Raw genomic sequence first — 72,089 nt, 5'->3', positions numbered from 1 at the left:
ACTATGCTACACCTCCACGCCCATAATGGCATCCACCTGGGAACTAAAAAACTCCTACAAGTCTCTACCGACATGTACTGGACACCTAACCCATCCACCATTGCCAAGAACATCATACAATCCTGCCGAGCCTGTGCTTTAGGAAAGGACATCACCCGTACACCCGGCCCTTCAGGAAAATTAACAGTGCAGAAACCCTGGCAACTACTTTCCTTAGACGTCGTCGGCCCCCCTCACACCCAAAGCAGGGTACAAATACAAAATCACATTCGTGGATGTGTATTCAAAGTTTATCATCGTATGCCCCGCCAAAGATCACAGTGCAGTATCAGTCGCCGACGCCCTCGCCCGCCATGTCTTCCCGTATTTTGGTATTCCCAAGCACTGCACTCAGATAATGCCCCAGAATTTACTGGCAAGGTCTGGGAAGAACTGGCAAATATATTTGGATACCACATCTCCCACTCATCCCCCTACTGGCCCCAAGGTAACAGCATCTGTGAGAGGAGCCATCGCTCCCTCATGAACCAGGTCCGCACACGCATTATGCAAACAGGGAACAAGGACTGGCCTGCCCACGTCAAAATTATCCAATGGGGTTTAAACACATGCCCACGAGAAGACGGGATAACTCCACATGAAAGAGTTTTGGGGGAATCTCCACTACTCCTACTAGTCCGCCACCATCTACAGCCACCCACCCCACCCTCCACTACCGACCCTCTCCACCACCTCAAACGCCGCCTCCACCACCTACACATTCAACAAGACCTGGCGCCCGACACAAACCACTCCAACCCATACAAACCTGGTCAGTCCGTACTCGTTGCACACCTGCCTGCCCCCTCCAAAACCTCCCCCCCCCCGATTTAATGGCCCCTTCAAAATCATTCGAGTACCCAAACCATACCAAGTCATCATCGATCAACAGGGACAACACCGCACATACCGAAATCGCCATGTGCGACCCTTCCACCCACCCAACACTGATCACTCCCGCGCCTGCCCGACCTGCACCTCTTCCCACACACCTGTCCATATCGGCCTTTCTGAGAATTACCCCCCAGACTCCTACTCCTACTCCTTCTCACCCCCACCCTCCACCTCACCGACAACCAGCCCACCCCCCCGACACACCACCACCACCACCCGAGACCGCCACCCCTCCACAACTCACAACTCACCTCCCTACCACCTGTCCACCCACCACCTCCCGACCCACACCGCCCCCACCGCCCAGAGCACCACCACCGCCCAAAGCCACCACCTCCGCAGACCTCACCACTCACCACCCTATCACCTGCACACCCACCACCCCCCTCCCCCTTGACCATTCTCATTATACACGCCACACCGCATCCCCACTCGCCTCCTCCCCTAACAGCCGCACGTCCTCACCACCACCACGTGTACAACCACCCTCACCACCCACACCAACCCTCAATACCACCACCACCAGATCAGGACGCCTTTCACGCCCACCCTCGAGATACACCCCAACACCACCGCCCATCGCACACCCATCCCACCACCCACCACCACCATGTACCCCCCCCACCCCAAACACCTCCCCTATAACCCTCCCTCTCCACCAAGCACGATGGAATCTTCCCAGGTCCCAATTCCCCAAGGTACAACACTCCTCTCACCGAACCATTCCCCATAAAACCACTAATCTCCCATCACTCTCCAGCATTCAGCTTTCATCTCCTCACCAGGCACCATTCCTCGAGATGAAAGTGACAAGAGTACACTGGCTACCCCACGACCGCCCACATGCCAGAATCCGAGGGACCCCCCACCTTCTCCGACTCCTACGCCGGACTGACCATCCATCCTCCCTCCGGCTCACTCTCAACCGCTATCAGGAGCCTAACACCTTCACCACCCACTGGGTCAGCCTCCTCCAACACCTCACCCTGGCCCACCAGACATCCACCTCCACCACCCATCCTGGCCCACCAGACATCCACCTCCACCACCCACCCTGGCCCACCAGACATCCACCTTCACCACCTACCACCTCCAGTCACGGGGTCGTGACTTTTACAACACGGAGGGTGGTAAAATGCCCGCCGTGCCAGCCGCCGGACCTCCCACCTCACCACCCCCCACCCCACCACCTCGCCGCCACCGCACCACAGCCCCAGCAGAACACAACGGTGGGGTTAGTGACCCCAATCAAGAGGGTCACCAGGACACTACGGTCCTGGGCCCTTGTTCCCCGCAACTGCCCCAACACCAGGTGACCGCGGACAGGCAACTACCTTGCGGGCGGAACAACTGTCGTCATAAAAGGGGTGGGACTGAACTAGCTTCAGTCCCAAGTAACACCGTATTGACGGCAATTGTTAGATCCTCTAGGGTAGGAGGCCCAAGGGCAGGAGGCCCAAGGCTACAGCCTAAGAAAGTGTACGAGGGTAAGGCGACCCAAGGCTCCGGCCTTAGTACACCCCGTAGAGAGAGTTGCCCCAGTGCAACCCTCTCCTGCTGTTCTCCTACAGGAGCAACACCGCGCCGACGATCCCTATACGTGGCGGGGAAGGAGCGGCCCCGTACGCCCTTCAGTTGCTTGTGGTTGGAAAGGTCAGCTCCCGGCTACAGCCAGAGTACGTACCAGGTTAAAGAGCCCCTGCTATCGTACGTGTAGCTTTTCCCTACTACGGGAGCAACACCGCGCCGACGGTCCCTATACGTGGCAGGGAAGGAGCGGCCCTCTACGCCCTTCAGTTGCTCTCTGTAAGACAAATAGGCATCCGGCTCTGGCTGTGGCATGTACCAGGGTAGAGAAGCCCCTGAAGATAGCCTCAGTACATACCGGAGAGAGTGTGGCCTCTGTGCCCCTCACTCCGGCTTGTCCCCTACTACGGGAGCAACACCGCGCCGACGGTCCCTATACTTGGCGGGGAGGAGCGGCCCTGTACGCCCTTCAGTTGCTCCTTGTACGCCGGGTAAGCTCACAGCCACAGCCAACGTACGTACAAGGGTAAGGCAACCCAAAGCTCCGGCCTCAGGACGTACTAGAGAGGACACGAGTGACGTGAGTCCTTTTCCAGCCTCTTCCCCCTGTGGGAGCCCATCGTCACCACCTGGGAATATAGCCCCGGAGGTGACACTAGAGTGGTGGCAAGGCCCGATATAGGACCTACCTCCCATGCCTGGGAGATCCTTGTTCCTGCCCGAGTCCCGAAGGAGAAGCTGCCGCAGCCCAGCCCTGTCGGCGCCTCTCCCCCTAGGCGCCCGCAGTCCCAGGACACCCAGGCCAGACCCACCGGCTCCCGACGAAGGCGATCCCGGCTCCCTCACTCCACGGAGCCAGAGACGACAGGCCCGACTGCTCCAGCTGTTCGGCCCCAGTCCCGAGGGCCACCTCTCAAGTCGAGGCCCCCAGACAGGAGGGCCTCCCTGCACCACACCGACGAGGCCCCCAGATGGGAGGGCCTCCCGGCACCCCACTGACGAGTGTGACCCGGGCAGTGGCTCCCCTGCGGGTAATCCCTTGCCCTCTGCAGGCCAGGTTCCCCTAGGGCTCTACCCTCGCGCCCTTGTCACGGAGTGAACATTACCCAGGAGATACAGGTAAATAGTGACGCCCCTTGTGTCGAGAACAAATCGGGGGAAAGAACAGTGAACAGTGACTAAGTGAAGAACAGTGTAGGTACCAATAGTCCAAAAGAACTCAGTGTCAGCAGGACAGAGAATAAACTTTAGAGTAATTATCCAAGTCCCCCCAATAAAAGAACTTTCTGTAAACGCATAAGACTAGGGTGCGCGGGCCGGTCAAAAGCCTGTGTGTTGCTATCCACACCCTATCTTATTTATAGTAATATTTCCCCTACAGACTCCCAATCTTGTTTATCCCCTTTGTAATCAGTTCAGTATATATCCTGCCTAAAAGTGACACGTAGACAATACCATATATAATTCAAGATATCCCTGTATGAGCATTTTAGTATGTACTGAGTGTAACTATATTTTGTGGTGCTGAATGTTAAATCTGTGTCCCTGTTCCCCTGTATCTCAAATATCACTCTGTGTTGTATTATAACGGTTAGAATTAAGGTAATAGATGTGTTAAGGTGTACTGCCTGGTTTTTATGTCCTGATTCTTTGTGGGTGCTTTACGTCCGATCTAGAAAGAGGACCCCGCTTCAGTCACTAGTGCTTTTAGGACGAGAAGTCGCCTTAAAAACACCAGCATAACACTGGTGGCAAGCGGTGGTTCTGGATCCGAGTAAAAGCATGGAAGAACGATAAAAGGAAACTTGCACAATATCAGCCAAACCGCTCATCCAATTGCCGAGATTCAACCCAGACGAATGTGAGATTGAAGTGTATTTAGATATGGTCAAACCCCTCCTAGACATAGGGTTCGACTCGGACAGAGAAAAAATCGCTGTCACATTGCCTAACCTGGGAAAAATAATTGCCACTGTCGCACCAAAAATCGTCACAGAACTGACATGGGACCAATTCTCACAAATCGTGAGACAGGCTTTCACGCCATCCATAGGCAGAGTTGTCGCCCTCTCTCAGCACTATGCCTTCACCTATGACGGTAACCTAGACGACACACTCGTCCAGGCTCGGCGCCTCGTCAGCGCCGCTTATCCCGAGGCAGCTACAAATGCCCGAGATATACACACATTTAATGCCCTGCTGAGGATTCTCCCTAGCACAGTCAGGGAGCACTTCTCGATCTATGATCCCTCAGGGAACATGGACCAGGACCTGAATCTCATCAGACGTCTCCTCGCCGCCCGTCCCATACCACAACCACTCCACGCGGTGACGAGATTCCCGACGAACCACAACCCTCCACCCAAACCTAAGCCGCAGCCTCACCAGTCACCTACAGAGCCGACTCCTACTGTGCCCAGGGCTTACCCGCAAAAAAAACGCCTCAACCCCAAGGAACAAGGCAACCTGATTACCATTAATCCTTGGGAGTTCACCGCCTGCAGTCGCACCTGCCCCCTGCACGACATAAGAGAACAGCTCAAGGCAATCAGGTGCAGAAACTTTCACCAGGGGCGCAAGAAAGTCTCCTCCTTAGACAACGATGCCCTGGAAGACGACGCACCGCCAATACTCTACCCGGGACCGGACGATGACGAACACGACAACCACACCCAACGTCAGCAGATGGATTTTTTGGCCCGCCCCCGCACCTCCCCACGGTGGTGGGGGCCACCTCACACAACTACAGACCCCCAGCCTACAACAAGATTTGGCTGAACGGGGTCAAGGCACGATTGCTGGTAGATACAGGAGCAGCCAGATCGTGCCTCTACTCCCACTTCTACGCCCGCCACACCTCTGCGTTCGGCCCCCTTCTCCCCACTTCAGCCAACCTCGTGGACGCGGGGGATGGACCCCTGCCTATCCGTGGGGAAACATGGGCCCTTCAAACCAACACTCACCAACGAGTATCCACCAACCACCCAATCATCATATTCGATTCGACATGTAATCAATATGATGGATATCTTGGGCTGGACCTCCTGCAAAAATTCCACGCCACCATTGACTGCCATCAGCGCCGCCTCCACTTCAGTCCAGCCCGTCCCAACCAAGCATCAATTAACAAGAAAAAAAATCTGGAAGAAGAAAAACGAAGAGCACCCCCCCCCACACCATGCAGACACACACAACCCCCAAATACTCACCTGCCCCAACCCACCTGTACATCTGACCCCAACCCAACCTCACTCAACGCCTCACTTCATCCCCCTCCATCACCACCCTCCACTACACATCATCTGGACCTCTCCCCATCTTTTCCTGCCACTATCACCTCCTCAATCACCATTCCACCCCACCACGAAGCTTGGGTAAAACTTAACAGACCTTCAGGTACCTCCGTCCTCTTCTCACCATCCATACCCACCGGACCACTCTCCTCCTGTTTAGTATCCCCCACCTTCCTCCCCCCACATGCCCATGAAATCCGTATCGCTAACCTCGCCGCAACCCCACTAACCCTACCACGAGGACTCATCATTGGCGACACGGAAGAAGCAAAACCATGCCAAGCACCACCCCCGACCATCCCACTCTCCCCAACCTACCATCACATCTATCCCCTTCTCAAACCAACAGCCTCCGACAACTCCTCCTGGACTTTCAGGACCTATTCTCCTCTGGCCCAACAGACCTTGGCCACACGACTTATCTCAGCCACAAGATACACACGACCGGACCTCCAATTCGCCAACCATCACGACGAAAAAATCCAAAACAACAGGCAGAAGAAGACCAGCAGGTCCAGGATATGCTCGCTGCCGGCGTTATCTCCAACTCCACTAGCCCATGGTCCTCACCTGTTGTACTCGTGTGAAAGAAAGACGGGACTATGCGTTTTTGCGTCGATTACCGCAGAGTCAATGACGTTACTATCAAAAACACTACGCCGCTACCCAGGATTGACGACTCACTTAACTCCCTACGTGGCTCGACCTGGTTCTCTACCCTAGACCTGCAATCAGGCTATTGGCAAGTCCCTGTACACCCTGACGACAAGCACAAAACCGCCTTCTCAACATCGAACGGGAAGCATTATGAGTTCAACATTCTTCCCTTTGGACTCTGCAACGCCCCTGCCACATTCTCCCGCCTGATGGAGTCAGTTCTCAGCAGGCTAACCTGGGAGTCTTGTTTGGCGTACCTTGACGACGTCATCACTTTCAGTCATACCTGGGCTGACCACCTCCACCACCTCAAACAAGTTTTCCACCGCATGCGCCAGGCAGGGCTCAAACTGAAACCAACAAAGTGCATCTTGGCCGAGAGATCAGTCTCTTTCCTTGGACACCTGATTAACGCTGAAGGCATCTCCCCTGATCCAGAAAAACTTTGTGCGATCGCCGACATCCCCCTACTTCGTGACGTACATGAAACTAGAGCCTTCCTAGGCCTAACGTCATACTACAGGCGGTTCGTCAAAGGATTTGCAGATATCGCCAAACCCCTACACGACCTAACAAAAAAAGGCGAGCCGTTCGTATGGACCGAACCAAGAAAAACTGCATTCACCACCCTCAAGTCCAAGCTAACCTCTGCCCCAGTCGTCGCTTTCCCAGATCACAACCTCCCATTCAGCCTGTATACCGACGTATCACTCATCGCCATAGGGGCTATCCTTGCACAAGTGCAAAACGGACGCGAACATATCATCGCCTGTGCCAGCCGCACCTTAAATCCTGCAGAAAGAAACTACGCGGCCACCAAACGAGAGTGCCTGGGAATCATCTGGTCCCTCAATTACTTACGCTTCTACATCTCAGGCACCCATGTGATAGTCATTACGGACCACCATTCCCTACAATGGTTACGTCAGTTAAACACCACCAATGCACAACTCATACGATGGCGAGAAACACTCGAGGAGTATGATTTCGAGATTTCATACCTACCAGGCAAACTCCACACAAACGCCGACGCCCTGTCCTGTCTACCAATCAATGCAATCTCAACAGAGCCAGACCTAATCCAAATGTGGCACAACAAACAACGCCCTACCTGGATCCCACCGAACACATTCGCTAAACTCCACCCACACGTGAGCACCTGTTCGATCCCAACGGACACATCGTCCTAAGCCCCACCACTGCCCACGACACTATGCTACACCTCCACGCCCATAATGGCATCCACCTGGGAACTAAAAAACTCCTACAAGTCTCTACCGATATGTACTGGACACCTAACCCATCCACCATTGCCAAGAACATCATACAATCCTGCCGAGCCTGTGCTTTAGGAAAGGACATCACCCGTACACCCGGCCCTTCAGGAAAATTAACAGTGCAGAAACCCTGGCAACTACTTTCCTTTGACGTCGTCGGCCCCCCTCACACCCAAAGCAGGGTACAAATACATAATCACATTCGTGGATGTGTATTCAAAGTTTATCATCGTATGCCCCGCCAAAGATCACAGTGCAGTATCAGTCACCGACGCCCTCGCCCGCCATGTCTTCCCGTATTTTGGTATTCCCAAGCACTGCACTCAGATAATATCCCCAAAATTTACTGGCAAGGTCTGGGAAGAACTGGCAAATATATTTGGATACCACATCTCCCACTCATCCCCCTACTGGCCCCAAGGTAACAGCATCTGTGAGAGGAGCCATCGCTCCCCCATGAACCAGGTCCGCACACGCATTATGCAAACAGGGAACGAGGACTGGCCTGCCCACGTCAAAATTATCCAATGGGGTTTAAACACATGCCCACGAGAAGACGGGATAACTCCACATGAAAGAGTTTTGGGGGAATCTCCACTACTCCTACTAGTCCACCACCATCTACAGCCACCTACCCCACCCTCCACTACCGACCCTCTCCACCACCTCAAACGCCGCCTCCACCACCTACACATTCAACAAGACCTGGCGCCCGACACAAACCACTCCAACCCATACAAACCTGGTCAGTCCGTACTCGTTGCACACCTGCCTGCCCCCTCCAAAACCTCCCCCCCCCCCGATTTAATGGCCCCTTCAAAATCATTCAAGTACCCAAACCATACCAAGTCATCATCGATCAACAGGAACAACACTGCACATACCGAAATCACCACGTGCGACCCTTCCACCCACCCAACACTGACCACTCCCGCGCCTGCCCGACCTGCACCTCTTCCCACACACCTGTCCATACCGGCCTTTCTGAGAATTACCCCCCAGACTCCTACTCCTACTCCTTCTCACCCCCACCCTCCACCTCACCGACAACCAGCTCATCCCCCGACACACCACCACCACCACCCGAGACCGCCACCCCTCCACAACTCACAACTCACCTCCCTACCACCTGTCCACCCACCACCTCCCGACCCACACCGCCCCCACCGCCCACATCACCACCACCGCCAAAGCCACCACCTCTGCAGACCTCACCACTCACCACCCTACCACCTGCACACCCACCACCCCCCTCCCCCTTGACCATTCTCATTATACGCGCCACACCGCATCCCCACTCGCCTCCTCCCCTAACAGCCGCACGCCCTCACCACCACCACGTGCACAACCACCCTCACCACCCACACCAACCCTCAATACCACCACCACCAGATCAGGATGCCTTTCACGCCCACCCTCGAGATACACCCCAACACCACCGCCCATCGCACATCCATCCCACCACCCACCACCACCATGTACCCCCCCCACCCCAAACACCTCCCCCATAACCCTCCCCCTCCACCAAGCACGATGGAATCTTCCCAGGTCCCAATTCCCCAAGGTACAACACTCCTCCCACTGAACCATCTCCCATAAAACCACCAATCTCCCGTCACACTCCAGCATTCAGCTTTCATCTCCTCACCAGGCACCATTCCCCGAGATGAAAGTGACAAGAGTACACTGGATACCCCACGACCGCCCACATGTCAGAATCCGAGGGACCCCCCACCTTCTCCGACTCCTATGCCGGACCGACCATCCATCCTCCCTCTGGCTCACTCTCAACCGCCATCAGGAGCCTAACACCTTCACCACCCACTGGGTCAGCCTCCTCCAACACCTCACCCCGGCCCACCAGACATCCACCTCCACCACCTACCACCTCCAGTCACGGGGTCGTGACTTTTACAACGCGGAAGGTGGTAAAATGCCCGCCGTGCCAGCCGCCGGACCTCCCACCTCACCACCCCCCACCCCACCACCGGGCCGCCACCGCACCACAACCCCAGGAGGACAGAACGGTGGGGTTAGTGACCCCAATCAAGAGGGTCACCAGGACACTACGGTCCTGGGCCCTTGTTCCCCGCAACTGCCCCAACACCAGGTGACCGGGGAGAGGCAACTACCTTGCGGGCGGAACAACCGTCGTCATAAAAGGGGTGGGACTGAACTAGCTTCAGTCCCAAGTAACACCGTATTGACGGCAATTGTTACATCCTCTAGGGTAGGAGGCCCAAGGGCAGGAGGCCCAAGGCTACGGCCTAAGAAAGTGTTCAAGGGTAAGGCGACCCAAGGCTCCGGCCTTTGTACACCCCGTAGAGAGAGTTGCCCCAGTGCAACCCTCTCCTGCTGTTCTCTCCTACAGGAGCAACAGCGCGCTGACGGTCATTATACATGGCGGGGAAGGAGCGGCCCTGTACGCCGTTCAGTTGCTTGTGGTTGGAAAAGTCAGCTCCAAGCTACGGCCAGAGTACGTACCAGGTTAAAGAGCCCCTGCTATCGTAACTGTAGCTTTTCCCTACTACGGGAGCAACACCGCGCCGACGGTCCCTATACGTGGCGGGGAAGGAGCGGCCCTGTACGCCCTTCAGTTGCTCTCTGTAAGACAGGTAGGCATCCGGGTCTGGCCGTGGCATGTACCAGGGTAGAGAAGCCCCTGAAGATAGCCTCAGTACGTACTGGAGAGAGTGTGGCCTCTGTGCCCCTCACTCCGGCTTGTCCCCTACTACGGGAGCAACACCGCGCCGACGGTCCCTATACTTGGCGGGGAGGAGCGGCCCTGTACGCCCTTCAGTTGTTCCTTGTACGCCGGGTAAGCTCACGGCCACAGCCAAAGTACATACCAGGGTAAGGCGACCCAAGGCTCCGGCCTCAGGACGTACTAGAGAGGACAAGAGTGACGTGAGTCCTTCTCCAGCCTCTTCCCCCTGTGGGAGCCCTTCGTCACCACCTGGGAATATAGCCCCGGAGGTGACACTAGAGTGGTGGCAAGGCCAGATATAGGACCTACCTCCCATGCCTGGGAGATCCTTGTTCCTGCCCGAGTCCCGAAGGAGAAGCTGCCGCAGCCCAGCCCTGTCGGCGCCTCTTCCCCTAGGCGCCCGCAGTCCCAGGACACCCAGGCCAGACCAGGGTTGCCAAGGTCGCGGTTTTCCCGCCAAATTGGGCTAGTTTTGAAGCTCTTCCGCGGGCAATTTTTACCGGTCGCGGGTTGCGTTTTTTTGGGCTGGTTTGAAAACTGTCGCGGTTTTTTTGGCTAGTTTGGAGTTAAACCACATCACGATAAAATACTGAGAGAAAGAGAGAGAGAGAGAGAGGTTTCAACATACGGCGGAGAGACCCTCTAATACTCCCATAGGGACCAGTGGGTGCAGCCTGGTAACTCCTATGGTACTGACGTGTCTGAAAGGTTGCCAGGTTAAGTCTATGCTGTGATAATTCCTTATGTATAAAGCACAATATAACTCTCTAAAACATCTTTATGTTTAAGTACGGTTAACTATGTTTTAATACTATACACTATTCTAGTGTTATATCCTTTCACAGCGTCACACAAATTATATTCTTCATAATATATTTTATATATGAACAGACAGTTGTCAGCTAGGCTACTCAGAAGCTGTATGAACTTGTATCGATTCAGCAGCAGCTAGGCCTAGGTCAAGAGTCACGGAGTGACGAAGGTGAAGGTCATTTTGTTATTGGCAGTGTGGCAGCTACTCCAGCGAGGTTATAAGTGCCTGACTGAATTCATCTACAAGACTGCTGGTAAGTGTAAGTACTATTTAATTTACTATGAACCTTACTAAAATGCCCGCTGTGCCCCCCGCAGGACCTCCCACCTCACCACCCCCCACACCACCACCGAGCCGCCACCCCACCACCACCCCAGGAGGACACACTGGTGAGGTTAGTAATCCCGGGCAAGAGGGTCATCAGGGCATCACGGCCCTGAGCCCCAATTCCCCGCAAGTGCCCCAACCCCAGGTGATCAGGGGAACTGAACTACTGTGCTGGCGGGGTAGTGATCGTCAGACCAGGGGTGGGACTGAAGTTAATTCAGTCCCAGGTAACACCGTATTGACGGTCTTGTTACACCCTCTAGGGCAGGAGGCCCAAGGGCAGGAGGCCCAAGGTTACAGCCTAAATAAAGAGAGATTGACAGACATAGGCTACGGCCTAACAGAGTGTGCAAAGGGGAAGGTGACCCCAGGCTCCGGCCTTAACACACGAAGGAGAGAGAGTTGCCCTCAAGCATCCCTCTCCAGCTGCTCTTCGGCTATGGCCAGAATACGGTCCAGGGTAAAGAGTCCCTGGTACCGTACGTGTAGCGCTACCCAATTACGGAAGCGGCGTCCCGGGGTCGGTACCCTGCTGCAACAGACGGGCGAACCAGTTCGCCCGTTAGTCGTCTTCCGTACGGGCAGACACTCGGCTCCGGCCGGGGCACGTACCAGGGTAGAGAATTCCCTGCAGGTAGGATCTGTCTGTATTGGAGAGAGTGTGGCCTCTGTGCCCCTCACTCCGGCTTGTCTCCTACTACGGGAGGAACACCACGCTGGCGGTACCTTGCCACGGCGAAAGGGCGACATCGATCACCCTATAGGTGTCCTCCGTACGCCGGGCAAGTTCACGGCTACAGCCAAGGTGCACAATAGGGGAAGGAGATCCCTGGCTCAGGCCTCCAGACACACTCAAGGGATCACGAGTAGCGTGAGTCTTCCTTTAGCCTCTTTCCCTTCGGGGAGCCCTTCGTCGCCATCCGGGCATATAGTCCCGGATGAGACACTAGAGTGGTGGCAAGGCCCGATATCGGACCTACCACCCACACCCGGGAGCTCCTTGTCCCTGCCGGAGCCCCACAGGAGATGCTGCCGCAGTCCAGTCCTGATGGCGCCTCTCCCCCTGAGCACCCGCAGTCCCAGGACGCCCAGGCCCGCCGCCGCAGTCTACAACGAAGGCGATCCAGGCTCCCTCACTCCCCAGAGCCGGAGGAAACAGGCCCGACTGCTCTGGTTGTTCAGCCCCAGTCCCGAGGGCCACCAATCAGGTCGAGGCCCCCAGACCACAGGGCCTCCCTACACCCCACCGGCACGGCCCTAGTACGAGGGCCGCCCCTCAGGTCGAGGCCCCCAGACAGGTCAGCCTCCCTGACAGTAAGTGAAACAGTGAACTATTAAACCCAGGAAACAAGGGGAAAGACAGTGACAGTGACAGTGACCAAGAGTACAGTGATAGTGCTTACACAGAAAATATATTAAACAGTGGCCCACTAGAAACTTGTGCCATCGGGGTAAGACGTGTATTTTGTCAAATGATTTAGTCCCTCCCCACATCAAGGAACCAAGGAGTTTTCTGTGAGTCCAGGGGTAGGTGCGCGGGCGAGTTGAAAGATAAGCGTACGTGTCTCCGTGACCAGGTGACAGTGTCGAGTGTTGCTATCCGCACCCTACCTCTATTATAGTAATATCCTCAAAACAGACTCTCAATCTCGGTATTCTTAAAGTGAACAACCCCAGTTTTATATTACCCTCCAGTGACATAAGAATCCCATACAATAATATAAAGTGAACAACCCCATTTTGCATAATTACCTTCCAAGTGACATTAAAGAATACCCGCGATCTCCCTGTGTAATAGTGATAATATATATGATCATTCTGTGAAGCCAAGTGTAATCCTGTATCTCTGTTTCTCTATATACTAAATATCATTGTATGTACACTGTTATGAGTAGGACCTAGGTAATAGATGTGATACGGTATACTGCCTGGTTTTTATGTCCTGTTCCTTTGTTAGTGCTTTACATCCGGTCTAGAAAGAGGACCCCGTTTCAGTAGCTAGTGTTTTTACGACGAGAAGTCGCCTTAAAAACACAGCATTACACTGGTGGCAAGCGGTGGTTCTGGATCCGAGTAAAGCACGGAGGAACGCAGAAAGGAAACTTACACAATGGCAGCCAAACCACACATCCAATTGCCGAGGTTCAATCCGGACCAGTGCGACATAGATGTATATTTAGACATGGTCAAACCCCTCCTAGACATAGGGTTCGACTCAGACAGAGAAAAGATAGCAATTACACTACCTAACCTGGGTAAAATAATCACTAGTGTCGCACCAAAAATCGTCCCAGAACTGTCATGGGACCAATTCTCACAAATAGTGAGACAGGCTTTTACGCCATCAATAGGCCGTGTTGTCGCTCTCTCTCAACTCGACGCCCTCACCTACGACGGAAACCTGGATGACACATTCACCCAGGCTCGGCGCCTCGTCAGCGCTGCCTATCCCGAGGCACCTCCAAATGCCCAGGATATACATACATTCAATGCTCTATTGAGGATCCTCCCCAGCATAGTCAGGGAGCATTTCTCAATCTACGACCCCTCAGGGGACATGGAAAATGACCTACAACTCGTCCGACGTCTGCTCGCCGCCCGCCCCACACCACAGCCACTCCACGCGGTGACACGTTTTCCAACAAAGCAACACCACCCCCTCCAAACCTAAGCTGCTGCCTCACCAGCCAACTACTGAGCCGTCTCCCACAGTCCCTAGAGCCTACCTGCAGAAGGAACGCCCAAACCCCAAGGAACAAGGAAACCTCATCACAATTAATCCCTGGGAATTCACGGCTTGCAGTCGCACCTGCCCTCTACACGACATTAGGGAACAGCTTAAAGCTAGCAGGCGCAGAACCTTTCACCAAGGGTGCAAGAAAGTCTCCTCCTTAGACAACGACGCCCCGGAAGACGACACACCGCCACAACATTACTCGGGAACGGACGACGACGACCAAGAGGACACCACTCCACAACAGATGGATTTTTAGGCCCGCCCCTGCACCTCCCCATGGTGGCGGGGGCCACCTCACAGAACTACAGACCCCCAGTTTACGACAAGATTTGGCTAAACGGGGTCAAGGCACGTCTACTAGTGGATATGGGAGCAGCCAGATCGTGCCTCTACTCCCACATCTACTCCCGCCACATGGGTGCATTCGGCCCTCTTTTCCCCACCTCAGCCAACCTCGTCGACGCGGGGGACGGCCCCCTGCCTATCCGTGGGGAAACTCGGGCCCTTCAAACCCACACCCACCAACAAATATCCACTAGCCACCCATTCATCATATTCGACTCGACATGCAGTCAATATGATGGATATTTAGGGCTGGACCTCCTCCAGAAACTACACGCCACCATTGACTGCCATCAACGCCGCCTCCACTTCAGTCCAGCCCATCCCAACCAACCAGCAGTCAACAAGAAAGAAGAAAAAAAAAACACATCGAAGAAACAACAAGAACACCCCCCCTCACACACTACCATCAAACACTCACCTGTCCCAAATCACACACACACCTAACCACAACCCAACCCCTCACACTACTCTACCCCCGTTACCACCACCCACCACACATCATCTGCATCCCTCCCCATCATTTCCTGCCACTGTCGCCTCCTCAATCACTATTCCACCCCACCATGAAGCTTGGGTAAAACTAAACAAACCTTCTCATACCTCCGTCCTCTTCTCACCATCCATCCCCACCAGACCACTCTCTTCCTGTTTAGTAAGCCCCACCTTCCTCCCCCCACATGCCCATGAAATCCGTATCGCCAACCTCGATACTACCCCACTAACCCTACCAAGAGGACTCATCATCGGCAACACTGAAGAAGCCGAACCATGCCAAACGCCACCCCCAGACCAGCCCACTCTCCCCGCCCTACCATCACACCTATCCCCTGCCCAAACCAACAGCCTCTGACAACTCCTCCTGGATTTTCAAGACCTATTCTCCTCCGGCCCAACCGACCTTGGCCATACCACCTATCTCAGCCATGAGATACACACGACCGGACCTCCAATTCGCCAACCATCACGACGAAAGAATCCAAAGCAACGAGAAGAAGACCGGCAGGTCCAGGACATGCTAGATGCCGGCGTAATCTCCAACTCTACTAGCCCATGGTCCTCTCCGGTGGTACTCGTAAGGAAAAAGGATGGGACAATGCATTTCTGTGTTGACTACCGCCGAGTCAACGATGTCACAGTCAAAGATGCAACTCCCCTACCACGCATCAACGACTCACTAGACTCATTACATGGCTTGACATGGTTCTCCACCCTAGACCTGCAGTCGGGCTATTGTCAAGTCCCTGTACATCCCGACGACAAACACAAAACCGCCTTCTCCACATCCAATGGCAAACATTATGAATTCAACGTCCTCTCTTTCAGACTCTGCAACACCCCTGCCACATTCTCCCGTTTGATGGAGTCTGTCCTTAGTGGACTAACCTGGGAGACTTGCTTGGCGTATCTCGACGACGTCATCGTTTTTAGTCGTACATGGACCGACCACCTTCATCGCCTCAAGCAAGTGTTTCACCGCATACGCCAAGCAGGACTAAAGCTGAAACCAACAAAATGCGTCTTGGCAGAGAGATCCGTGTCTTTCCTGGGACATCTTATTAATGCCGAAGGCATCTCACCAGACCCAGATAAACTTCGAGCCATCGCAGACATCCCTCTGCCCCGCGACGTACATGAGACCAGAGCCTTCCTGGGGTTAACATCATACTATAGGCGATTCGTCAAAGGGTTCGCTGACATCGCAAAACCCCTTCACGAGCTAACAAAAAAGGGTGAGCCTTTCGTGTGGACCGAGACAAGGAAAACAGCATTTACCACCCTCAAATCAAAGTTAACCACCGCCCCAGTAGTCGCGTTCCCAGACTACAACCTCCCATTCCGCCTGTATACTGACGTGTCCCTCATCGCCATAGGGGCTGTCCTTGCACAAGTACAAAATGGGAGAGAACACATCATCGCCTGTGCCAGTCGCACCCTGAATACGGCAGAACGAAACTACGCGGCCACGAAATGTGAGTGCCTCTGGATCATCTGGTCCCTAGAATATTTTAAGTCCTACATCTCAGGCACCCATGTAGTAGTCATTACGGATCACCAATCCCTACAATGGCTATGGCATCAAACACCAACAATGCCCAACTGATACGCTGGCGAGAGACCCTCGAAGAGTATGACTTCGATATCGCATACCGACCAGGCAAACTCCATACCAACACCGATGCCCTATCCCGTCTCCCAATCAATGCCATCAAGACAGAACCAGACCTGGTCCAAATGTGGAACAATAAACAACGCCCCACCTGGATTCCACAGACCACGTTCACTAAACTCCATCCACACGGCGATCATCTCTTCGACCCGAACGGACACATTGCCCTTAGCCCAGCCACTGCCCACAACACCATGCTCCACCTCCATGCCCACAACGACATCCACCTGGGAACGAAGAAGCTGCTACAAGTCTTCAACGATATGTACTGGACCCCAAACCCATCCACCATCGCAAAGATCATACAATCATGCCGAGTGTGCGCCCTTGGAAAGGACATCACCTGGACACCAGGCCCTACAGGAAAGCTAACAGCACAAAAACCGTGGCAACTACTCTCACTAGACGTCGTCGGCCCTCTCACACCAAAAGCAGGCTACAAGTACATAATTACCTTTGTGGATGTATATTCTAAGTTTATCATCGCCTGCCCCGCCAAGGATCACACCGCACTATCAGTCGCCGATGCCCTCACCCGACATGTCTTCCCTTATTTTGGGATTCCACACGCTCTTCATTCGGATAATGCTCCAGAATTTACGGGAAAAATCTGGGAAGAACTAGCTAGCATATTAGGATACAAAATCTCTCACTCATCCCCCTACTGGCCCCAGGGCAACAGCATATGCGAGAGAAGCCATCGCTCCCTTATGAATCAGGTCCACACACGCATTATGCAAACGGGGAATGAAGACTGGCCTGCACACGTCAAGATCATACAATGGGGATTAAATACGTGCCCAAGAGAAGATGGAATAACTCCGCACGAAAGAGTCTTCGGAGAATCGCCCCTACTCCTACCACTCCGCCACCACCTACAACCGCCCACTCCACCCTCCACCACCGACCCTCTCCACCACCTCAAACGCCGCCTCCACCACCTACACTCAAAACAAGACTTAGCACCTGACGCAACCCACTCCAACCCATACATACCTGGCCAGTCTGTTGTTGTAGCAAACCTGCCTACCCCATCCAAGACCTCCCCCGGATTCAACGGACCTTACAAAATTGTGCGAGTACCCAACCCATACCAAGTCACTGTGGATCAACAAGGACAACACCGCACATACAGAAATCGCCACGTGCGTCCCTTCCACCCACCCAACACCACCCACCCCCGCACTAAGCCTACCTCCACCCCGGCCCACACACCTGGCCACCCCGACCTTTCTCAGAATCACCCCCCAGACTCCTACTCCTACTCCTTCTCACCCCCCTCCTCAAACTGTCCAGGAACCAGCCCACCCCCCGACACACCACCAACACAGCCTGAAACCACCACTACTTCACAACCTGAAATTCACCCACCAAACACCCATCCACCACCACCTCCCAACCCACTCCACACATGCCGCCCTTATCACCACAACCGCCCACCCCCCCCGAAAGCCACACCACCCCCACACCCACCACCGCCCTTCCTCATGGACACTCCCATTATACGCGCCACACCGCACCACCAACCATCCCCCCCCCTTACCACCGCACACCCTCACCACCACCACGCACACAACCAGCCTCACCACCCACACCCACCATAACCACTACCACCACCAGATCAGGTCGACTCTCACGCCCACCCGCAAGATACACCCCGACACCTCCACCCATCACACACCCACCCCAAAACCCACCCTCCCCACCCCCCCAAACACCTCCCCCATAACCCTACCCCTCCACCAAGCACGTTGGAACTTTCCCAATTCCCAATTCCCCAAAGGACGACGCTTCTCCCACCAAATTAGCCCCAATAAAACCACCAACCTCCCATCACTCTCCAGCATTCAAATTTCATCTCCCCACCAGGCACCATTCCCTGAGATGAAGGTGACGAAAGCCCGATGGCAACCATACAACCACCCACCAACCAGAGTCAAAGGCACCGACCACCTGCTACGCCTCCTACGCCGGACCAACCAGCCGTTCTCCCTCCACTTCACGCTCAACCCCCATCAGGAGCCCAACCAGTTCACCACTCACTGGGTCAGTCTCACCCAACACCTTACCCCGGCCTACCAGACAGCAACCTCAACCACCTACCACCTCCAGTCACGGGGCCGTGACTTCAACGACGCGGAGGGTGGTAAAATTCCCGCCGTGCCCGCCGCAGGACCTCCCACCTCACCACCCCCCACACCACCACCGAGCCACCACCCCAACACCACCCCAGGAGGACACACTGGTGAGGTTAGTAGTTCGGGCAAGAGGGTCATCAGGGCATCACGGCCCTGAGCCCCTATTCTCTGCAAGTGCCCCAACCCCAGGTGATCAGGGGAACCGAACTACTGTGCGGGCGGGGTAGTGATCGTCAGACCAGGGGTGGGACTGAAGCTAATTCAGTCCCAGGTAACACCGTATTGACGGTCTTGTTACACCCTCTAGGGCAGGAGGCCCAAGGGCAGGAGGCCCAAGGCTACGGCCTAAATAAAGAGAGATTGACAGACATAGGCTATGGCCTAACAGAGTGTGCAAAGGGGAAGGTGATCCCAGGCTCCGGCCTTAACACACGAAGGAGAGAGAGTTGCCCTCGTGCATCCTTCTCCAGCTGCTCCTCGGCTACGGGCAGAATACGGTCCAGGGTAAAGAGTCCCTGGTACCGTACGTGTAGCACTGCCCAATTACGGAAGCGGCGTCTCGGGGTCGGTACCCTGCCGCAACGGACGGGCGAACCAGTTCGCCCGTTAGTCGTCTTCTGTACGGGCAGACACTCGGCTCCGGCCGGGGCACGTACCAGGGTAGAGAATTCCCTGCAGGTAGGATCTGTCTGTATTGGAGAGAGTGTGGCCTCTGCGCCCCTCACTCCGGCTTGTCTCCTACTACAGGAGGAACACCACGCCGGCGGTACCTTACCACGGTGAAAGGGCGACATCGATCACCCTATAGGTGTCCCCCATATGCCGGGCAAGTTCACGGCTACAGCCAAGGAGCACAATAGGGGAAGCAGATCCCCGGCTCAGGCCTACAGACACACTCAAGGGACCACGAGTAGCGTGAGTCTTCCTTTAGCCTCATTCCCTTCGGGGAGCCCTTCGTCGCCATCCAGGCATATAGGCCCGGAGGAGACACTAGAGTGGTGGCAAGGCCCGATATCGGACCTACCGCCCACACCCGGGAGTTACTTGTCCCTGCCGGAGCCCCACAGGAGACGCTGCCACAGTCCAGTCCTGACGGCGCCTCTCCCCCTGAGCACCCACAGTCCCAGGACGCCCAGGCCCGCCGCCGCTGTCTACAACGAAGGCAATCCAGGCTCCCTCACTCCCCGGAGGCAGAGAAAACAGGCCCGACTGCTCCAGTTGTTCGGCCCCAGTCCTGAGGGCCACTGATCAGGTCGAGGTCCCCAGACCACAGGGCCTCCCTGCACCCCACCGGCGCGGCCCTAGTACAGGGGCCGCCCCTCAGGTCGAGGCCCCAGACAGGTGAGCCTCCCTGACAGTAAGTGAAACAGTGAACGAGTAAACCCAGGAAACAAGGGGAAGGACCGTGACAGTGACAGTGACCCAGAGTACAGTGGTAGTGCTTACACAGAAAATATATTAAACAGTGGCCCACTAGAAACTAGTGCCATCGGGGTAAGACGTGTATTTTGTCAAATGATTTAGTCCCTCCCCGCTTCAAGGAACCAGGGGGTTTTCTGTGAGTCTAGAGGTAGGTGCACGGGCGAGTTGAAAGATAATTGTACGTGTCTCCGTGACTAGGTGACAGTGTCGAGTGTCGCTAACCGCACCCTACCTCTATTATAGTAATATCCTCGAAACAGACTCTCAATCTCGGTATTCTTAAAGTGAACAACCCCAGTTTTATATTATCCTGAAGTGACATAAGAATTCCATACAATAGTATAAAGTGAACAACCCCATTTGCATAATTACCTTCCAAGTGACATCAAAGAATACCCGCGATCTCCTTGTGTAATAGTGATAATGTATATGATCATTCTGTGAAGCCAAGTGTAATCCTGTATCTCTGTTTCTCTATATGCTAAACATCATTGTATGTACACTGTTATGAGTAGGACCTAGGTAATAGATGTGATACAGTATACTGCCTGGTTTTTATGTCCTGTTCCTTTGTTAGTGCTTTACATCCGGTCTAGAAAGAGGACCCCGTTTCGGTAGCTAGTGTTTTTACGACGAGAAGTCGCCTTAAAAACACAGCATTACACTGGTGGCAAGCGGTGGTTCTGGATCCGAGTAAAGCACGGAGGAACGCAGAAAGGAAACTTACACAATGGCAGCCAAACCACACATCCAATTGCCGAGGTTCAACCCGGACCAGTGCGACATAGATGTATATTTAGACATGGTCAAACCCCTTCTAGACATAGGGTTCGACTCAGACAGAGAAAAGATCGCAGTCACACTACCTAACCTGGGTAAAATAATCACTAGTGTCACACCAAAAATCGTCCCAGAACTGTCATGGGACCAATTCTCACAAATAGTGAGACAGGCTTTTACGCCATCAATAGGCCGAGTTGTCGCTCTCTCTCAACTCGACGCCCTCACCTACGACGGAAACCTGGATGACACATTCACCCAGGCTCGGTGCCTCGTCAGCGCTGCCTATCCCGAGACACCTCCAAATGCCCGGGATATACATACATTCAATGCTCTATTGAGAATCCTCCCCAGCATAGTCAGGGAGCATTTCTCAATCTACGACCCCTCAGGGGACATGGAAAATGACCTACAACTCGTCCGACGTCTGCTCGCCGCCCGCCCCACACCACAGCCACTCCACGCGGTGACACGTTTTCCAACAAAGCAACACCACCCCTCCAAACCTAAGCTGCCGCCTCACCAGCCAACTACTGAGCTGTCTCCCACAGTCCCTAGAGCCTACCCGCAGAAAAAACGCCCAAACCCCAGGGAACAAGGAAACCTCATCACAATTAATCCCTGGGAATTCACGGCTTGCAGTCGCACCTGCCCTCTACACGACATTAGGGAACAGCTTAAAGCTAGCAGGCGCAGAACCTTTCACCAAGGGCGCAAGAAAGTCTCCTCCTTAGATGACGACACCCCGGAAGACGACGCACAGCCACAATATTACTCAGGAACGGACGACGACGACGACCAAGAGGACACCACTCCACAACAGATGGATTTTTAGGCCCGCCCCTGCACCTCCCCACAGTGGCGGGGGCCACCTCACAGAACTACAGACCCCCAGTTTACGACAAGATTTGGCTAAACGGGGTCAAGGCACGTCTACTAGTGGATACGGGAGCAGCCAGATCGTGCCTCTACTCCCACTTCTACTCCCGCCACATGGGTGCATTCGGCCCTCTTTTCCCCACCTCAGCCAACCTCGTCGACGCGGGGGACGGCCCCCTGCCTATCCGTGGGGAAACTCGGGCCCTTCAAACCCACACCCACCAACAAATATCCACTAGCCACCCATTCATCATATTCAACTCGACATGCAGTCAATATGATGGATATTTAGGGCTGGACCTCCTCCAGAAACTACACGCCACCATTGACTGCCATCAATGCCGCCTCCACTTCAGTCCAGCCCACCCCAACCAATCAGCAGTCAACAAGAAAGAAGAAGAAAAAAAAAAAAACATCGAAGACACAACAAGAACACCCCCCCTCACACACTACCATCAAACACTCACCTGTCCCAAACCAAACACACACCTAACCCCAACCCAACCCCTCATACTACTCTACCCCCGTCACCACCACCCACCGCACATCATCTGCATCCCTCCCGATCTTTTCCTGCCACTGTCGCCTCCTCAATCACTATTCCACCCCACCATGAAGCTTGGGTAAAACTAAACAAACCTTCTCATACCTCCGTCCTCTTCTCACCATCCATCCCCACCGGACCACTCTCTTCCTGTTTAGTAAGACCCACCTTCCTCCCCCCACATGCCCATGAAATCCGTATCGCCAACCTCGCTACTACCCCACTAACCCTACCAAGAGGACTCATCATCGGCGATACTGAAGAAGGAGAACCATGCCAAACGCCACCCCCAGACCCGCCCACTCTCCCCACCCTACCATCACACCTATCCCCTGCCCAAACCAACAGCCTCCGACAACTCCTCCTGGATTTTCAAGACCTATTCTCCTCCGGCCCAACTGACCTTGGCCATACCAACTATCTCAGCCATGAGATACACACGACCGGACCTCCAATTCGCCAACCATCACGACGAAAGAATCCAAAGCAACGAGAAGAAGAAGACCGACAGGTCCAGGACATGCTAGATGCCGGCGTAATCTCCAACTCTACTAGCCCATGGTCCTCTCCGGTGGTACTCGTAAGAAAAAAAGATGGGACAATGCGTTTCTGTGTTGACTACCGCCGAGTCAACGATGTCACAGTCAAAGATGCAACTCCCCTACCACGCATCGACGACTCACTAGACTCATTACATGGCTCGACATGGTTCTCCACCCTAGACCTGTAGTCGGGCTACTGGCAAGTCCCTGTACATCCTGACGACAAACACAAAACCACCTTCTCCACATCCAATGGCAAACATTATGAATTCAACGTCCTCCCTTTCGGACTCTGCAACGCCCCTGCCACATTCTCCCGTTTGATGGAGTCTGTACTTAGTGGACTAACCTGGGAGACTTGCTTGGCGTACCTCGACGACGTCATCGTTTTTAGTCGTACATGGACCGACCACCTTCATCGCCTCAAGCAAGTGTTTCACCACATACGCCAAGCAGGACTAAAGCTGAAACAAACAAAATGCGTCTTGGCAGAGAGATCCGTGTCTTTCCTGGGACATCTTATTAATGCCGAAGGCATCTCACCAGACCCAGATAAACTTCGAGCCATCGCAGACATCCCCCTGCCCCGCGACGTACATGAGACCAGAGCCTTCCTGGGGTTAACATCATACTATAGGCGATTCGTCAAAGGGTTCGCTGACATCGCAAAACCCCTTCACGAGCTAACAAAAAAGGGTGAGCCTTTCGTGTGGACCGAGACAAGGAAAACAGCATTTACCACCCTCAAATCAAAGTTAACCACCGCCCCAGTAGTCGCATTCCCAGACTACAACCTCCCATTCCGCCTGTATACTGACGTGTCCCTCATCGCCATAGGAGCTGTCCTTGCACAAGTACAAAATGGGAGAGAACACATCATCGCCTGTGCCAGTCGCACCCTGAATACGGCAGAACGAAACTACACGGCCACAAAACGTGAGTGCCTAGGGATCATCTGGTCCCTAGAATATTTCAAGTCCTACATCTCAGGCACCCATGTAGTAGTCATTACGGATTACCAATCCCTACAATGGCTACGGCAATCAAACACCAACAATGCCCAACTGATACACTGGCGAGAGACCCTCGAAGAGTATGACTTCGAAATCGCATACCGACCAGGCAAACTCCACACCAACGCCGATGCCCTATCCCGTCTCTCAATCAACGCCATCAAGACAGAATCAGACCTGGTCCAAATGTGGAACAATAAACAACACCCCACCTGGATTCCACAGACCACATTCACTAAACTCCATCCACACGGCGAACATCTCTTCGACCCGAACGGACACATTGTCCTTAGCCCAGCTACTGCCCACGACACCATGCTACACCTCCATGCCCACAACGGCATCCACCTGGGAACGAAGAAGCTGCTACAAGTCTTTAACGATATGTACTGGACCCCAAACCCATCCACCATCGCAAAGAAGATCATACAATCATGCCGAGCGTGCGCCATTGGAAAGGACATCACCCGAACACCAGGCCCTACAGGAAAGCCAACAGCACAAAAACCGTGGCAACTACTCTCCCTAGACGTCGTTGGCCCTCTCACACCAAAAGCAGGCTACAAGTACATAATTACCTTCGTGGATGTATATTCTAAGTTTATCATCGCCTGCCCCGCCAAAGATCACACCGCACTATCAGTCGCCGATGCCCTCACCCGACACGTCTTCCCTTATTTTGGGATTCCACGGGCTCTTCATTCGGATAATGCTTCAGAATTTACGGGAAAAATCTGGGAAGAACTAGCTAGCATATTCGGATACAATATCTCTCACTCATCCCCCTACTGGCCCCAGGGCAACAGCATATGCGAGAGAAGCCATCGCTCCCTTATGAATCAGGTCCGCACACGCATTATGCAAACGGGGAACGAAGACTGGCCTGCACACGTCAAGATCATACAATGGGGATTAAATACGTGCCCAAGAGAAGATGGAATAACTCCGCACGAAAGAGTCTTCGGAGAATCGCCCCTACTCCTTCCACTCCGCCACCACCTACAACCGCCCACTCCACCCTCCACCACCGACCCTCTCCACCACCTCAAATGCCGCCTCCACCACCTACACTCAAAACAAGACTCAGCACCTGACACAACCCACTCCAACCCATACACACCTGGCCAGTCTGTTGTTGTAGCAAACCTGCCTACCCCACCCAAGACCTCCCCCCGATTCAACGGACCTTACAAAATTGTGCGAGTACCCAACCCATACCAAGTCACTGTGGATCAACAAGGACAACACCGCACATACAGAAACCGCCACGTGCATCCCTTCCACCCACCCGACACCACCCACCCCCGCACTAAGCCTACCTCCACCCCGGCCCACACTCCTGGCCACCCTGACCTTTCTCAGAATCACCCCCCAGACTCCTGCTCCTACTCCTTCTCACCCCCCTCCTCAAACTCTCCAGCAACCAGCCCACCCCCCGACACACCACCACCACAGCCTGAAGCCACCACCACTACTTCACAACCTGAAATTCACCCACCAAACACCCATCCACCCACCACCTCCCAACCCACTCCACACATGCCGCCCTCATCACCACAACCGCCCCCCCCCCCCGAAAGCCACACCACCCCCACACCCATCACCGCCCTTCCTCATGACCACTCCCATTATACGCGCCACACCGCACCACCAACCATCCCCCCCCCTCACCACCGCACACCCTCACCACCACCGCGCACTCAACCAGCCTCACCACCCACACCCACCATAACCACTACCACCACCAGATCAGGACGAGTCTCACGCCCACCCGCAAGATTCACCCCGACACCTCCACCCATCACACACCCACCCCAAAACCCACCCTTCCCACCCTCCCCAAACACCTCCCCCATAACCCTACCCCTCCACTAAGCACGTTGGAACTTCCCCAATTCCCAATTCCCCAAAGGACGACGCTCCTCCCACCAAATTAGCCTCAATAAAACCACCAACCTCCCATCACTCTCCAGCATTCAAATTTCATCTCCCCACCAGGCACCATTCCCCGAGATGAAGGTGACGAAAGTCCGATGGCAACCATACAACCACCCACCAACCAGAGTCAAAGGCACCGACCACCTGCTACGCCTCCTACGCCGGACCAACCAGCCGTCCTCCCTCCACTTCACGCTCAACCCCCATCAGAAGCCCAACCAATTCACCACTCACTGGGTCAGTCTCACCCAACACCTTACGCCGGCCTACCAGACAGCCACCTCTACCACCTACCACCTCCAGTCACGGGGCCGTGACTTCAACGACGCGGAGGGTGGTAAAATGCCTGCCGTGCCCGCTGCAGGACCTCCCACCTCACCACCCCCCACACCACCACCGAGCCGCCACCCCACCACCACCCCAGGAGGACACACTGGTGAGGTTAGTAGTTCCGGGCAAGAGGGTCATCAGGGCATCACAGCCCTGAGCCCCTATTCCCCGCAAGTGCCCCAACCCCAGGTGATCAGGGAAACCGAACTACTGTGCGGGCGGGGTAGTGATCGTCAGACCAGGGGTGGGACTGAAGCTAATTCAGTCCCAGGTAACACCGTATTGACGGTCTTGTTACACCCTCTAGGGCAGGAAGCCCAAGGGCAGGAGGCCCAAGGCTACGGCCTAAATAAAAAGAGATTGACAGACATAGGCTACAGCCTAACAGAGTGTGCAAAGGGGAAGGTGACCCCAGGCTCCGGCCTTAACACACTGAGAGAGAGTTGCCCTCGTGCATCCCTCTCCAGTTGCTCTTCGGCTACGGCCAGAATACGGTCCAGGGTAGAGAGACCCTGCTACCGTACGTGTAGCGCTACCCAATTACGGAAGCAGCGTCCCGGGGTCGGTACCTTGCCGCAACGGACGGGCAAACCAGTTCGCCCGTTAGTCGTCTTCCGTACGGGCAGACACTCAGCTCCGGCCGGGGCACGTACTAGGGTAGAGAATTCCCTGCTGGTAGGATTTGTCCGTATTGGAGAGAGTGTGGCCTCTGTGCCCGTCACTCCGGCTTGTCTCCTACTACGGGAGGAACACCACGCCGGCGGTACCTTGCCACGGCGAAAGGACGACATCGATCACCCTATAGGTGTCCCCCGTATGCCGGGCAAGTTCATGGCTACAGCCAAGGAGCACAATAGGGGAAGGAGATCCCCGGCTCAGGCCTCCAGACACACTCAAGGGACCACGAGTAGCGTGAGTCTTCCTTTAGTCTCTTTCCCTTCGGGGAGCCCTTCATCGCCATCCGGGCATATAGGCCCGGAGGAGACACTAGAGTGGTGGCAAGGCCCGATATCGGACCTACCGCCCACACCCGGGAGTTCCTTGACCCTGCCGGAGCCCCACAGGAGACGCTGCCGCAGTCCAGCCCTGACGGCGCCTCTCCCCCTGAGCACCCACAGTCCCAGGACGCCCAGGCCCGCCGCCGCTGTCTACAATGAAGGCGATTCAGGCTCCCTCACTCCCCGGAGGCAGAGAAAACAGGCCCGACTGCTCCGGTTGTTCGGCCCCAGTCCCGAGGGCCACCGATCAGGTCGAGGCCCCCAGACCGCAGGGCCTCCCTGCACCCCACCGGCACGGCCCTAGTACAGGGGCCGCCCCTCAGGTCGAGGCCCCAGACAGGTGAGCCTCCCTGACAGTAAGTGAAACAGTGAACGAGTAAACCCAGGAAACAAGGGGAAGGACAGTGACAGTGACCCAGAGTACAGTGATAGTGCTTACACAGAAAATATATTAAACAGTGGCCCACTAGAAACTAGTGCCATCGGGGTAAGACGTGTAATTTGTCAAATGATTTAGTCCCTCCCCGCATCAAGGAACCAGGGGGTTTTCTGTGAGTCTAGAGGTAGGTGCGCGGGCGAGTGGAAAGATAAGTATACGTGTCTCCGTGACCAGGTGACAGTGTCGAGTGTCGCTATCCGCACCCTACCTCTATTATAGTAATATCCTCGAAACACTCTCAATCTCGGTATTCTTAAAGTGAACAACCCCAGTTTTATATTATCCTGAAGTGACATAAGAATTCCATACAATAGTATAAAGTGAACAACCCCATTTGCATAATTACCTTCCAAGTGACATTAAAGAATACCCGCGATCTCCCTGTGTAATAGTGATAATGTATATGATCATTCTGTGAAGCCAAGTGTAATCCTGTATCTCTGTTTCTCTACATGCTAAATATCATTGTATGTACACTGTTATGAGTAGGACCTAGGTAATAGATGTGATACGGTATACTGCCTGGTTTTTATGTCCTGTTTGTTAGTGCTTTACATCCGGTCTAGAAAGAGGACCCCGTTTCAGTAGCTCGTGTTTTTACGACGAGAAGTCGCCTTAAAAACACAGCATTACAATCTGTGCAGAGACATCGGAAATAATTCATATTCCATACTCATTGACGAGAGCACAGACATCACATCTCAGAAACAACTTTGTGTGGTTGTTAGATATTTCAGTGATAAAGAAAAAAAGATAGTCACCTCATTTCTAGGACTGATAGATCATGTAAGTTCTGGAACAGCAGAAGCAATGACGTCCGCACTGCTGAAATTTCTTGAAGAGAAAAAACTGAAATTGAAGAAATGCATTGGTCTTGCAACTGATGGCTGCAATGCTATGAGTGGTGCAAATAACTCAATTATTTCACGCTTACGGGACATAAATCTACACATCGTGCATATAAAATAAATATGTCATTCTCTCCAACTCTGTGCATCTTATGCAATGAAGACCATGCCACGACATCTTGAGTTTATGGTAGCGGAGACATACAAATTCTTCTGTCACAGCAGTGCTCGTCAGATGAAGTACAGAAATCTGTACAGCACCATCAATGTAGGAGAAGAACCCTTGAAGATTTTGCAGCTATCAGACACCCGATGGATGGCCATTGCCCGATGCCTGGCAAGAATCTTGGAGCAGTATCATGAACTGAAGCTGCATTTTCAGGCAAGATATCCATTTACAGTAATTTGTCATACTTGGTCTACAGTAGCAATATAAATTTTCATTAATTTCGGAAATTTGTATCTAAATGATTATTATGAATATACTGAGAATATGTAAATCAGAAATCGATATAGGTGTTTTATTACTAAAGATTACTGATTTTGTCTTGATATGGTGTTTTTCGTAAAAAATTGTGCTTAGTCTACATTTTTTTTTTTTTTTTTTTTTTTTTTTTTTTTAATAGCGATGGATGAAGACAAGAATTATACAGCAGGGCTTCTATTCAACATGTACTCCAACCACACGAATAAGCTTTTCCTGGAGTTCCTGCAACCTGTGGTGAGTGACGTCAACAGGGTCAACAAGATGTTCCAGAGTGATCAGTGCAGTGTTACCAAACTATCTGATGATCTCATGGCACTCTACAGGTCATTACTGCAACGAGTCATGCTGCCTCAGAGATTCAACAACTGGGAGTCCCTCATTAATTTTGAGGTAATAATAATAATAATAATAATAATAATAATAAAACTAGTACTACCACTACTACTACTGCTGCAGTTGCTGCTGCTACTACTACTATTACTACTACTACTACTGTGCTTCTTTCCCACTGCCTATGTTCACATTTAATAATAACTAATTTTAGACAGCACATACTGAAATGCGTGGCTTTGACAGACGCATATACGGTACTCCCGAAGAAACTCCCGGAGAATACCATAGTATCCCCGACAACAGGGCGAACCAGAAACAACGGAGTTCGCCCACGAAAATGCCGACACCCCCACTCAGACCCCACGGGGTAGCCGCCACTAGCCACCACCACTCCGGGCAACAACGATGCATGTCAGCCCGGGCCGTGCGCCCCTGTGACATTCAACCACCACGCCGCCGCCACCGTAGGCGAAAGACACTACCTTCGCGTGGCGGAATCACTGAGTTAGCTAGGGGTGGAGTCAGAAATAGTACTCCAGGCAGCGCCCCTCTGGTAGAGACGATCTATGGTCGCTCCCACAGTGATTCGGTCGAGACGATCAATGGTCGCTCCCGTAGTGTTCAGGTAGAGACGTCAATGGTCGCTCCCTTAGGGTTCCGGTTGAGACGATCAATGGTCGCTCCCACAGTGTCCAGGTAGAGACGATCAATGGTTGCTCCCTTAGGGTTTCGGTTGAGACGATCAATGGTCGCTCCCTTAGTGCTCCGGTCGAGACGATCAATGGTCGCTCCCACAGTATACGGGTAGAGACGATCAATGGTCGCTCCCCCAGTGTCCAGGTAGAGACGATCAATGGTCGCTCCCCCAGTGTCCAGGTAGAGACGATCAATGGTCGCTCCCTTAGTCCTCCGGTCGAGATGATCAATGGTCGCTCCCACAGTGTTCGGGTAGAGACGATTGATGGTCGCTCCCCCAGTGTCCAGGTAGAGACGATCAATGGTCACTCCCTTAGTCCTCCGGTCGAGACAATCAATGGTCGCTCCCACAGTGCTCGGGTAGAGACGATCAATGGTCGCTCCCAGGGTGTAGTTAGGAGAGGGATGTCTCCACAACCGGAGACTGAACTCCAGGGGTCTCATTCCAGAATATCCCGGACAGACCTCCCTGTTTCCCCCGGTCTCTGTTCCCTACGCTTGGCCCTCGAGCAGACACACCTGTCGGGCCCCAGTGACAGTCGCTGCCACAGCCCTCCCCTGACGGCGCCTCTGGTCGCGGGAGACCGCAGTCTGTCGCCTCTTCCGGCCCTCCCTAGGACACCCGGGCGAGACCTCACCACGCCCCCACGACGCCGGGACCTGACCCAGAGGTTCCTGGACCTCTTCGGCCCCAGTCCTACGGGCCTTACGCCAGAGCCCAGTCCGGAAGCCCCCGGACGCGAGAGGACGCCCTCGCGAGCCGCCCCGTGCCCTCTCGACTCGCCCCGCCTTGACAACGCCCTCAGTCCGACCGGATCACCGATGACGTGTCCTTGTTTCTCTCCATGAGGAAATACGGGTGACCCTGTAACGATCGTGAAGTAGGTTAAGTGTGACTCCCTCTCTCTTAGAATAAGTATTATGCAGTGAATTTATGTAATCTCTATTGGGGTAAATCAGAACACAATATCCAGTTGAAGGACGAGAATGTGGATTAAGATCTAAAGTGAAAATACGTGCGAGTGTCACCTCGAATCTTTCTAAAGACATATCTCCAGAACCAGAAGAAAGACTAAAATATTATTGGAGTTCTATTGGCTAGTCTCCAAGTAATATTGTGAAATAGTATTTACGAGTATTCCGACTTTGTTACGCGTTGTGAAGCGAGAGTCTACATATCATACTTAGAAGATGTGTAATTAATAAGCCTGTGCCTACAGAAACATGTTTCCACTCTAAATATCAAGAAAGGGGAGTATTAACGATATTCCCTCCCTCTGCACGCTACTCTTAAAAACCCTCTCCATTCCTCGCTCACGCTCTTAAAGCCAAAGTAAGAACCAGAGTTATTTGTCAAAGAATCTTCGCCAACAGAAAACACCTAAACTCCCTTGCTAATATCGGGCATCCTCCAATATTACCATAACTTTCTCCTCGCCGTTCTAAGTCACTCTCCGCGTCTCCCCTACCTCCTCCTAGTGGATCACAAACCTCCCCCTCCCCCTTACGCGCTCCGCGCGCACCTGTATTTACTGCACTCCTAGTACTAAGATTTGTTGTATTGTCATTAGTATCTAGAGAGCTAGTATCCTGCGAGATACACATATCTTAGATAAGGTTTTTGTATTGCTCTATATTGTGTTGTAATATCTGCTGAAGTGTCCTGTGTCTGACTGTGGTAATATACGTGTATGGTGTTGCCGAAGGTTTTTTATGTCCTGCCTCTCTTTATTGCACTAGCTCCGGTCTCGAAAGAGGACCCCGCTCCACGTTGGGTGAAATAGGTACAAGAAGTCGAGCCTAATTCAACCCAGCATTACACTGGTGGCCAGCGGTGGTTCTAGATCCGAGCGTAGAAGAGAGGTAAGCAGGAAATTTTTGGAAAAATGGCAACTAAACCGCACGTTCAGTTACCCAAGTTTGACCCTGACCAGTATGACATACACACATATCTTGCAATAGTTAAACCCTTACTAGATATTGGCTTCGATAATGACCAACAAAAAATTGCAGTCATACTACCACTACTGGGTAAAGCCGCAGCGAATATTGCGCCAAAAATTGTCCCAGAACTCACCTGGCAGAACTTTACCAAGTTCGCGGTCCAAGCCATCACCCCATCACTAGGGAAAGTGGTGGCTCTATCCAAATTGGATAGCTTTACTTATGACGGGGATTTAGATAATACCCTGTTACAGGCAAGACGCCTGGTTACTGCTACCTACCCGGAGGCAGATGAAGAAACCCGGGATCAGCATACATTTAATACTCTGTGTCACGAATCAATTCGCGACATTTCCCTTTTGTGAGAAGCCACGAACTATTAGTGGAAAACTCACTGCGTATCGCTCAGCTAACAGTTTCTCCCTCCATTTCGGGGTACACTTTTCAAAACATTCGTCACTGTTTTCAAAAGTGACCGATTTAATGCACGTCACTAAGTGCTGTACTGAGCGATACTATTGTTTTCTTTATTGTTCGCCCCTGCTTGCACTTGACCGTTAAAAATGCGGCCCAGTGCTCCGCTTTTGTTCCCACGACTTACTCAGTCGAGTGTTTGTTGTGACGGAGGAAGGTCCTGTGCTCCAAGAAGTGTGAGAGGTCGCTAGCACCCAAGCTCCACTGAGACAGTTAATCCAGTCCTCCCACCCCTCGGGTGATACATAGCATTCATCGACTGGTATTTCCTTTTTGTATAATCCTAGGTTTAAGAGTTTAGTTAAGGTGTTTTTTTCCTAGGCGTAAGTATTTAGCTTTTGTGTGAGTGAGTGAGTGCGTCTCATTTAATTTGATTTGAATTGTAACGTTAAATTTATTTTTTGTAATTAATAAATTTAACAGTTCTTTTTTTGAGCTTAATGTAAAGTAAAATCTTGTTTCATTTCTCCATAATTAAGCTTATTTTCCATATGGCTCCTAGCTTGCATAAATGTTTGCTTTCATAACTGGTACTTAGACCAGTCTTGTTGTATTAACTTAAAATCCGTTGTGCCAGGAGTTAATGCATCAGCAAGAACCTGATGATATTATTATTAGTATTAGTTATTTATTGTCAGGGGTGAAGTAACTTTCTCCAGAGGCTAACAGTACAGTAATTCAGCAATTGTGAGTAATTAGTCTCTGCTGTGTACTGTTGAGAAAGTTTATAAATTCTCGTTCTCAGAGAATCGTGCACAAGCCAGCGTAAAGAAATCGTTGCTTGATGTAGCAAGACAATCATTGTCTCTGCTCTTCAGTATTATTGAATATTATTATCAATTTAAATAATATTTAACCATTTATATTTCAAAATTACCCTGATATTATAAAAACCCCGTGACAATTGGCGACCTCATTCCAGGATATTAACTCCTAGCCCTTAAGCTATTTACGAGATAGTGCTCACTCATTCATATTTAGGTATTTATCATTAAAGTTTATAGGCACAAGTTTACTGGTGGTTACCGTTGATTTAGCAAGTGAATTTTGCTTTATCAATCCATAGAGTACTTAACTCTAGTTTATTTTTGGTAACGCCAGACGATTTTATTCGCTCCTGGGAAGTCGCCGTACCCATTGTGTTTATTATTGAGTCTTCCCAGTCATTTACATTTTTGATTTATTCTTTGCCAGTTAACTAGATAAGACTGGTCACCACTAGCTTGTGTCCGTATTCTTTACTTGTGTTTATTAGTATTCGTCGCTAAGCAGTCAGTACTCAATTTCGGGTTGCTTAATAAATTAGCGCCATGGCTACCGCTGTATTTGTACAGGAAGCCAAAGATATGGGTCTCACAGACCCAGAGAAAATACAGAGTTACGTTCTCTCACGGTTCAATTACGAGCAAGAACGTGAGAAAGATGCTCGTGAAGAGCGTAGGATTCAGCGCGAATACGGGCGAGAACAGCGTGAGGAACGTGAAAGAGAGCGTGCATATGAACAAGAGCAGCGTGAGAAACAGCGCGAATACGAGCAGAAACAACGCGAGCTCGAGTTAGAAAAAGAGCGACGACAGCGCGAACACGAGTTAGAAAAAAGAGCGAGAACAGCGCGAATACGAGCGTGAACGACATGAACGCGAGCGAGAACAGCGCGAATAAGAGCGTGCCGAACGTGAGGCACGAGAATAACATGAACTTGAAGTGCTGAAGTTCCAACGAGATTCCTTGGCTTCAGACACGTCTGGTGCAGTTGGTCCAAGCTCCACGAGCGTTCTCCCTGCACATGTCCTGGCGACCCCACGCATCAAGCTTCCTTCATACAAGGAAAGCGAGCGAATCGAGCCGTACATAGCTCGTTTTGAGGACATGGCAGACTTATATCAACTGGATGAGGCAGCTAAGCGGCTTCAGTTTCTTAGCCTATTTGAGGGCCCTGCCCTCGATATTCTCCACAGAATTCGTGGAGACAATCTCACATATGAGATGATGAAAGCTGCACTCATTAAGGCGTATGGTCTCACAGTAGACGACGCCAAAGTTCAGTTCATGCGAGCTCGTCTCCAAGACAAGGAGACAGCTGTTCAGTTCCTTGATCGTCTCACAGCCTACTTAAATGAGTGGATGGAGAAAGATGAAACTCCTTCCACGCGTGAGGGGATAATTGACCTTATGCTGCATACACAGCTAGAGAGGTCGTGGCCTGCTGAGCTCATAGCACAGCTTAAGATCTGCCAGGTGAAAGATGCCAGCCAAATGGCAGAGAAGGCTGACGCATTCTTTACTGCATACGGGTATCAAGCTCGTAAGCAAAACACCTGGAGCAGAAAAGATACTGCCAAGTCTGGGAAGTCGTCTCAGACTGAACCCCAGCAACAAGGCCATTCTCAGAGTAATGGCCAAGGTCCAAAACTGCAGTGGAAGGACCAGGGGCAAAACACTCAGAAACCTGAGTGGAAGAGGTACAACAAGTACCCTAACCAGCAGCAGTATCAGCCACGCAACCGACCGTCGGGACAAACTTTTTCACCACCAGCTCAAAAGAGGCAGGAAGCAAATGCAGCCTTCATTCCTCAGCAGCAGCACGGTGGTCACGTCCCTACCAGTGTGGGTACTTCCCCACAGTTCACTAGTCCCACAGTGACAGTGAACCCCCCTCCACAGATGGCCAATGTTCCATCTTCTCCTCAAGGCACAATGTTTGCCACATCAATTCAGCAGCCTCATGAGTGGCTAGCTGCTTCCTCCACAGGCCCTCCCACAGGTGACAGTACCTTCCTTGTTCAGCCAGGGTTTGTGGGAGGCATTCCTGTGAAGGTCCTGAGAGACAATGGTTCCTCAGGTTGCTCTGTTAAGCAGAGTTTAGTTCGGCCTGAGCAGTATACAGGTCGACAGATCCATGCAAAGTTTATTGATGGATCAGTGAGATTGTTCCCTGAGGCATGTATCCAGGTGGCATCTCCATTTTATACTGGTACGACACTTGCGGTTGTCATGCCAGAGCCTCTATTTGACTTTATAGTAGGCAATATTAATGGAGTCAAGGATAGTTACTCCGATGACGCTACTCAGACTTCGGCTGCTGCGGTAACACGAGCCATGACTGAGGCTCCAGACTGTGTCACCCCAGTGATCACTGAATCGCCGCAAGATCTGATGTGTAGTCAACTTGTTGTACAAGAACAACATTCTGACCCGACACTTGCTGCCGTGCGGAACAAACAAAAGGGTCAAGTGATTAAGTATTCACGGGGAGGTCGAGCCAAGTTCCTTCGCAAACAAGGATGGCTCTACCGTGAGTCACGAACACCCGAGGGCGAGGTTCGACTGCAGTTTGTCGTTCCCGCCAAGTACCGCCTAGCAGTGTTACAATGGGGTCATTGTTCAGTCTCAGGAGGTCACATGGGCAAAAGGAAGACCCAGGGCCGTATCCGAGCTGACTTCTTCTGGCCAGGGATGGGACGGGACATAGATAGTTTTGTCCATTCTTGCAGTGTGTGCCAAAGTATCACCACTAATCAGGGACATGCCCTTCCTGTGCCATTTGTAACTACACCTGTAATCTCTGAGTCAGTTGAGAGACAGGGTAGTGGTGAAGTGGGTGCAGACCTGACGTCTCGCCCATTGGCCCCACAGGACACATTATGTCCAGGGCCTGTACATACATATTATGTACCGTAAGTTAAGGGGGAAGTTGAGAGGCGACTTGAGGCTATGGAAGACCCAAGTTTGCATAAGGATTCTCAGCTTCCCAGTACTAATAGAAGTACTGTAGGTTAAGGGGGAAGTTCGAGAGAGAACTCCGCAGAGGCGACTTGAGGCTATGGAAGACCCAAGTTTGCAAGGATTCTCAGCTCCCTGATACTAATATAAGTATTGTAGGTTAAGGGGGAAGTGAGAACTCCGCAGAGGCGACTTGAGGCTATGGAAGACCCGAGTTTGCACAAGGATTCTCAGCTCCCCAATACTAATATAAGTATTGTAGGTTAAGGGGGAAGTGAGAACTCCGCAGAGGCGACTTGAGGCTATGGAAGACCCAAGTTTGCACAAGGATTCTCAGCTCCCCGATATTAATATAAGAACTGTAGGTTAAGGCACAGGTTGAGGACCCAGGTGCGGTTCGAGGCTATGGAAAACCCGAGTTTGCACAAGGATTCTCAACTTGCCGACCATAATCGTGTGCTATAATTAATGGCGACCTCGAGTGTACTTTTCGTAGCATGTACTGATTGCTAGGCAGAGAGAGTAATTGTAACGTAATAAGAATTTTGTCTCATTGACACTTTTGATGCTCCACCTTAATTGGTTTTGCAGGTTCAGCAATGGGTGTAGCAGTTTTGCTGTGCGGACCAGCTGATCGTCTGCCGCACGCTGCCGCCTCTTCTCCTCTGCCTTCTTCATCGCCATATTATTTACTGTGTCATTTAACACATACTACAGTTACACTACAACTGTCACACCTACACCGTGTATTACATACATCACACTACACAACAATTAGTTGTCAGTGTAAATGTAGCGAATTTTCGCTCAGTTTGACCTGAGTACAGGATTTTCACCGTCGTCACGGAGTTTTTCCCTCAAGCTTGCTTCTATTAACGTAAATACGAGGTTTTTTCGCTCACTGGCGACTGCGACTTTCTCCTGTAGCAGGATAGCACACACACCACAGTGTGAATCTTGTGCGAATGACTTAGGATGTGTACATATATATATATATATATATATATATCAACAAATTTTTTCCCATAAGGAAAAAATTTAACTTTGTAAGGGCGTAATGTCACGAATCAATTCGCGACATTTCCCTTTTGTGAGAAGCCACGAACTATTAGTGGAAAACTCACTGCGTATCGCTCAGCTAACAGTTTCTCCCTCCATTTCGGGGTACACTTTTCAAAACATTCGTCACTGTTTTCAAAAGTGACCGATTTAATGCACGTCACTAAGTGCTGTACTGAGCGATACTATTGTTTTCTTTATTGTTCGCCCCTGCTTGCACTTGACCGTTAAAAATGCGGCCCAGTGCTCCGCTTTTGTTCCCACGACTTACTCAGTCGAGTGTTTGTTGTGACGGAGGAAGGTCCTGTGCTCCAAGAAGTGTGAGAGGTCGCTAGCACCCAAGCTCCACTGAGACAGTTAATCCAGTCCTCCCACCCCTCGGGTGATACATAGCATTCATCGACTGGTATTTCCTTTTTGTATAATCCTAGGTTTAAGAGTTTAGTTAAGGTGTTTTTTTCCTAGGCGTAAGTATTTAGCTTTTGTGTGAGTGAGTGAGTGCGTCTCATTTAATTTGATTTGACTTGCAACGTTAAATTTATTTTTTGTAATTAATAAATTTAACAGTTCTTTTTTTGAGCTTAATGTAAAGTAAAATCTTGTTTCATTTCTCCATAATTAAGCTTATTTTCCATATAGCTCCTAGCTTGCATAAATGTTTGCTTTCATAACTGGTACTTAGACCAGTCTTGTTGTATTAACTTAAAATCCGTTGTGCCAGGAGTTAATGCATCAGCAAGAACCTGATGATATTATTATTAGTATTAGTTATTTATTGTCAGGGGTGAAGTAACTTTCTCCAGAGGCTAACAGTACAGTAATTCAGCAATTGTGAGTAATTAGTCTCTGCTGTGTACTGTTGAGAAAGTTTATAAATTCTCGTTCTCAGAGAATCGTGCACAAGCCAGCGTAAAGAAATCGTTGCTTGATATAGCAAGACAATCATTGTCTCTGCTCTTCAGTATTATTGAATATTATTATCAATTTAAATAATATTTAACCATTTATATTTCAAAATTACCCTGATATTAAAAACCCCGTGACACTCTGCTCAGAGTACTCCCAAGTGTTGTAAGACAACATTTCACTATCCATGATCCAACAGGAGACATGGATAGAGATATCAGTTTAATGAGGCGCCTTTTAGCCGTCCATGCCACCCCGCAACGCATCGGCGAAATAAATCAATTCCCCGTTGACCTCATCACCATCAACCCGTGGAAATTTTCTCCGTGCTACCACGGATGTCCGATCCACAACATCCATGAGCAGCTAGAAGCTGCCCAGTGCAGCCAAATGACACGAGGGCGCTTACAAACCTCCCCACCATACGCAAATTCCCCTAAGCCCCAGGGGAAGAAAAAACAAAAAGGGAAAAACAAAAAGCGCCCCCCTGCCCCCGCATCCCACCGAAATGGCGGGGGCCATCTCACCTCTCCCCCAGTCTACGACAGGGGAGAACGTTATCTTTCCTTTTCCCCCCCTCTCACTATCTCTTCTGTTCTACCTTCCCCTATTCCTGCCCCTAGCTCTAACCTTCCCACCCCACACACCACTATACTCCCGCAACACAAAACCGGCCTCCTAGGACCCTCTCCACATCTCCCCCTAACCTACTTCCTAAAACCACCTCCCCCTGTCTACTGCCTTCCACCTCCCACCCCGCGCCACCCACCGCCATCACTTCACCACCGTTCGCTTTCCCCGCCCACAAGGTTAACTCATTCACCTTCCCTATCACACCCTCCTCCTCATCCCCGAGCATTCAAACAACCCCGCGAGACCGCATCTCCCCACCACCACCGTCTCTCTCCCCCTACACTTCACCCCACCTTTCCTCAGCTCCGACGGCACACCCCACCTGCCACATCCCACTCCACAGCCCCTGCCAGGCCACCACGGGTTCAGCACCGCACACCGTCCGCCATCGCCCCCACACCCGCACCATCCCCTAGCTTCGTACCCACCGCCCACCCCACACCACTAGCACAGAGCCCTGCTACCGCTCAAACCACTCCACCACCAAACACCGGGATGGCACCACAAGATCGCACTCCCTCCTCGCCACCTACCCTCCAAGCTAACTCTCCTGCCACCTCATCGCCACTACCGACCTCACAACCCCCACCCCCCCCTGCTCCTGCACCGCCTGTCACTTCCACATACGAGTGCGATGGTTCCTCCTCGCCATCCCCCTCCACCTCCCCTACCACCTCAGCCTCCACCGCCTCCACCACCCCCTGCACCACACCTGACATCTCACCCGCCACGCCTCGCTCACCCTCACCCCTTCCCTCCGCCGCCTCACCCTTTCCACCCAAGCCCAGGTGCCCCACCCACGCCGCCACCCCCGCAGGACAACCCACTACCACCGCCCTCTCCCCTCCACACCTACGCACGCCCACTCCGACGTTCTCACCTTCTTCCGCGTCCCCAATGCGCGCAACAGCCCGCACTAACCGACCCCGCCCACCCCGCACGCCTGCTTCCCCACCCACACCCACCCCCAGAACCACCACCACCACCCCCTCCGGCCGACTCTTATTCCCACCCACCCGATACACACACACCGTCAAGCTACATCAGGCCCAAATCCCATCTACCTGTACTCCCCAGAGACTCAACGCCGCATTACAGCGACACAAAACCCGGCCTTTGCCCACGCTATCCAGCATTCAACCTCCAACCACACCGACAGCCACACCAAGCAACATGAGGATTAAGCGGGCCGTATGGGCCCCAACCCTTACCAAGAACCACCGACTCCGCGGGCCACACCACCTGTTAAATATCCTCCAGTCGACCACCGCCCCCTCCACCCTCTTCCTCACCTATGACCAAGCACAGGAGGAAAATTCCTACGCTGTCACCTGGCAGAACACACTCAGACACCTCCAGCCCGTTTACACCACCCCCAACACTGTAGCGTTCCACTTCCAGCCACAGGGACGTGACTTTTTTCAAGAACACGGTGGTGAAATGCGTGGCTTTGACAGACGCATATACGGTACTCCAGAAGAAACTCCCGGAGAATACCATAGTATCCCCAACAACAGGGCGAACCAGAAACAACGGAGTTCGCCCTCGAGAATGCTGACACCCCCACTCAGACCCCACGGGGTAGCCGCCACTAGCCACCACCACTCCGGGCAACAACGACGCATGTCAGCCCGGGCCGTGCGCCCCTGTGACATTCAACCACCACGCCGCCGCCACCATAGGCGAAAGACACTACCTTCGCGTGGCGGAATCACTGAGTTAGCTAGGGGTGGAGTCAGAAATAGTACTCCAGGCAGCGCCCTTCTGGTAGAGACGATCTATGGTCGCTCCCACAGTGATTCGGTTGAGACGATCAATGGTCGCTGCCGTAGTGTTCAGGTAGAGACGATCAATGGTCGCTCCCTTAGGGTTCTGGTTGAGACGATCAATGGTCGCTCCCTTAGGGTTCCAGTTGAGACGATCAATGGTCGCTCCCACAGTGTCCAGGTAGAGACGATCAATGGTCACTCCCTTAGGGTTCCGGTTGAGACGATCAATGGTTGTTCCCACATTGTTCAGGTAGAGACGATCAATGGTCGCTCCCTTAGTGCTCCGGTTGAGATGATCAATGGTCGCTCCCACAGTATACGGGTAGAGATGATCAATGGTCGCTCCCTTAGTCCTCCGGTCGAGACGATCAATGGTCGCTCCCACAGTGTTCGGGTAGAGACGATCGATGGTCGCTCCCACAGTGTCCAGGTAGAGACGATCAATGGTTGCTCCCTTAGTCCTCCGGTCGAGACAATCAATGGTCGCTCCCACAGTGCTCGGGTAGAGACGATCAATGGTCGCTCCCACAGTGTCCAGGTAGAGATGATCGATGGTCGCTCCCAGGGCGTAGTTAGGAGAGGGACGTCTCCACAACCGGAGACTGAACTCCAGGGGTCTCGTTCCAGAATATCCCGGACAGACCTCCCTGTTTCCCCCGGTCTCTGTTCCCTACGCTTGGCCCTCGAGCAGACACACCTGTCGGGCCCCAGTGACAGTCGCTGCCACAGCCCTCCCCTGACGGCGCCTCTGGTCGCGGGAGACCGCAGTCTGTCGCCTCTTCCGGCCCTCCCTAGGACACCCGGGCGAGACCTCACCACGCCCCCACGACGCCGGGACCTGACCCAGAGGTTCCTGGACCTCTTCGGCCCCAGTCCTACGGGCCTTACGCCGGAGCCCAGTCCGGAAGCCCCCGGACGCAAGAGGACGCCCTCGCGAGCCGCCCCGTGCCCTCTCGACTCGCCCCGCCTTGACGACGCCCTCAGTCTGACCGGATCACCGATGACGTGTCCTTGTTTCTCTCCATGAGGAAATACAGGTGACCCTGTAACGATCGTGAAGTAGGTTAAGTGTGACTCCCTCTCTCTTAGAATAAGTATTGTGCAGTGAATTTATGTAATCTCCATTGGGGTAAATCAGAACACAATATCCAGTTGAAGGACGAGAATGTGGATTAAGATCTAAAGTGAAAATACGTGCGAGTGTCACCTCGAATCTTTCTAAAGACATATCTCCAGAACCAGAAGAAAGACTAAAATATTATTGGAGTTCTATTGGCTAGTCTCTAAGTCTATCTATCTATCTATTGCCAGACGCCTCAATCCCGTTTGGGGTGGCCGCAAACAAATCGCCTCCAAGTCGCCCTGTTCCCCGCCATTTCACTCCCCTGCTCCCAACTCACACCCCCCTCTCTCATATACCTCTCCACCCCATCTCTCCATCTCATCCTCGGCCTCCCCCTCCCTCTTTCCCCCTCCACCTCACTCACATACACTCTCTTCGTCAGTCTTTCACCCTCCATCCTCTCCACATGGCCAAACCACCTCAGTGTGTTCCTCATAACGCTTCCTATCACATCCACATCAACACCACAACGCTCCTTTATATCCTCATTCGTCAGCCTGTCTCTCCATGTGACTCCACAGGCTCCTCTTAAATAACTCATTTCCACGGCTCTCACTCTTGACTTGTGTCCTTCCAACAACGTCCAAGCTTCACTTCCGTACGTTAGAGTTGGTATCACAATACTGTCATGTAGTAACTTTTTCACTTCCATGCTCACTTCCCTGTTTCTTATCACTGCTTTCAAAGAACCAGCAACCTTTCTTCCCTGCTGTACCCTTTCAAGCACTTCACCCTCCAAACCTCCATCCTTACTCATCACACTACCCAAGTACTTAAACGTACTCACATTTTCCAATTCCTCACCATCCAACCTCGCTGTACATTCACTGACTTCACCTCTCTCAAAGACCATCACTTTACTCTTCCCTACATTCACCTTTAGATTCCGTTTCTTACACACTCTCTCAAACTCATCCACCAAGCCTTGCAGCTCCCCTTCGTCTTCACTCAACAACACAGTATCATCTCCAAACAACAGTACAGGGAGTTTCCAAACACTATCCTCTCTCACCAGGGCCACTCCAACATCCACTACCCTACCTTGTACCTCTTTTATTACCCCATCCATGTACAGATTGAACAACCATGGAGATATGACACATCCCTGTTTCAACCTAACTTTCAAAGAGAAAAATTCACTTAGTTCACCATCCACACGCACTGCAGCCTTCGCACCATCGTACATACTCTTCACAGCATTCAACAACTTCCCATCTACTCCATATATTCTTAACACTTTCCACAATCCTAGTCTATCCACCCTGTCATATGCTTTCTCCAAATCCATGAAAGCCGCATACAACTTCTTTCCCTTCTCTAGAAACTTTTCCACTAAAGATCTGAGAATGAATATCTGATCTACACAACCTCTTCCCTTCCTAAAGCCTCCCTGTTCTTCTCCAACTAATTTCTCTGTTCTTTCTCTAACTCTGTCAATAAGTATCCTACCATACACTTTTCCTATTATACTAAGAAGACAAATGCCCCTATGATTACTACACACTTCTTTTTCCCCTTTTCCTTTGTACAAGGGAATAATTATACCTGACTTCCAATCCTCCGGGACTCTACCTTCCTCCCAGGCCAATCTGCACATCTTCCACATCCATTCTACTACTATCTCTCCCCCATGCTTCAGCATTTCACGACACACTCCATCAATTCCTGGGGCTTTCCCTGATTTAACTTTCTTCATTGCTTCCACAACTTCTATCCTACTGATTTCTTCCTGTCTTCTCACCTCCCTCCTTCTCCCAGCCATTCCCCAGCCACTTATACTCGCATTACTTCCATCCTCCACGTTCAACAATTCCTTAAAGTGTTCTCTCCATCTGCTCACTTTTTCTCCCTTCTCCACTAGTAATCTACCATTTTTATCTTTCACTCCCCTGCTAACTTCACTTCCACCCTGTCTTACTCTTTTCACCTCTTTCCAGAACATTTTCTTACAGTCCCTCCACTTTACACTCAAATTCCTTCCAAATTCCTCATCCACTCTCTTCTTACTCTCTCTTACTAATCTTTTCACCTCTCTCTTTCTTTCTACATATAACTCTCTCTTCCGCCTCTCAACTTCTTCCACGCCCCTATTTCTCATCCATTCATTGTATGCTTTCTTCTTTTGTGCCACAGCCCGTTTCACCTCTTCAGTCCACCACGCTGTTCCTTGCACCCCCCTCCGTCTTCTCTTCCTTCCACACACCACATCACATGCTGCACATATTTCTTCTGTAAATATTCTACACACACCTTCCACGTCCCCCATCTGCTCCAATTCATATTTGCCCAATCGTTCCTCCACTTCTCTCTTATACTCTGCCTTTTTCTCATCCTCTTGTAACCTTTCCACTCTCCTTGCAACTACTCCTTCCTCTCGTCTTTCCCTTCTTCTATTCCTCCATCTTACTTGAACTTTAATTCTGGCCACCACCAAGTAGTGGTCAGATAGTCCACTCCCTCAACCTCTATAAACTCTTGCATCCAATATACATCTTCGCATCCTTTCATCCACACACACATAATCAATCATTGCCTTCCTTTCATTCAGTTCACCACCCACCCTTCTCATCACTCGCCATGTATACCTGTGGATCATTTTATGCCTGAAGAGGGTATTGGCTATCACCAACCCCCTCCCAGCACAAATGTCCACTAACGCACTCCCATTCTCATCTACCTCAGCAGGCACACCCCACTCACCAACTATTCCATCCACCTTCACATTCCCAACTTTACCATTCATATCACCAATCAAAAACACTCTCTCATTCCTTCCAAACTTTTCCATGCACACTTCTACGTTTGTCCAGAACTCTTCCCTCACTCTTCTAGCACAATCTTGCGTTGGCGCATACACACACACAATCGCCCACATTTGTATTCCAACTTTCAACTTTACCCACACAATCCTTGATCCAACTGATCCATACTGTCTTATGCTCCTCTTCCATCTTTTACTCACAACTATACATACTCCTTCCTTTGCCCTCTCATTCTCACCTACTCCTGCACATATACCCCATCCATACTCCCATTCTCTCACACTTTCTCCTCTCCATTTTGTTTCAGTTATTCCACATACATCTACTTTCGCATCCTCAAGCACCTGGACAATCTCTCTCTCTTTCACCTCATCATTTGCTCCCCTTACATTCCAAGTTCCAATTGCAATGTCCTTTGTCCGGTCCTTGGTCGTCAACGTTTGGTCAGTCCTTGTCCGAGGCTTCTTGTTTGTTTTTTTAGTTAGTTGTTTTCCGGGGAGGGGCACTAACCCTCCGCCAACCCTTTTAGTCGCCTTTTACGACAAGCAGGGATACTGGGGGAGTATTCTTGAAAACCCCCCCTACCCCCAGGGGGGTCTCTAAGTAATATTGTGAAATAGTATTTACGAGTATTCCGACTTTGTTACGCGTTGTAAAGCGAGAGTCTACATATCATACTTAGAAGATGTGTAATTAATAAGCCTGTGCCTACAGAAACATGTTCCCACTCTAAATATCAAGAAAGGGGAGTATTAACGATATTCCCTCCCTCCGCACGCTACTCTTAAAAACCCTCTCCATTCCTCGCTCACGCTCTTAAAGCCAAAGTAAGAACCAGAGTTATTTGTCAAAGAATCTTCGCCAACAGAAAACACCTAAACTCCCTTGCTAATATCGGGCATCCTCCAATATTACCATAACTTTCTCCTCGCCGTTCTAAGTCACTCTCCGCGTCTCCCCTACCTCCTCCTAGTGGATCACAACCCCCCCCCTCCCCCTTACGCGCTCCGCGCGCACGTGTATTTACTGCACTCCTAGTACTAAGATTTGTTGTATTGTCATTAGTATCTAGAAAGCTAGTATCCTGCGAGATACACATATCTTAGATAAGGTTTTTGTATTGCTCTATATTGTGTTGTAATATCTGCTGAAGTGTCCTGTGTCTGACTGTGGTAATATACGTGTATGGTGTTTTTTATGTCCTGCCTCTCTTTATTGCACTAGCTCCGGTCTCGAAAGAGGACCCCGCTCCACGTTGGGTGAAATAGGTACGAGAAGTCGAGCCTAATTCAACCCAGCATTACACATACAATAAACAATATATGCATTTTATATATTACAGCTTGAAGATGAACCGGAATCACCTGCCACTATCAGCGGTCGACTTTGGCGTAAAATTTAATATAGAAGCAGCAGCAGCAGCTCAGTCAGGCGTGGTTGCAGCGACCATCATGGACGTTAAGAAACGCTGCAAAGACTACATCATGGAGCTACTGAGGCAACTACGTAAGAGGCTTCCTTCTAACTTCAAGGTATTGAAAGACCTCTGTAAGCTTTCTCCAGATGAACTGTTTGCTGCACAACAACCAAAACTACACGAACTTTCATTCTTGCCACTGTATGACGGAGACTTAGGAAAACTGGACAGTCAGTGGAATCGAGTAAGAAGTACTGATTGGTGCATGAAAGATACGAGAGATCCAGAGCAGTTCTGGATAACTGTATATAACCATACAGATTCGTGCGGAGAGAGGGACTTCGAGGAATTGGGGAGTTTTGTTTTATCCCTGCTATCGTTGCCAGCAAGCAATGCTGCAGTAGAGAGGGTTTTCTCTCAGTATAATTTGATAAAAAATAAACTAAGAAACAGACTGCAGCATGAAACTGTTGAAAACACTTTTCATATCATAGCATATATGCAAAGACATAAAATGTGCTGTAATGATTTCACACCAGACAAAACGATGTTATCAAATTTCACATATGAAGTAATGTACACAGCAAAGAAACACAGTGATGATGATCATATAGATTTCTGAAAAAGTGTGTTGGAAGCTTGGCTCGGAGGGAGAGAAAATACCTTTATCTGCATGTTGTATTACCTAGTGTGATGATATTTCCACGGAATCATTGTTGTCCTTTGGGGAATATTGTATTTATGGCAAATAAAGGAAGTTGATGTGAATCAAGTGATCATTTCAAGCCTTAATAGGGACCCATATATGAATTATTAATATAAAACACTAATTTTGTATAATAAGAGGATTTTTAAAATAATAATTGGTGTTGGGCTACTTTTGGGCTGGTTTTCAGCTGGGTTTCCGCGGGTAGAGCTGGGTGCGACTTGGCATCCCTGGGCCAGACCCACCGGCTCCCGACGAAGGCGATCCCGGCTCCCTCACTCCACGGAGCCAGAGACGACAGGCCCGACTGCTCCAGCTGTTCGGCCCCAGTCCCGAGGGCCACCTCTCAAGTCGAGGCCCCCAGACAGGAGGGCCTCCCTGCACCACACCAACGAGGCCCCCAGATGGGAGGGCCTCCCTGCACCCCACCGACGAGTGTGACCCGGGCAGTGGCTCCCCTGCGGGTAATCCCTTGCCCTCTGCAGGCCGGGTTCCCCTAGGGCTCTACCCTCACGCCCTTGTCACGGAGTGAACATTACCCAGGAGATACAGGTAAATAGTGACGCCCCTTGTGTCGAGAACAAATCGGGGGAAAGAACAGTGAACAGTGACTAAGTGAAGAACAGTGTAGGTACCAATAGTCCAAAAGAACTCAGTGTCAGCAGGACAGAGAATAAACTTTAGAGTAATTATCCAAGTCCCCCCAATAAAAGAACTTTCTGAGAACGCATAAGACTAGGGTGCGCGGGCCGGTCAAAAACCTGTGTGTGAGTGTCGCCGTGACCAGGTGACTGTGTCAAGTGTTGCTATCCACACCCTATCTTATTTATAGTAATATTTCCCCTACAGACTCCCAATCTTTGTTATCCCCTTTGTGATCAGTTCAGTATATATCCTGCCTAAAAGTGACACGTAGACAATACCATATATAATTCAAGATATCCCTGTATGAGCATTTTAGTATGTACTGAGTGTAACTATATTTTGTGGTGCTGAATGTTAAATCTGTGTCCCTGTTCCCCTGTATCTCAAATATCACTCTGTGTTGTATTATAACGGTTAGAATTAAGGTAATAGATGTGTTAAGGTGTACTGCCTGGTTTTTATGTCCTGATCCTTTGTGGGTGCTCTACTTCCGGTCTAGAAAGAGGACCCCGCTTCAGTCGCTAGTGCTTTTAGGACGAGAAGTCGCCTTAAAAACACCAGCATAACACTGGTGGCAAGCGGTGGTTCTGGATCCGAGTAAAAGCATGGAGGAACGATAAAAGGAAACTTACACAATATCAGCCAAACCGCTCATCCAATTGCCGAGATTCAACCCAGACCAATGTGAGATTGAAGTGTATTTAGATATGGTCAAACCCCTCCTAGACATAGGATTCGACTCGGACAGAGAAAAAATCGCAGTCACATTGCCTAACCTGGGAAAAATAATTGCCACTGTCGCACCAAAAATCGTCACAGAACTGACATGGAACCAATTCTCACAAATCGTGAGACAGGCTTTCACGCCATCCATAGGCAGAGTTGTCGCCCTCTCTCAGCACTACGCCCTCACCTATGACGGTAACCTAGACGACACATTCGTCCAGGCTCGGCGCCTCGTCAGCGTCGCTTATCCCGAGGCAGCTACAAATGCCCGAGATATACACACATTTAATGCCCTGCTGAGGATTCTCCCTAGCACAGTCAGGGAGCACTTCTCGATCTATGATCCCTCAGGGAACATGGACCAGGACCTGCAACTCGTCAGACGTCTCCTCGCCGCCCGTCCCATACCACAACCACTCCACGCGGTGACAAGATTCCCGACGAACCACAACCCTCCACCCAAACCTAAGCCGCAGCCTCACCAGCCACCTACAGAGCCGACTCCTACTGTGCCCAAGGCTTACCAGCAAAAAAAACGCTCCAACCCCAAGGAACAAGGCAACCTGATTACCATTAATCCTTGGGAGTTCACCGCCTGCAGTCGCACCTGCCCCCTGCACGACATAAGAGAACAGCTCAAGGCAAGCAGGCGCAGAAACTTTCACCAGGGGCGCAAGAAAGTCTCCTCCTTAGACGACGACGCCCCGGAAGACGACGCACCGCCAATACTCTACCCGGGACCGGACGATGACGAACACGACAACCACACCCAACCTCAGCAGATGGATTTTTAGGCCTGCCCCCGCACCTCCCCACGGTGGCGGGGGCCACCTTACACAGCTACAGACTCCCAGTCTACAACAAGATTTGGCTGAACGGGGTCAAGGCACGATTGCTGGTAGATACAGGAGCAGCCAGATCGTGCCTCTACTCCCACTTCTACGCCCGCCACACCTCTGCCTTCGGCCCCCTTCTCCCCACTTCAGCCAACCTCGTGGACGCGGAGGATGGCCCCCTGCCTATCTGTGGGGAAATATGGGCCCTTCAAACCAACACTCAGCAACGAGTATCCACCAACCACCCAATCATCATATTCGATTCGACATGTAATCAATATGATGGATATCTTGGGCTGGAACTCCTGCAAAAATTCCACGCCACCATTGACTGCCATCAGTGCCGCCTCCACTTCAGTCCAGCCCGTCCCAGCCAAGCATCAATTAACAAGAAAAAAAAATCTGGAAGAAGAAAAAAGAAGAACAGCCCCCCCCACACCACGCAGAAACACACAACCCCCAAATACTCACCTGCCCCAACCCACCTGTACATCTGACCCCAACCCAACCTCACTCAACGCCTCACTTCATCCCCCTCCATCACCACCCCCCACTACACATCATCTGGACCCCTCCCCATCTTTTCCTGCCACTATCACCTCCTCAATCACCATTCCACCCCACCACGAAGCTTGAGTAAAACTTAACAGACCCTCAGGTACCTCCGTCCTCTTCTCACCATCCATACCCACCGGACCACTCTCCTGTTTAGTATCCCCCACCTTCCTCCCCCCACATGCCCATGAAATCCGTATCGCTAACCTCGCCGCAACCCCACTAACCCTACCACGAGGACTCATCATTGGCGACACAGAAGAAGCAAAACCATGCCAAGCACCACCCCCCGACCATCCCACTCTCCCCGACCTACCATCACATCTATCCCCTTCTCAAACCAACAGCCTCCGACAACTCCTCCTGGACTTTCAGGACCTATTCTCCTCTAGCCCAACAGACCTTGGCCACACGACTTATCTCAGCCACGAGATACACACGACCGGACCTCCAATTCGCCAACCATCACGACGAAAAAATCCAAAACAACAGGCAGAAGACCAGCAGGTCCAGGATATGCTCGATGCTGGTGTTATCTCCATTTTCACTAGCCCATGGTCCTCACCTGTTGTACTCGTGCGAAAGAAAGACGGGACTATGCGTTTTTGTGTCAATTACCGCAGAGTCAGTGACGTTACTATCAAAAACACTACGCCCCTACCCAGGATTGACGACTCACTTGACTCCCTACGTGGCTCGACCTGGTTCTCTACCCTAGACCTGCAATCAGGCTATTGGCAAGTCCCTGTACACCCTGACGACAAGCACAAAACCGCCTTCTCAACATCGAACGGGAAGCATTATGAGTTCAACATTCTTCCCTTCGGACTCTGCAACACCCCTGCCACATTCTCCCGCCTGATGGAGTCAGTTCTCAGCGGGCTAACCTGGGAGACTTGTTTGGCGTACCTAGACGACGTCATCATTTTCAGTCATGCCTGGGCCGACCACCTCCACCACCTCAAACAAGTTTTCCACCGCATGCGCCAGGCAGGGCTCAAACTGAAACCAACAAAGTGCATCTTGGCCGAGAGATCAGTCTCTTTCCTTGGACACCTGATTAACGCTGGAGGCATCTCCCCCGATCCAGAAAAACTACGTGCGATCGCCGACATCCCCCTACTTCGTGACGTACATGAAACTAGAGCCTTCCTAGGCCTAACGTCATACTACAGGCGGTTCGTCAAAGGATTTGCAGATATTGCCAAACCCCTACACGACCTAACAAAAAAAGGTGAGCCGTTCGTATGGACCGAACCAAGAAAAACTGCATTCACCACCCTCAAGTCCAAGCTAACCTCTGCCCCCGTCGTCGCTTTCCCAGATTACAACCTCCCATTCCGCCTGTATACCGACGTATCACTCATCGCCACAGGGGCTGTCCTTGCACAAGTGCAAAACGGCCGCGAACATATCATCGCCTGTGCCAGCCACACCTTAAATCCTGCAGAAAGAAACTACGCGGCCACCAAACGAGAGTGCCTGGGAATCATCTGGTCCCTCGATTACTTACGCTCCAACATCTCAGGCACCCATGTGATAGTCATTACGGACCACCAATCCCTACAATGGTTACGTCAGTCAAACACCACCAACACACAACTCATACGATGGCGAGAAACACTCGAGGAGTATGATTTCGAGATCTCATACCTACCAGGCAAACTCCACACAAACGCCGACACCCTGTCCTGTCTACCAATCAATGCAATCTCAACAGAGACAGACCTAATCCAAATGTGGCACAACAAAGAACGCCCTACCTGGATCCCACCGAACACATTCGCTAAACTCCACCCACACGGTGAGCACCTGTTCGATCCCAACGGACACATCGTCCTAAGCCCCACCATCGCCCACGACACTATGCTACACCTCCACGCCCATAATGGCATCCACCTGGGAACTAAAAAACTCCTACAAGTCTCTACCGACATGTACTGGACACCTAACCCATCCACCATTGCCAAGAACATCATACAATCCTGCCGAGCCTGTGCTTTAGGAAAGGACATCACCCGTACACCCGGCCCTTCAGGAAAATTAACAGCGCAGAAACCCTGGCAACTACTTTCCTTAGACGTCGTCGGCCCCCCTCACACCCAAAGCAGGGTACAAATACATAATCACATTCGTGGATGTGTATTCAAAGTTTATCATCGTATGCCCCGCCAAAGATCACAGTGCAGTATCAGTCGCCGACGCCCTCACCCGCCATGTCTTCCCGTATTTTGGTATTCCCCAAGCACTGCACTCAGATAATGCCCCAGAATTTACTGGCAAGGTCTGGGAAGAACTGGCAAATATATTTGGATACCACATCTCCCACTCATCCCCCGACTGGCCCCAAGGTAACAGCATCTGTGAGAGGAGCCATCGCTCCCTCATGAACCAGGTCCGCACACGCATTATGCAAACAGGGAACAAGGACTGGCCTGCCCACGTCAAAATTATCCAATGGGGTTTAAACACATGCCCACGAGAAGACGGGATAACTCCACATGAAAGAGTTTTGGGGGAATCTCCACTACTCCTACCACTCCGCCACCACCTACAGCCATCCACCCCACCCTCCACTACCGACCCTCTCCACCACCTCAAACGCCGCCTCCACCACCTACACATTCAACAAGACCTGGCGCCCGACACAATCCACTCCAACCCATACAAACCTGGTCAGTCCGTAGTCGTTGCACACCTGCCTGCCCCCTCCAAAACCTCCCCCCCCCCCGATTTAATGGCCCCTTCAAAATCATTCGAGTACCCAAACCATACCAAGTCATCATCGATCAACAGGGACAACACCGCACATACCGAAATCGCCACGTGCGACCCTTCCACCCACCCAACACTGACCACTCCCGCGCCTGCCCGACCTGCACCTCTTCCCACACACCTGTCCATACCGACCTTTCTGAGAATTACCCCCCAGACTCCTACTCCTACTCCTCACCCCCACCCTCCACCTCACCGACAACCAGCCCACCCCCCGACACACCACCACCACCACCCGAGACCGCCACCCCTCCACAACTCACAACTCACCTCCCTACCACCTGTCCACCCACCACCTCCCGACCCACACCGCCCCCGCCGCCCACATCACCACCACCGCCCAAAGCCACCACCTCCGCAGACCTCACCACTCACCACTCTACCACCTGCACACCCACCACCCCCCTCCCCCTTGACCATTCTCATTATACACGCCACACCACATCCCCACTCGCCTCCTCCCCTAACAGCCGCACGCCCTCACCACCACCACATGCACAACCACCCTCACCACCCACACCAACCCTCAATACCACCACCACCAGATCAGGACGCCTTTCACGCCCACCCTCGAGATACACCCCAACACCACCGCCCATCACACGCCCATCCCACCACCCACCACCACCATGTACCCCCCCACCCCAAACACCTCCCCCGTAACCCTCCCCCTCCACCAAGCACAATGGAATCTTCCCAGGTCCCAATTCCCCAAGGTACAACACTCCTCCCACCGAACCATCCCCCATAAAACCACCAATCTCCCGTCACTCTCCAGCATTCAGCTTTCATCTCATCACCAGGCACCATTCCCCGAGATGAAAGTGACAAGAGTACACTGGCTACCCCACGACCGCCCACATGCCAGAATCTGAGGGACCCCCCACCTTCTCCGACTCCTACGCCGGACCGACTATCCATCCTCCCTCCGGCTCACTCTCAACCCCCATCAGGAGCCTAACACCTTCACCACCCACTGGGTCAGCCTCCTCCAACACCTCACCCCGGCCTACCAGACATCAACCTCCACCACTTACCACCTCCAGTCACGGGGTCGTGACTTTTACAACGCGGAGGGTGATAATATGCCCGCCGTGCCAGCCGCCAGACCTCCCACCTCACCACCCTCCACCCCACCACCGGGCCGCCACCGCACCACAACCCCAGGAGGACACAACGGTTGGGTTAGTGACCCCAATCAAGAGGGTCACCAGGACACTACGGTCCTGGGCCCTTGTTCCCCGCAACTGCCTCAACACCAGGTGACCAGGGACAGGCAACTACCTTGCGGGCGGAACAACCGTCGTCATAAAAGGGGTGGGACTGAACTAGCTTCAGTCCCAAGTAACACCGTATTGATGGCAATTGTTACATCCTCTAGGGTAGGAGGCCCAAGGGCAGGAGGCCCAAGGCTACGGCCTAAGAAAGTGGACAAGGGTAAGGCGACCCAAGGCTCCGGCCTTTGTACACCCCGTAGAGAGAGTTGCCCCAGTGCAACCCTCTCCTGCTGTTCTCTCCTACAGGAGCAACACCGCGCTGACGGTCCCTATACGTGGCGGGGAAGGAGCGGCCCTGTACGCCCTTCAGTTGCTTGTGGTTGGAAAGGTCAGCTCCCGGCTATGGCCAGAATACGTACCAGGTTAAAGAGCCCCTGCTATCGTACATGTAGCTTTTCCCTACCACGGGAGCAACACCGCGCCGACGGTCCCTATACGTGGCGGGGAAGGAGCGGCCCTGTACGCCCTTCAGTTGCTCTCTGTAAGACAGGTAGGCATCTGGCTCTGGCCGTGGCATGTACCAGGGTAGAGAAGCCCCTGAAGATAGCCTCAGTACGTACTGGAGAGAGTGTGGCCTCTGTGCCCCTCACTCCAGCTTGTCCCCTACTACGGGAGCAACACCGCGCCGACGGTCCCTATACTTGGTGGGGAGGAGCGGCCCTGTACGCCCTTCAGTTGCTCCTTGTACGCCGGGTAAGCTCACGGCTACAGCCAACATACGTACCAGGGTAAGGCGACCCAAGGCTCCGGCCTCAGGACTTACTAGAGAGGACAAGAGTGACATGAGTCCTTCTCCAGCCTCTTCCCCCTGTGGGAGCCCTTCATCACCACCTGGGAATATAGCCCCGGAGGTGACACTAGAGTGGTGACAAGGCCCGATATCAGACCTAACTCCCACGCCTGGGAGATCCTTGTTCATGCCCGAGTCCCGAAGGAGAAGCTGCAGCAAACCAGCCCTGTTGGTGCCTCTCCCCCTAGGCGCCTGCAGTCCCAGGACACCCAGGCCAGACCCACCGGCTCCCGACGAAGGCGATCCCGGCTCCCTCACTCCACGGAGCCAGAGACGACAGGCCCGACTGTTCCAGCTGTTCGGCCCCAGTCCCGAGGGCCACCTCTCAGGTCGAGGTCCCCAGACAGGAGGGCCTCCCTGCACCACACCGACAAGGCCCCAACTCGAGGGCCACCTCTTAGGTCGAAGCCCCCAGACAGGACGGCCTCCCTGCACCACACCGACGAGGCCCCAACTCGAGAGCCACCTCTCAGGTCGAGGCCCCCAGATAGGAGGGCCTCCCTGCACCCCACCGACGAGTGTGACCCGGGCAGTGACTCCCCTGCGGGTAATCCCTTGCCCTCCGCAGGCCTGGTTCCCCTAGGGCTCTACCCTCACTCCCTTGTCACGGAGTGAACATTACCCAGGAGATACAGGCAAATAGTGACGCCCCTTGTGTCGAGAACAAATCGGGGGAAAGAACAGTGAACAGTGACTAAGTGAAGAACAGTGTAGTTACCAATAGTCCAAAAGAACTCAGTGTCGGTAGGACGGAGAATAAACTTTAGAGTAATTATCCAATTCCCCCCAATAAAAGAACTTTCTGTGAACGCATAAGACTAGGGTGCGCGGGCCGGTCAAAAACCTGTGAGTGAGTGTCGCCGTGACCAGGTGACTGTGTCAAGTGTCGCTATCAGCACCCTATCTTATTTATAGTAATATTTCCACTACAGACTCCCAATCTTGTTTATCCCCTTTGTGATCAGTTCAGTATATATCCTGCCTAAAAGTGACACGTAGACAATACCATATATAATTCAAGATATCCCTGTATGAGCATTTTAGTGTGTACTGAGTGTAACTATATTTTGTGGTGCTGAATGTTAAATCTGTCCCTGTTCCCCTGTATCTCAAATATCACTCTGTGTTGTATTGTAACGGTTAGAATGGAGTGCTTTCAAAGCTAGTATTCCGCGAGATGGCTCTACTGTTGCAGTAAACACATTCCCCGCGCTGTTTAAAAAGCATATTTTTCTTGGTTAAATATCTATACTGTTGTGTGAAAATGTGAATCATGATAATGTCATATGCCGAAATATAAATAATACAAATAGAACACGTATATATAACGCATCGTGAAGTGTTTATAATTATCATTAACGGAAATCAAAATATCACTGATGGCATGTGATGGCAACCCGTCCTTCTAGTGACCCTATATTATTTAATTTCTGCTACATTTAGTGCAAATTTGGTTCTTAATACATTGTCTGTTCAGACTGTAAAGTACGCCTAGTGGGTATCTAGACTCATCCAGTTTCTATGTGGGCAGAGATTTAATGTTGAGTAAATACTGGCATTCAACATTTTGCTCGCTTCCTTGACGCATGCGCACCACAAGACAGTCCCGTGTTTAAGTTTTTTCACGAGGGATGTCAAGTTTCCAGGAAAAATTTTATTTTGATGGCGTGTAATGTCACGGATTCACTCAGAGTAGAAACGAGCCATATTCATAACATTCGTCATTGGTTCATAAGTGACTATGTATAGGCAGTGTGTTTCACTGAGCGATATCTTTGTGTAATTGTCATTCCCACATCTTGCCTCTCTAGCTGTTAACTAAGCTACGCCCATTTCTCATGTCCCTGTACTCGACGTTGGTTACATTACTGTCGTAAATGGACACACCCACAAACACACATAGTTCAGTAATGTGAATTCCTGACTGTTGAGCTGAGAGAGAGAGACCTTCCCCTGCAGCTTCCTTGCACCATGAGTGAGTCATATTCATATGTATCATAGTAGCTTTTTGTAAATAAAGTATTACAGTGACATTTTTAAAATGCCCGCCGCCGGAGCTCCCACCTCACCACCCCCCACCCCACCACCGGGCTGCCACCGCACCACCACCCCAGGAGGACACAACGGTGGGGTTAGTGACCCCGTTCAAGAGGGTCACCAGGACACCACGATCCTGGGCCCTTGTTCCCCACAATTACCCCAACCCCAGGTGATCAGGGAAAGGAGACTACATTGCGGGCGGAGCAATGGTCGTCAGAATAGGGGTGGGACTGAACCAGTTTCAGTCCCAGGTAACACCGTATTGACGGCTTTGTTACACCCTCTAGGGCAGGAGGCCCAAGGGCGGGAGGCCCAAGGCTACGGCCTTACAAAGTGTACAAAGGGTAAGGCGACCCAAGGCTCCGGCCTTAGTACACCAGAGAGAGAGAGTTGCCCCAGTGCATCCCTCTCTTGCTGTTCTCCCCTTCAGGAGCAACTAAACGCCGACAGTCTAGATACGCGGCGGGGAAGGGACGGCCTAGTACGCCCGTCAGTTGTTCCTGATCGGACAGATCAGCTTCCGGCTACAGCCAGAGTACGGACCAGGGTAAAGAGCCCCTGCTACCGTATGTGTAGCCCTTCCCTATTACGGGAGCAACACCACGCCGACGGTCCATATACACGGCGAGGGGACGGCCTAGTACACCCTGCAGGTGTTCTCAGTAAAACGGGTAGGCACTCGGCTCCGGCTGGGGCACGTACCAGGGTAGAGAAGCCCCTGAAGGTAGTTTCAGTCCGTATTGGAGAGAGTGTGGCCTCTGTGCCCCTCGCTCTGGCTTGTCCCCTACTACGGGAGCAACACCATGCCGACGGTCTAGATATGCGGCGAAGGGACGGCCTAGTACGCCCTGCAGGTGTTCCTCGTACGCCGGGCAATTCCACGGCTACAGCCAGAGTACGTACCAGGGTAAGGCGACCCAAGGCTCCGGCCTCAGGACGTACTAGAGAGGACACGAGTGACTTGAGTCCTTCTCCAGCCTCTTTCCCTTGTGGGAGCCCTTCGTCACCACCCATGAATATAGCCCCGGAGGAGATGCTAGAGTGGTGGCAAGGCCCGATATCGGACTTACCACCTACGCCCGGGAGTTCCTTGTTCCTGTCTGAGCCCCGTAGGAGACGCTAGAGTGGTGGCAAGGCCCGATATCGGACTTACCGCCTACGCCCGGGAGTTCCTTGTTCCTGTCTGAGCCCCGTAGGAGACGCTAGAGTGGTGGCAAGGCCCGATATCAGACTTACTGCCTACGCCCGGGAGTTCCTTGTTCCTATCTGAGCCCCGTAGGAGACGCTAGAGTGGTGGCAAGGCCCGATATCAGACTTACCGCCTACGCCCGGGAGTTCCTTGTTCCTGTCTGAGCCCCGTAGGAGACGCTGCCGCAGCCCAGTCCTGACGGCGCCTCTCCCCCTTGGTGCCCGCAGTCCCAGGACGCCCAGGGCAGACTCTCCAACTCCTGACGAAGGCGATCTGGGCTCCCTCACTCCACGGAGCCAAAGGTGACAGGCCCGATTACTCCGGCTGTTTGGTCCCAGTCCCTAGGGCCACCTATCAGGTCGAGGCCCCCAGACCAGAGGGCCTCCCTGCACCCCACCGGCGCGGCCCTAGCACGAGGGCCACCTCCCAGGTCGAGGCCCCCAGACGGGAGCCTCCCTCCACCTAACCTTCGAGTGCAACCTAGAGCGAACATTACCCAGGAGATATAGGAAAACAGTGACTCCTTCCCCCCCCTGTGTCAAGAACAACTCGGGAAAAAGAACAGTGCACAGTGACTAAGTGAAGAGCAGTGTAGTCGATAGTAGCCCACAAGAACTCAGTGTTGGCAGGGCAGAGAATGAACTTTGTGGTAATTATCCCAGTCCCCCCACGTAAGAGAGTTAGAGAGTTTTCTGTGAACACCTGAGGTAAGGGTGCACGGGCCAGTCAAAAGCCTGAGTGTGAGTGTCTCCGTGACAAGGTGACAATGTCGAGTGTCGCTATCCGCACCCTATCTCATTTATAGTAATATTTCCCATACAGACTCCCAATCTTGTTTATTCCCTATGTGAACAATTCTATTTATATCCTGCCTCAAAGTGACGTATAAACAATACTATAGATAATTCACGATCTCCCTGTATGAACATTGTAGTGTGTGTTAAGTGTAACTCTATTTTGTGGTGCTGAATGTTAACTCTGTGTCTCTGTTCCCCTGTATCTCAAATATCACTCTACGCGTATTGTTACGGTTAGAATTAAGGTAATAGATGTGTTAAGGTATACTGCCTGGTTTTTATGTCCTGTTCCTTTGTTGGTGCTTTACTTCCGGTCTAGAAAGAGGACCCCGCTTCAGTAGCTAGTATTTTTAGGACGTGAAGTCGCCTTAAAAATACCAGCATAACACAGGTGGCAAGCGGTGGTTCTGGATCCGAGTAAAAACACGGAGGAACGATAAAAAGGAAACTTGTACAATGGCAGGCAAACCGCACATCCAATTACCGAGATTCAACCCGGATCAGTGCGACATAGAAGTATATTTAGATATGGTCAAACCCCTCCTAGACATAGGGTTCGACTCAGACAGAGAAAAAATTGCAGTCACATTGCCTAACCTGGGAAAAATAATCGCCACTGTCACTCCCAAAATCGTCCCGAGACTAAAATGGGATCAATTCAAACAAATTGTGAAACAGGCAGCAACACCATCTCTGGGCATAGTTGTAGCCTTGTCGGAACTAGACGCCCTCACATACGATGGAAGCCTCGATGACACCTTCATCCAGGCTGGGCGGCTCGTCACCGCTGCATACCCGGGCACAGACGCAAAAACCCGGGAACAACTCATATTCCACAAACTCCTCAGGATCCTCCCCGATTTCATTAAAAACCACTTCATAATACATGAACCGACGGGGGACCTGGATAAACAAATCAACTTAATAAGGCGCCTTCTAGCCGTCCACTCCTCCCCCAAACGCATCGGCAACATCAACCGATTCCCCATGGATCTCATCCCTGTAAATCCATAGGAATTTACTCCTTGCTGCTCTGAGTGCCCAATCCACGACATTCGTGAGCAGCTAAAAGCTGCCTGGCACAGCAAAACAAAACAAGAGCACCCACAAGCCTCCCCACCATACGCCAATCGCCCCAAGCCTCAAAGGAGGAAAGTGAGACGAGGAAGGCACAGAAGGCGCCCCCCCACCCCACCGTAATGACGGGGGCCACCTCACATCTCCCCCAGTCGACAACAGGGGAAAACGTCATCTTTCCATTTCCTCTCCTCTCACTATCTCTTCTATTTTGCCCTCCCCTATTCCTAACCCTCCCACCTCACACACCACTTTCTCCACTACTACCACCTCCCCCCCTTCCTATTCCTCCCCAACACAAAGCCTGCCTCCCCCATCACAGGCCTCCTAGAACCCTTACCTCATCTTTCCCAAACCTACTTCCCAAAACTGCCTCCTCCTGTCTACTCCCTCCCACCTACCACCCCGCACCACCCACCACCATCACATCCCCGCCACTCATTTTTCCCACCTACACAGCCAACTCATTCGCCTTCCCTATCACACCATCCTCCCCCTCACCCTCACCTGCCTCTCTTTCCTCGCTCACCTGCCCCACCCCACCCTCAACCTCACCATACCCACAAACCCCTTCCCCCACATCACCCTTGCCTGACCCACCACCACCTTCCTCAGATTCTGATCCTTCACCAACCTCACCTCCGCCTGCATCCCCTCTGCATACCCCACCTCCTCCAACCCACCACTCTCAATCACCGCCCGCTACACCCACCACCAACACCGCACCACACCACCCATCACCAACTCCCACCTTCACCGCCGCAGAAACAACCACCACCACCGTACCACCACAACCAGAGACAAAAATTGAGAGGGTGCTATGGCACCACCATGACCGCCCACCTGTCAGAATCCGAGGGACCCACCACCTTCTCCGACTCCTACGCCGGACCAACCATCTATCCTCCCTCCGGCTCACTCTCAGCCCCCATCAGGAGCCTAACACCTTCACCACCCACTGGGTCAGCCTCACCCAACACCTCACCCCGGCCCACCAGACATCCACCTCCACCTCCACCACCTACCACCTCCAGTCACGGGGTCGTGACTTCTATGTGGAGGGTGGTAAAATGCGCGCTGTGCCCGCCGCCGGACCTCCCACCTCACCACCCCCCACCCCACCACCGGGCCGCCACCGCACCACCACCCCAGGACACAACGATGGGTTTAGTGACCCCGTTCAAGAGGGTCACCAGGACACCACGATCCTGGGCCCTTGTTCCCCGCAATTACCCCAACCCCAGGTGATCAGGGAAAGGAGACTACATTGCGGGCGGAGCAATGGTCGTCAGAATAGGGGTGGGACTGAACCAGTTTCAGTCCCAGGTAACACCGTATTGACGGCTTTGTTACACCCTCTAGGGCAGGAGGCCCAAGGCTACGGCTTTACAAAGTGTATGAAGGGTAAGGCGACCCAAGGCTCCGGCCTTAGTACACCAGAGAGAGAGAGTTGCCCCAGTGCATCCCTCTCTTGCTGTTCTCCCCTTCAGGAGCAACTAAACGCCGACAGTCTAGATACATGGCGGGGAAGGGACGGCCTAGTACGCCCGTCAGTTATTCCTGATCGGACAGATCAGCTTCTGGCTACGGCCAGAGTACGGACCAGGGTAAAGAGCCTCTGCTACCGTACGTGTAGCCCTTCCCTATTATGGGAGCAACACCACGCCGACGGTCCATATACGCGGTGAGGGGACGACCTAGTACGCCTTGCAGGTTTTCTCAGTAAAACGGGTAGGCACTCGGCTCCGGCCGGGGCACGTACCAGGGTAGAGAAGCCCCTGAAGGTAGTTTCAGTCCGTATTGGAGAGAGTGTGGCCTCTGTGCCCCTCGCTCCGGCTTGTCCCCTACAACGGGAGCAACACCACGCCGACGGTCTAGATATGCGGCGAAGGGATGGCCTAGTACACACTGCAGGTGTTCCTCGTACGCCGGGCAAGTCCACAGCTACAGCCAGAGTACTTACCAGGGTAAGGCAACCCAAGGCTCTGGCCTCAGGACGTACTAGAGAGGATACGAGTGATGTGAGTCCTTCTCCAGCCTCTTTCCCTTGTGGGAGCCCTTCGTCACCACCCAGGACTATAGCCCCGGAGGAGACGCTAGAGTGGTGGCAAGGCCCAATATCGGACTTACCGCCTACGCCCAAGAGTTCCTTGTTCCTGTCTGAGCCCCGTAGGAGACGCTGCCGAAGCCCAGTCCTGACGGCACCTCTCCTCCTTGGTGCCCGCAGTCCCAGGACAGACTCTCCAACTCCTGACAAAGGCGATCCGGGCTCCCTCACTCCACGGAGCCAAAGGCGACATGCCCGATTACTCCAGCTGTTTGGTCCCAGTCCCGAGGGCCACCTATCAGGTCGAGGCCCCCAGACCAGAGGGCCTCCCTGCACCCCACCAACGCGGCCCTAGCACGAGGGCTGCCTCCCAGGTCGAGGCCCCCAGACTGGAGAGCCTCCCTCCACCTAACCTTCGAGTGCAACCTAGAGCGAACATTACCCAGGAGATATAGGAAAACAGTGACTCCTTCCCCCCCCCATGTGTCAAGAACAACTCGGGAAAAAGAACAGTGCACAGTGACTAAGTGAAGAACAGTGTAGTCGACAGTAGCCCACAAGAACTCAGTGTTGGCAGGGCAGAGAATGAACTTTGTGGTAATTATCCCAGTCCCCCCACGTAAGAGAGTTAGAGAGTTTTCCGTGAACACCTGAGGTAAGGGTGCGCGGGCCAGTCAAAGGCCTGACTGTGTCTCCATGACAAGATGACAATGTCGAGTGTCGCTATTCGCACCCTACCTCATTTATAGTAATATTTCCCATACAGACTCCCAATCTTGTTTATTCCCTATGTGAACAATTCTATTTATATCCTGCCTCAAAGTGACGTATAAACAATACTATAGATAATTCACGATCTCCCTGCATGAACATTGTAGTGTGTGTTAAGTGTAACTCTATTTTGTGGTGCAGAATATTAACTCTGTGTCTCTGTTCCCCTGTATCTGAAATATCACTCTACTTGTATTGTTACGGTTAGAATTAAGGTAATAGATGTGTTAAGGTATACTGCCTGGTTTTTATGTCCTGTTCTTTTGTTGGTCTTTACTTCCGGTCTAGAAAGAGGACCCCGCTTCAGTAGCTAGTGTTTTTAGGACGTGAAGTCGCCTTAAAAACACCAGCATAACAGTTTTGTCTTTTTCTGTTGAGAACTAGTGGTTATTTTAATTTTTACATTTCACCAAGTGCCTACCAAATAAATACCTGAAGGTCATCTTATCATCAATATCTCACACACATTGTCCCCTCTTGGCAAGTCCCTAATGGTATGGTCATGTGAGAACTGTCTCCAGACCACCTGTCCACACACATATGTTTGTATGATCTTCCACTGACTGAGTCAGTAGCTTGTGCACATACCAGTCCTGTTGACCTGGATGCAATCTCTCTGGGGGTAGACATTTAAGAGGATGCAGTAGTATTTACTCGTCATGTGTTCTCACGTTTGCCTGTGTACATATATATATATATATATATATATATATATATATATATATATATATATATATATATATATATATATATATATATATATATATATATATATATATATATATATATATATATATATATATATAAAATCGTGAATACTGAACTTGACTCCGTGTGAATCTTGTGGATCACTTGGAGACGATGTCTTGGCTTGTTTTTGTTTTTTTTGTTTTTTTTTTATGCAAGGAAGAAGGAACCAAAGGCATGAGCCCGCAGTAACAGTTCCCTCCAAGACAAAAACAAAATACAATAGAGAGCCAAATTCAAGATCCGATCATTTTGAGATGCCTGGACACACTACGTTTGAAAGACTGGAGATCATAGGCAGAAGGAAATACAGACAGAGGGAGACAGTTCCAGAGCTGACCTGTTGCATAAATGAAAGACTGGGAGTAACGGTTAACTCTTGCATTAGAGAGTTGGACAGAAAAGGGATGAGAGTTTGCTGCCAGACGGGTGCTACGCGCCCGTCGTAGAGGTGGAGGAATGCAAGCAGACAGTTCAGAGGAGCAGTGACCATTAAAGTAGCGATAGAAAAGAGATAAAGATGCAACAGTGCGGCGAAGAGACAGAGGTTGAAGGGAGTCAGTAAGAGGAGGAGAGTTAATGAGACGAAAAGCCTTTGACTCCACCCTATTGAGAAGAGCTGTATGTGGGGAGCCTCCCCACACATGAGAGTTGTACTCCACACAGGGGCGGATAAAACCCCTGTATAGAGTCAACAATTGTGCAGGGGTAAAGAAAGAGCGGAGTCGGCTTAGCACACCCAATCTCTTGGAAGCAGATTTTACAAGAGATGTAATATGATCTTTCCAAGATAAGTCCCGAGTAAATGAAACCCCAAGCATGTTCAAGGATGATGCAGGATTAATCTGAATATTATTAAACATTAGTGGGTATACCTGTGGAAGATTTTGTCGGGTTGATAGGTGTAAGAACTGAGTCTTAGATGCATTAAAGACAACCATATTATTTTTACCACAGTCAGAGATATGAGCCAAGTCAGACATTAGGTGTGCCATAGCCTCATCCCTTGTTTCTTGAAGTAACTGTTGAGATGGGCGTTGCGGGAACCGAATGGAAAGGTGAAGGGTGGAGTCATCAGCGTATGAGTGGATAGGGTTAGATGTACAGCTTAGAAGATCATTGATGAATAAAAGGAAGAGAGTTGGTGATAGGACAGAGCCCTGAGGAACACCACTGTTAATAGATCTAGGAGAAGAACGATGGCCATCTACGACAGCAGCAATAGAACGACCAGAAAGGAAGCTAGCGATGAAGGCACAGATAGAAGGATAGAAACCGTAGGAGGGCAGTTTGGAAATTAAAGATTTATGCCAGACTCGATCGAAAGCCTTTGAGATGTCAAGTGCAATGGCAAAGCTTTCGCCAAAGTCCCGAAAGGAGGATGACCAGGAGTCTGAAAGGTAGGTGAGAAGATCGCCAGTGGAGCGTCCCTGACGGAACCCATACTGACGATCGGAAAGAAGGTTGTGATAGGAAAGATGACTTAAAATTTTTCTATTAAGAATTGACTCGAAAACTTTTGAAATACAGGACGTTAAAGCAATTGGACGATAGTTGGAGGGTTGGGAGTGGTCACCCTTCTTTGGGACTGGCTGAATGAGAGCAAACTTCCAGCAAGAAGGAAAGGTACAAGTTGACAGACAAAGGCGAAATAGTTTGCCTAGGCAGGGTGTAAGCACAGAAGCACAGTTTTTGAGAACAACAGGAGGGACCCCATCAGGCCCATATGCCTTGTTAGTACTGAGGCCAGTAATGGCAGAAAATACATCAACTAAAGAAATTTTAATGTCAGCCATGAGGAAGTCAGAGGGGGGAAGTGATGGAGGAACAGCACCGGAATCGTCTAAGGTGGAATTGGAGGAGAAAGTCTGTGCGAAGAGATCTGCTTTATCAGTAGAAGAAATAGCTACAGAACCATCAGAGTAGAAAAGAGGAGGGAAGGATGATGAGGTAAAGTTGTTAGAAAGATTTTTGGCAAGGTGCCAGAAGGAGCGGGAAGAATTCGAGTTGGAGAGTTGAGAGCATTTAGTATGGATGAAATTATTTTTAGTAGAGCGAAGAACAGACTTAGCATGATTCCGGGCAGAAACGTAAAGATTATGTGATTCAGGGGTGGGTTGGCTTCGGTACCTTTTGTAGGCCTTCTCCTTGTTGCGGACAGCATTAGAACAAGCATGATTAAACCAAGGCTTTCTTGCGTTAGTCAAAGGATATGAGAAAGGAATGTATGCTTCCATGCCCGAGAGAATAACCTCCGTAATGCGCAAGGCACACTCAGATGGCTCACGGCCATGGAAGCAATAATCATTCCAGGGAAAATCAAAGAAGTACTGCCTGAGGGCCTCCCAGTCTGCGGCTCCAAAATGCCAGAGACGACGTTTCCCTGGAGGGTCCGCAGGCCGTACTGGAGCGATAGGACAGGTTAAGGTAATAAGGTTGTGATCGGAGGAGCCCAACGGAGAGAAAAGATTAACAGAGTAAGCAGAAGGATTAGTTGTGAGGAAGAGGTCAAGTATGTTGGAGCTCTCTCCAAGGCGGTCAGGGATACGGGTAGGGTGCTGTACAAGCTGCTCTAGGTCATTAAGGATAGAAAAGATGTAGGCTTGTTCACCAGGTGGATCCGTGAAAGGAGAGGAGAGCCAAAGGTGGTGGTGAACATTGAAATCTCCAAGAATGGAGATTTCAGAGAAAGGAGAAGTGGACAGAATGTGTTCCATCGTAGAAGTAAGTTAGTCGAAGAATTTTTGATAGTCAGTAGAATTAGGGGATAAGTAAACAGCACAGATATATTTAGTCAGAGAATGACAGGAAAGCCGAACCCAGAGAGTGGAGAATTCAGAAGAATCAAGTTCAGGAACACGAGAGCAAGATAAGTCGTTGCGTATGTATACACAACAGCCACCTTTGGCTTTGAAATGAGTATAGAGAAAGTAGGAGGATACAGAAAAGGGTTTGCTGTCAGTTGCCTCAGACAGCTGAGTCTCCGTTAGAAAAAGAAGGTGAGGTTTAGAGGAGGAGAGGTGGTGCTCAACAGAGCGAAAGTTAGATGAAAGGCCGCGAATGTTGCAGAAATGAAGAAGAAGAGAGTCAGACAGTGGTTCCAGGCACCTCGAGTCGTCACCGGGAGAGGGGCAGATGGCGGGGGCATTTATGGTCCCCCCCCCTGGGGACTCCGAGGCTGGGTGAATTGATGCCATTTTGGTGAATTTTGAATAGGAAGTGTAGTGTGTACTGTGCATGTTGTTTGGTGAAGATAGATAGAGAAATTTGTACTGGAGAGCATGCTGGCCTACTCTCTGTGTAACTGAGACACTGAAAAAGTTCAGCAAAGGGGGATGGTCAGGAACTAGTCCTGAGGGCTGATGAAACGGGAGCTCCAGCACTCCCTGTCATCAGCTTTCCATCCACCTCGGGAGTACTGCCCTGCTCGACTGGTGCTACAGTCTACTCCTTGAGTAGACAGTCGTCTGTCCTCGGTGACGGTGAAACCGGGCAAAAAATGACACGTAAACGATCTTGGTTTTGGGACGGTTCCTCAGACCGGATGATCTATGATGGTGAATGCCAGTATTTACTCAACATTCATTCTCTGCCCACATAGAGACTGGATGAGTCAAGATACCCACTAGGCGTACTTAACACTCTGAACAAACTATGTATTAAGAATCTAACTTGCACTAAATGTAGCAGAAATAAAATAATATAGGACCACTGAAATGGCGGATTGCCATCACATGCCATCAGTGATATTTTAATTTCAGTTTATGATAAATATAAACAATTCATGATACGTTATATATACGTGTTCTATTTGTATTATTTATATTACGGCATATGACATTACCATGATTCACAATTTCACACAACAGTGTAAATATTTAACAAATAAAATTATGCTTTTTAAACAGCGCGGGAATGTGTTTACTGCTACAGTGGAGCCATCTGACGGAATACTAGGGTTTTCAGAAGCACCCCATTAAGGTAATAGATGTGTTAAGGTATACTGCCTGGTTTTTATGTCCTGTTCCTTTGTGGGTGCTTTACTTCCGGTCTAGAAAGAGGACCCCGTTTCAGTCGCTAGTGTTTTTAGGACGAGAAGTCGCCTTAAAAACACCAGCATAACAATAAGTGACGTCCCTTATACCGAGAATAAGCCAGGGGAAAAGAACAATGAACAGTGACCGAGTGAGACTAATGTAAAACCAGTGACAACTGTTATTAACATAAAAGAACTCCATACCCGGCAGAATAGAAAAGTATTTGGACCGCCAATAATAGAAGTTAGAGTAATTGTACAAGCCACAGAATAAAAGAACTTTCACTAATTGTGAACGAAGACCAGGGTGCACGGGAGAATCAGAAACTTCAGTAAAGAGCCGCCGCGACTAGGTGACTGTGTCAAGTGTCGCGATCCGCATCCTGTCTTCTTTATAGTAGTATTTCCCCCACGGACTCTTAACCTTGTTTATTCCCCTTGTTCTCAAGTGAATATATGTTTTGGCTTTAAATGAAATACGGGTATCTCCATATATAACTAAAGACATTGGTATACATGTATCATATCGTGTGTTAAGTGCAACTGTATCTTGTGGTATCAAAGTCTAACTCTGTGTCCCTGTCTCCTGTATCTTATCACTGTGTTATCGTTATGCTGGTGTTTTTAAGGCGACTTCTCGTAGTAAAAACACTAGCTACTGAAGCGGGGTCCTCTTTCTAGACCGGAAGTAAAGCACCAACAAAGGAACAGGACATAAAAACCAGGCAGTATACCTTAACACATCTATTACCTTAATTCTAACCGTAACAATACACGTAGAGTGATATTTGAGATACAGGGGCACAGAGATACAGAGTTAACACTTAGCACCACCAAATAAAGTTATACTGGATACACACTACAATGTTCATACAGGGAGATCGTGAATTATCTACAATATTGGTTATACGTCACTTGGAGGCAGGATATAAATAGAATTGTTCACATAAGGAATAAACAAGATTGGGAGACTGAATGGGGAATATTACTATAAATGAGGTAGGGTGCGGGTAGCGACACTCGACGTTGTCACCTTGTCACGGAGACACACTCAGGCATTTGACTGGTCCTCGCGCCCTTACCTCACGTGTTCACAGAAAACTCTCCGACTCTCTTACATGGGTGGACTAGGATAATTACACAAAGTTCACTTTCTGCCCTGTCAACACTGAGTTCTAGTAGGCCACTATTGACTACTCTGTTCCTTAAGGAGTCACTGTGCACTGTTCTTTTTCCCCAGTTGTTCTTGACACAAAGAGGGGGGGGGTGAATCACTGATTTCTTGTCTCCTGGGTAATATTCACTCTAGGTCGCACTCGTAGGTGGGGTGCAGGGAGGCTCTCCCGTCTGGAGGCCTCGACCTGGGAGGTGGCCCTCGTACTAGGGCCGCGCCGGTGGGGTGCAGGGAGGCCCTCTTGTCTGGGGGACTCGACCTGATAGGTGGCCCTAGGGACTGGGACCAAACAGCCGGAGTAATCGGGCCTGCCATTTCTGGCTCCAGGGAGTGAGGGAGCCCGGATCGCCTTCTTCAGGAGCTGGAGAGTCTGGCCTGGGCGTCCTGGGACTGTGGGCATCCAGGGGGAGAGGCGCCGTCAGGACTGGGCTGCGGCAGCGTCTCCTACGGGGCTCGGACAAGAACAAGGAACTCCCGGGTGTAGGCGGTAAGCCCGATATCAGGCCTTGCCACCACTCCAGCGTCTCCTCTGGGGCTATATTCCCGGGTGGTGACGAAGGGTTTCCCGAAGGGAAAGAGGCTGGAGGAGCACTCACGTTACTTGTGTCCTCTCGAGTACGTCTGGAGGCCGGAGCCTTGGGTAGCCTTCCCCTGTTACGTACTCTGGCTGTAGCCGTGGATTTGCCCGGCGAATGGGGAACACCTGCTGGGCGTACTAGACCGTCCCTTCGCCGCGTATCAGGACCGCCAGCGTGGTGCTGCTCCCGTAGCAGGAGACATGCCAGAGTGAGGGGCACAGAGGCCACACTCTCTCCAATACGGATGGAGTCTACCTTCAGGGGCTTCTCTACCCTGGTACGTGCCCTGGCCGGAGCCGAGTGCCTACCCGTAGAGAACACCTGCAGGGCGTACTGGGCCATCCCCTCGCCGCGTCTCAGGGCCGACGACGTGGTGTTGCTCCTGTAATAGGGAAGTGCTACACGTACGGTAGCAGGGGCTCTTTACCCTGGTCCGTACTCTGGCCGTAGCCGGAAGCTGATCTATTCGATCAGGAACAACTGACGGGCGTACAGGGCCGTCCCTTCTCCGCCGCGTATCTGGGCCAACGACGTTTAATTGCTCCTGAAGGGGAGAACAGCAAGAGAGTGATGCGCTGGGGCAACTCTCTCTCTCTGGTGTGCTAAGGCCGGAGCCTGGGGTCGCCGTCCCCTTCACACACTTTATAAGGCCGTAGCCTTGGGCCTCTTGCCCTTGGGCCTCCTGCCCTAGAGGGTGTAACAAAGCCATCAATACGGTGTTACCTGGGACTGAATCTGGTTCAGTCCCACCCCTATTCTGGCGATCATTGCTCCGCCCGCAATGTAGTCTACTTTCCCTGATCACCTGGGGTTGGGACAATTGCCGGGGACAAGGGCCCAGGACCGTAATGTCCTGATGACCCTCTTGAACAGGGTCACTAACCTCACTGGTGTGTCCTCCTGGGGTGGTGGTGCGGTGGCGGCCCGGTGGTGGGGTGGGGGGTGGTGAGGTGGGAGGTCCGGCGGCGGGCACGGCAGGCATTTTACCACCCTCCGCGTCGTTGAAGTCACGACCCCGTGACTGGAGGTGGAGGTGGATGTCTGGTGGGCCGGGGTAAGGTGTTGGGTGAGGCTGGCCCAGTGGGTGGTGAAGGTGTTGGGCTCCTGATGGGGGTTGAGAGTGAACCGGAGGGAGTACTGATGGTTGGTCCGGCGTAGGAGCTGGAGCAGGTGGTGGGTGCCCCGGATTCTGGCCTGTGGGCGGTTGTAGGGTTGCCAATGCACTCTCGTCACCTTCATCTCGGGGAATGGTGCCTGGTGGAGAGATGAAAGTTGAATGCTGGAGAGTGACGGGAGGTTGGTGGTTTTATGGGGACTGATTCGGTGGGAGGAGCGTTGTCCTTTGGGGAATTGGGATTTAGGAAAATTCCATCGTGCTTGGTGGAGGGGGAGGGTTATGGGGGAGGTGTCTGGGGGGGTATGTGAAGGTGGTGGGTGTTGGGATGGGCGTGTGATGGGCGGAGGTGTTGGGGTGTACCTCAAGGGTGGGTGTGAGAGGCGTCCTGATCTGGTGGTGGTGGTAGTGATGGTGGGTGTGGGTAGCGATGGTGGTTGTGCACGTGGTGGTGGTGAGGGTGTGCGGAGGTTAGGGGGGGAGATGGCTGGGGCGCAGTGTGGCGCGTATAATGAGAGTGGTCATGGGGGAGGAGGGTGGTAGGGTGGTGAGTGGTGAGGTTTTCGGGGGGGGGGGGTTTGGGCGGCGGTGGCGATGTGGGCGGCATGGTGGGTTGGGAGGTGGTGGGTGGACAGGTGTTAGGTAGGTGAGTTGTGAAGGGGTGGTGGTCTCAGCCTGTGGTGGTGGGGTGTCGGGGGGTGGGCTGGTTGTTGGTGAGTTTGAGGGAGGGGGTGAGAAGGAGTAGGAGTAGGAGTTTGGGGGGTAATTCTGAGAAAGGTCGGGATGGACAGGTGTGCGGGCAGGGGTGCAGGTAGGATTGGTGCGGGGGTGGTCAGTGGCAGGTGGGTGGAAGGACCGCACGTGGCGATTTTTGTATGTGCGGTGCTGTCCCTGCTGATCTATAATGACTTAGTATGGGTTGGGTACTCAAACAATGTTGAAGGGTCCATTGAATCGGGGGGAGGTTTTGGAGGGGGTAGGCAGGTTTGCAACGACTATGAACTGACCAGGTTTGTATGAGTTGGAGTGGGTCATGTCGGGTGCTAGGTCTTGTTGAGAGTGTAGGTGGTGGAGGCGGCGTTTGAGGTGGTGGAGAGGGTCGGTAGTGGAGGGTGGGGTGGGTGGCTGTAGGTGGTGGCGGAGTGGTAGGAGTAGTGGCGATTCCCCCAAAACTCTTTCATGTGGAGTTATCCCGTCTTCTCGTGGGGATGTATTTAAACCCCATTGGATGATCTTGACGTGGGCAGGCCAGTCTTCGTTTCCTGTTTGCATAATGCGTGTGCGGACCTGGTTCATAAGGGAGCGATGGCTTCTCTCGCAGATGCTGTTACCCTGTGGCCAGTAGGGGGATGAGTGGGAGATGTGGTATCCGAATATGTTCGCCAGTTCTTCCCAGACTTTTCCCGTAAATTCTGGGGCATTATCTGAGTGCAGTGCTTGGGGAATACCAAAATATGGGAAGACATGGCGGGTGAGGGCATCGGCAACTGATACTGCACTGTGATCTTTGGCGGGGCATGCGATGATAAACTTTGAATATACATCCACGATTGTGATTATGTATTTGTACCCTGCTTTGGGTGTGAGGGGGCCAACGACGTCTAAGGAAAGTAGTTGCCACGGTTTTTGTGCTGTTAATTTTCCTGAAGGGCCTGATGTCTGGGTGATGTCCTTTCCTAAAGCACAGGCTCGACATGATTGTATAATGTTCTTGGCGATGGTGGATGGATTAGGGGTCCAGTACATGTTGGTAAAGACTTGTAGGAGTTTCTTTGTTCCCAGGTGGATGCCGTTATGGGCATGGAGGTGGAGCATGGTGTCGTGGGCAGTGGTGGGGCTTAGGACGATGTGTCCGTTTGGATCGAACAGGTGTTCATCGTGTGGGTGGAGTTTAGCGAATGTGTTCGGTGGGATCCAGGTAGGGCGTTGTTTGTTGTGCAACATTTGGACTAGGTCTGGCTCTGTCGAGATTGCATTGATTGGTAGACGGGACAGGGAGTCGGCGTTTGTGTGGAGTTTGCCTGGTCGGTATGAGATCTCGAAATCATACTCCTCGAGTGTCTCTCGCCATCGTATAAGTTGTGCGTTGGTGGTGTTTGATTGACGTAGCCATTGTAGGGATTGGTGGTCTGAAATGACTATCACATGGGTGCCTGAGATGTAGGAACGGAAGTATTCGAGGGACCAGATGATCCCCAGGCACTCGTGTTTGGTGGCCGCGTAGTTTC

The 72,089-nt window shown here is 51.7% G+C and overlaps 1 pseudogene; it reads left to right on the top strand.

Moving 5' to 3' along the window:
* Positions 1–23,148: 23,148 nt before the first annotated feature.
* On the top strand, positions 23,149–68,959 carry LOC145405827 (zinc finger MYM-type protein 6-like; annotated as a pseudogene).
* The last annotated feature ends 3,130 nt before the right edge of the window (positions 68,960–72,089 follow it).

The sequence above is a fragment of the Coenobita brevimanus genome, chromosome 68, assembly GCF_032717465.1.
Source record: "Coenobita brevimanus isolate Jiangsu-jjx chromosome 68, ASM3271746v2, whole genome shotgun sequence".
NCBI lineage: Eukaryota > Metazoa > Arthropoda > Malacostraca > Decapoda > Coenobitidae > Coenobita > Coenobita brevimanus.
This window is presented reverse-complemented; position numbering and strand designations above follow the sequence as displayed.